Source organism: Sceloporus undulatus, chromosome 1, assembly GCF_019175285.1.
Source record: "Sceloporus undulatus isolate JIND9_A2432 ecotype Alabama chromosome 1, SceUnd_v1.1, whole genome shotgun sequence".
In the NCBI taxonomy this organism is placed as follows: domain Eukaryota; kingdom Metazoa; phylum Chordata; class Lepidosauria; order Squamata; family Phrynosomatidae; genus Sceloporus; species Sceloporus undulatus.
Genome location: NC_056522.1, coordinates 85632865 through 85698909, shown reverse-complemented (window position 1 = coordinate 85698909; position 66045 = coordinate 85632865). Strand labels below are relative to the sequence as shown.

Sequence of the window (66045 nt, the reverse complement as noted above, 5' to 3'; positions counted from 1 at the left end):
TGGAGTTCATCTGGTCCCGGAGACTTAAATTCATTTAGATTAACAAGGTGTTCCTCTACTATCTCTTTACTTATTCTGTGCTGAAATCCCCCTATTTAGGGATTAATCATCCAAGGTGAAGTTTTAAAAATCTAAGAAGTTTGCAACATGAGCTAAAGGACCCTGTACAGGAAAGAAAAAAAGTTGGTCAGACTATATAAAATATGAAGGGATCAAGAATAGCTTTGGAGTGTTGATTAAAATACAGACTATACATGTTCTCCTAATTCATGACAATGAAACTAAATGAAAGACCATTCAACAACAACATAAAGAAGAAGCATGTTCAAATTGCCACTTTTACTTTAAAATATACATAGGCTGCATGTTACTTTCCTGCTAAAAATCATCACTCCATGGCTGTTTAGCTCAGAAACATACAATGGGTTCATTCCAGACTGTGTGCGCCTTCAATTTGTTTCTGACTTATAGTGACCCTAAGCCAAACCTATTATGGGGTTTTCTTGGCAAGAATTATTCAGAGGAAGTTTGCCATTGCCTTCCCCTGAGGCTGAGAGAATGTGATTTTATACTCCCAACAACTTTGTGGCATATATTGAATTTGTTCATTGAGACACAACTTTATTCTGTATATGCACAAGAATCCTCAGCGGAGAAGGTTAATTTTTTTGGGCAACAGCTGCAAGATTCCTCCAGTCCGCATGGCCACTTGCTGGTATGGGCTAATCTGGGAGTTGTACAGTCGGTCCTTCTTATACACGGATTTTTTATACACGGATTTAAGCATACACGGTTTGAAAATGTTCCAAAAAAGTATAAATTTACCTTGATGTTCCATTTTTTATTAGGGACACCATTTTGCTATGCCATTATACTTAATGGGACTTGAGCATACATGGATTTTGTTATACACGGGGGATCTTGGAACCAAACCCCAGCGAATAACAAGGATCCACTGTAGTCTGAAAAAATGACTCTCCCAAGGCTTGCCAATCACAGACCTCCACAGATAAGATGCTTTCTCTGTGTATGAATTTCCTGTACTTTATGGGGATGGAAGATATTTGTGAGGGGTAGAGCATAACCTGCCTATACAGATGAAAATCCAGCAGACTGGAGGCAGCAACACAGTTTGCATTGAAAGGAAGAAGCTAAAGAAATGCAAGCGGTATTTCAAATCTGTTGTCTTGCCTTTTTATCCACCACCAGTGTCCAGGGAGAACCTTTATTTGAATGTGTAGGTGAAAATATAAGTAAACTTAGTCTGGTTTTAATAAATTGAGGTATTGTGGGAATTTTGTGAGACTGAAATACAAAGTAACACAATTGCTTGAGATGAAATAAGCTTTAAGAAGATGGGCAAGCATTTTTGAGGGTTTTTTGCTTTTATGTTTTTGTTTTGCTTTGCTTCATGCTGGCAGCTTAAACATCATATTACCTCAGGGAAAGTAATGTATAAATTATCTTTCCATGGTGTTGGATTTGTTGTGAAAGCAGAGAAACTAGGAAGCACTTAGTGGTGTAGCAAATAGGTTAGCCATTTGGTATGAACATTGGATTAAGGCTGTGGAGACCTAGGTTCAAGGTCCCACTCAGCCATGAAACTCACTGAGGACTTTTTCATATGGAGGAACGCTCACCATCTCAAAGGAAGAAGAAAGTGGGGCCAATGAGAAAATGTACAAAATTACGTAGTAGCTCATCACACGCACAAACAAACACAGCGTCTAGCTGAAAGAGAAAGCAGTGCAAATGCGAATGAAATCATCACATGAGTACATACCCATCGGCTTCTTCATTGTGAATTAGCATGCTTGCATGTGCGCAGGGAGTAGAGGATTGCATCTGGAAGATATTACATTCCAGACCTAAGGACACTCCCCCCCCCAAGTTACAGGCAGACAGAAATAAGGAGGAGGCAGGAGACATGCTCAACCTCCTCTTCTTTACCTCCCTCCCTTTGCTCTTTCCTCAGAAAACAACTGCTTTCCTCTTGGCAGCCAGGGAGTACAGGAAGGAAAATCAGAACAAAAGATCATGAGAATTGTAGTTTGTTTTTAACGGGGGAATTCCAAGACCAAACTAGAGATGCATTTCATACTAACGCAAACCCGAATTGAATGCGAATTCGCAGTGGAAAAGAATTTATAAATTCAATAGTTTTCCAAATGCAGCTATTTCTGGGATGACTCGTGATTGCGTTTGGATTGCCCTTCATTTGCATTTGACATAGTTTGATATTCTCTTGCAAAATTATGTGAAATACCATGGATGACCCCGGATTGATATTCGTTTAACCTTCCAATTTTCCCTATGTAATAAAGTCCTGAGACATCTTGGCCCAGTCACTGTTTCTCAGCCTCACCTATACCACAGCATTATCATAAGCTTAAAATGGGGAAGTGGGATATCCATGGAAGAAAGGCAAGATAGAAATGCAATAAATCAGTACTGACTTAATTCATGTTTGTTAATTGAACAAATACACTCAAATACTGAACTCAATGAGTTCAGTAGTGTTGGTTCTTGCTTTTGTCTTCCCAAACTATGGTCTTGACTCTGCTTTTTCTCAAAGTGCAAAAGGTAACATGATGCTCCTGTTAGATTTCTGACTGAGGAAGAACTGCTTTTTACATGGTGAAAGAGACTGATGTGAAAATGGAGATCAGACCCCCATTAAGTCATGAAACTCACTGGGTAGCCTTGGGCCAATCACTCTTTCAGAATGACTTTACCTTGCAGTGTAGTTGGGAGGACAAAATGGAGAAGTGCAGAATCATCTGGTACACAACCTTGAGCTCAAGGGAAGAAAAAGAAGATATAACAGCAATCAATAAACACTTTCCCCCCCTGATTTTTATCCTTTCCCTAGAAATTTTATTGAATCAATTACGCAGCGAAAATGTGTATTTGGATAAGGTGAAAGAAAAGATCAATTGCAATATTTTGGCTTATGCTGATGACCTAGCGTTAATTGTCGAAAATCCGTTTGAGAACATGGGCAAGATTCTGAATATAGTACAAGAGTTTGGCAAATATGCTGGCTTTAAAATAAACATAGACAAGACTCAGATATTGACTATAAATATGAGCGCAGCAGAAGAAAGATCCTTTCACCAACAATTTAAGTTTTGTATTAGCAAGAAAATACAGTATTTGGGTATAACATTGACAAATAAGAACTTGGAGTTATTTGATAATAATTATAATGTGGCCTGGAAAAAGATTTCTAAAGATTTAATAAGATACTCCAAACTGAATCTGTCATTAATGGGCAGGATAGCGGTGGTTAAGATGAATATTCTGCCCAAATTTATGTTTCTTTTCCAGAACCTACCAATTATTAAGAATGTGAAATCTTTTGATTTATGGGAAAAACAGATTTTTAGGTTTATCTGGAATGATAAAAACCGAGGATAAAAAAGATAATAATGAAAGATTTAAAGGAAAATGGAGGTTTCGGGGTGCTGGATCTAAAACTATACAGTATCATGAAGCCTGTGCCCTAGACTGGATTAAAAATTGGGTTACCTTTGATGATTACGATCTATTAAAGATAGAGGGCCACAATTTAAGGTACGGCTGGCACAGATATATAGGACATGAAAGAAGAATCATACATAAGGAATTTGGAAACCATATTATCAGAAGTGCTTTATATAATATTTGGGGAAAAGTAAAAAAGAAATTCTACAACAAACTGCCAATCTGGGTTTCCCCCCAGGAAGCCTGGGGATTTGGCAGAAATAGAGTTTCAAATGTAATAAAGTATAAAGATTTGATTTCATGGTCTAGTGAAAAACCAAAATTACTGACATTTGAGCAGCTCAGGGAGAATGGCCATGAAATAAGCTGGTTCACATATCTTCAGATTAAACAGAGATTTAAGAAAGATTTACTTGAGTTCGGGATTAGTGAGAAAGAGAATGAATTAGATAACATTTTTTTAAAATCAGAACAGTCTACCATTGCTAAATTCTATAAGATCCTATTAAAAAGAGAAACGGAAACAGAGACAATTAAGGAATCATGTATAAAGTGGGTGCAAAATTTTGGTTATGAAATTAGTTTAGATAAATGGGAAAGGGCATGGGGAAAAGATTTAAAGTTTTCAAATAGCATGGACGTGAAAGAGAACTTTTATAAAATGTTATATTGATGGCATTACTCCTCTAACAGAGTTGCTAGGATGCAAGGGAAGGACATTAGTCATTGTTGGAAATGTCATAGTATTCAAGCTTCGCTGTATCATAATTGGTGGACATGCGCAGCAGCAAAAAAATACTGGAAGATGATTCATGACATAACACAGAGTATTCTACAAATTAAACTACAGTTTAAGCCCGAATGTTTTTTGTTAAACATTATTGAAGATAAGACAGAACGTAAACACTTAAAATTTTTGTTATACGCATACACAGCTGCAAGACTATGTTATGCTAAACTTTGGAAAGATAAGAATACGCCGTCAATGTATGAATGGCTAGAGAAATGGTTAGATATGTCTCTACTTGATAAACTAACCTTACTGAGAAATGATAAATGGTTGGAAGACTGTGAGAAGAATTGGAGAAGATTACATAAATTTGTCAAAGAGATTAATTCTAGAAGTTAAGTTGTATTATATTGTTTGAAGGTAGATTACTACAAAGGGAAACTATGTTTATAGACCAAATTCTCATTGAAATTCAAGTGTGGGTATCAGTTTTCTCTCTTTAGAGGAAAACACAATAGTTAATGTGTTACTTGAGTAAATAAGCTCAATAGTATATCTTACCATGGGAAATATTCTTATAGCAGTGGGGGGGGGGGGGGGGGTAGGAATATGGAACGGGGGGGGGGGGGGGGGGGGAAAAAGGAAAACTTTCTTTGTTGGATTGACATGTTTTAATAGACAAATGATATTGGAAACTGATGTCTTGATGTATTTTTGATCCAATAAAATTATTTTTTAAAAAAACAATAAATACTGGTTAATAACAATAGTTCAATAGATAATAAATACTAGATAATAGATAGTTCAACAAACCGTAATTTGTCATAGATAGAACTATCTTCTCAGTTTTATGGCAGATAAATACCATGAATGGTTGTATACTATGGGCCTATTCACCTCTTTAATATACCATGAACTTTGTACTTTAGCTTCACTGCTTGTTGAATGGCTGTGGTCTTGGTGAGCAGCATGCAAAAATCAGTATAATGGCTAACCAGTATAACTGTGGTCAAATCATCTTCCATTTTGAAATTTTGATAAGCTGAAGGGTTAAAAGGTAAAGGTAAAGGTTTTCTCTCCACATGACTGAATTTTAATTGTTTTTAAATATTTGTTGTAAAGTTTTTAAAGAGCCACTTGTGAGCCACTCTGGGTCCCTTTCTGGGAGAAAAGCGGCATAAAATGATATAAATATACAGTAAATATAAATAATAATATTGAGCACTAGCATTGATTCAGGTTTTGCAATGGCATGGCTATCTCAAGGATAAAATAAACAGACCTAATCTTTGGAATGAATCCAGAAATTGCTGGAGGTTGAAGAGCAAATGATATGTGTGAAAGGTTTCTGGCTGCCAGCAACCAAGGACTGAACATTGACCTTTTAAAAAAAAACCTTACATATTGTTCCACCTCTTTTACATCTATCATTCTCAGTCTCACCCCAAGGATTTTTAAAAAGGAAAGGGTTTGCTTTCCAAGGAAGGTGTCTGGCACATTCTGGAGCTGGAAGCACCATGATTATGGCACTCTCCTCCCTAACCCCAGTCTTTGTGGCAATTATCTGTGTCTTGATTGGAATAATAGTCAAAGGCAACAGGACGAGCAATAAGAAAGAGCCAAGGAAAACAAGCAAGAAGGCAGAGTCTCGCCCATGGGTGGATGATGATTTAAAAGACAACACAGATCTTCACCCTGTAGAAGAAGGTAAGTAAAAAAAGAAGAAGAATGTACAGTATCTGTATGCTGCTGTTCTTCTAGCTTGGGGAAGAGAGGAGACGCATGATCCTTTCAACCAAGTTAGCATGTCATTGATGGCTCCTAAGTGGTTGACATCCATCTCTTGGAAGGAAATGAGTAAGGGTTACTGATGGTAGCCAAGGTCCCATGTCGCTTCAGCATAGCATAAACATCATACAATGCCTATACTGCATACCAACACAGCACAATGTATATGAATCAATTGTTAAAGGCAGGGTTATCAACCCATTTTGAAATTGCAATATACAATGCACACAGGCAATGCATAGAGGCAATGCACACTCATATCTGACTGTGCATACTTTACTGTGCAATGGGTCTGGTTAAATTGTCTGGATTACAACTGTTATGCTGGTTGGGGGATTCTGGGAGTTATAGCAATAGCAAGTACATTTCTATACCGCTTATCAGTGCACTTAAGCACTCCTTAAGCAGTTTACAATGTGTAAGCTAATTGCCCCCAACAATCTGGGTACTCATTTTAGTGACCTTGGAAGGATGCAAGTCTGAGTCAAGCTTGAGACCTTCCGCTGGTATTAAACTGGCAAACTTATGGTTTGTGAGTAAGTGGCTGCAGTACAGTGGTACCTCGGGATACGAAATGCGCGGGTTACGAAATTTTCGGGTTACGAAAAAAATCCATTTAAAAAAACTGTTCCGGCTTACGAATGTTTTTTCGGGTTACGAAAAATTTTTTTGGTGCTTTTCGGCGCTATTTCACACGAAATCGCGGCTTTTCCCCATTAGCGCCTATGGGTTTTCGGCTTACGAAGGCTTTTCGGGTTACGAAAGCGGCGGCGGAACGAATTAATTTCGTAACCCGAGGTACCACTGTACAGGCATTTAACCACTGCGCCACCAGGGCTCCACCAGAGTTGCAGTCCAAACAAGTGACTGAGAAGAGCAAAGTGGCAATGATAACATCTCTATCCATGGCACCTCCTATATGACAGCCTAGTATTTCCAGTTGGTGAAGGATTTGACTGGCAAAAGAAGCCATGGACTACTAAGGGGAATGAAGTGCTGCATACATACACACATACATACAGGAGCCCTGGTGGCGCTGTGGAGGAGCTTTGGTGGCGCAGTGGTTAAATGCCTGTACTGCAGCCACTCACTCACAAAACATAAGGCTGTGAGTTCAATCCCAGCCAAGGGGGCTCAAGCTTGACTCAGGCTTGCACCCTTCTGAGGTCGCTAAAATGAGGACTCAACTTGTTGGGGGGCAATTAGCTTACACATTGTAAACTGCTTAGGGAGTGCTTAAGTGCACTGATAAACGGTATAGAAATGTACTTGCTATTGCTATTGCTACAGTACCACTGTAAACTGGTTGCACTCTTGATATCCCTGATTAATATTGATATCTACCTACTAACATAGATATCTACTGAGAAATAGGTTCCATAGAGTTCAGTGGATAAACAAGTGTAGAACTGCAGCCTAAAACACATTATGTGCTCTGATGAGTGTATTTTAATAGTTTTTTAGTATTGTATTTTCACTGTGGGAATATGTATTTTTAATTGTGCTTTTCATTTTAACATGCTATACCACATCTTGAGCCTTGAGAAGAGGTGGCAAAGGGGGGGAGGGTATTTATTTATTTATTAAAGAGATATTTAGTGGTGTGTAAATGGATCCTCTATCTAGAGCAATATTCTGTGTATGACTAGCTTTAACTGGATTGGGCCTTTTTAAAAATTTTTTTTACAAAAAGGCACCAAATGTTGGTGTCCATGCTTTGAAAAATACCAATAAACCAGTCTAATATATACTATGTCAGATGGAGAGTATGTCAGTTCCATGCCCTATACATGTATGCCATACCAATGGATTCAGATAGATTTTAAACAATAATAACAACTTCTCTTGTCATGTTAAAAAATTTTTTTTAAAAAAATAAGCAAACAGATTTGAAATAAGGGAATGTGGCCAATGCTAAATAAAACTCAGTTTGCAATGACTTATTATAAACAAAGTTGTTGTTTTTCTGTGTCTGCTTTCTTCTTCCAACCCATTTCTCAGTTCATTTATTGAAATAATTCAAATAACAAATATGCTGTTTTAAAGATTTACCCTTAGATTTGAATGGTTTTTAGAAGGAGGATGCTTTATAAGAAGACAAAAAACTATCCCCAGTTATGTGTTCTGTCTACTGAACAGAATAACCTAAGAGATATCTATGGATCTATAGACATTCCTACTTTGCTACCTATCAAGAAAATATTAATTTCTTCTTGTGCTGCACTCAGTTAAAGTCCAGGATCTCTGCCAATCATGCACTTTTAAATCTCTAGGGAAATAAAAATGGCTAAACTAATCCTGCTGTGAGAAAATGTTCTTTTATGCTGGTGACTGCAGTTCTTAGACTAACACAGAATAACACAGAGAAATACCTTCTGTGCAGCAAGTCTGTGCAGCATAAGGTAGATGTATAAAACCAGCTTGCTTAGGACAGGCACAGGTGCTTTTCCTTGCCCATGACAGCTGCCTGTTTGTGGTGGACAGATTGTCCGATTTGATTAGGAGTTAGAATACAACAAAATTCAAAACCTACAAACAGCAATGCTTTTATTAGAACAATGAAAAAGCACAGGAAAAAGATCGTGCAAGCTTTCAAAGCTATACTGGCTTCTTCATCAAGAAAAGATGTTTAAAATTATAGAGGAGTCACAGGCCTACATTTTGTCTCAGATGTTACCTCTGTTGTTAATTAACATTTTTTTGGTGCTATATAGGTAAAACATGACAGTTGTAGTCCAAATGAAAGAGTTTTACATTTGTTGGAGGTAAAACCCGGGAAGAGTTGAGTCCCTTGCCTCCCATTTGTTTCAGAGTCCCCTGTTGTAGATAAATTTGATATCTTCAAATCCAAGAAATCTAAATCTTGATAAATTCCACAGGTTATCTTTCACTTCCTTCTGTAGCTCCCTGTAAGGATTAAGGGCAGCTGCAAGATTTTAGGGGCTATTGGGCAACATGCTCCTTGTTGTTTCTGTTAACTTGGAAAAGGAATAGATGGAACCATGGAAATGGTGTGTCCTTGCTTTTGCTCACCCTGAATGCTTTCTGCCAGGGATGGGCTGCAAAACATGCTGGCCACCTTTCCCCAATTAAAACTCTTGGAGTGGCATTCACCATTAAAGCAAGATGCAACATTTTTCCTTTCTTTTGCATCTCAAAAGATTTTTTATGAAGCCAAAAGTGGACAGCAAGACCTTGGTCTATTCAGTTAGCGCAGTGTTTCTCAAATAGTGGGGCGGGCCCCCCAGGGGGGGCGCGAGGCTCCATAAAGGGGGGCGCGAAGCTCTGTTATGCAGAGGTGTACTTATAACAATTTTATAGACAAATGATACTATTTACAGTCGCGCGGGGGGGCACGAAATGTTTTCTTCTTCCTAGGGGGGGGCATGACAGAAAATAATTGAGAAGCACTGATTAGCGTGACAATGACACATTAATTGATATATTGCCGTTCTTCTCTTTCCTTCCAGTAAATGGCCACCCTTCCTGCTTACTGGGCCTAACCCTGCTAGGACCTCCAAGCTCAGTTCATTTTTTATCCTGTACATACTTCCTCCAAATGAGCTCAAGCTGGCAGATAGGGATCCCCATTTTATCACAACACTCCTAAAGAGAGAAATAGGCAGATCTGGTGACCAGTGGATGAACAAAAAAGTGAATATGAACAGAGATCTCCCTTTTATCAGTTGAGTAGTCCAATCACTATACCACATTGACCTTTTTATATAAGACACCAATCAAATTCTGTGTAAATTTCCATGTGGGACAACGAGGCAATGAAATAAATGGCTTGCATGGAAACATTCCAAGTGAGAGAACTGAATCAAAGCCATACCACCTGGTATACTTACTAACCCCATCAAGTGAGAGAGAGAATCAAATTGCATTGCTGCTCCAGACCAGCATGGCCTTATAGAGTTAAGGCAGAGGAAGAGATATGGCATTTATCTAGGAAATAACGTGCCTCTGACCCAGCTGTCTATTACATTTCAGTTCACTGAACTGCTTGGGTAGATTCACTAGAGTCACTTATAATGGAGTTAGATTGTGGACTGAAAAAAATTAAGGTTGCTATAAAGAAGGTATTGTGTGTGAGGGTTTTTTTTCCGGGAGGGGAGGGGGTCTTTTTTTTTTTTTTGCTTGCAAGAGGTTGTTTTTTTTTTAAAGCACGATCAGCAGATCAATGATTTGCTAAGTGGAAAGTGTGCAGAGCTGTCTTAAATATCACTACTGTAGATCAGTTTTATTTTCCTGTTTCTGACTCACAGGTGTTTCCATCTTATACCAGTATGAAAAAGGTGCTCGTAACACAACACACCCTAAACAGGGCACCATTTAGTTATCAAATGATGGTGATCATTATTTCAATAACATTATACCCTTTAATGTCCAGATTTGGTAGACACAATCCAAATTAATCTTCTGCCAGCTCACGTTTTCATCTGCTTTTACAAAGTTCCAATTTCTCTCTCATACTTTCTCCTTTTGTTCTTGGTTTACTTCAGTTACTGCAAACTAAGTTCAAAGTGCAAAACTAGTTTGTATTTCGTTATCTCAGCAATAGAGTCAGAAGAAATGGGGGTGGAAACCTTGTCCTTCTCAGTAGGATTAAGCAAAAGTAAACTGCTACAGCCTCTTCTAGTCTGTTTATTCTTTCTCACCAGTAATTTCTGCCAGCTTGACCATACTCTGCAGTTGCTTGGTCACAGCTGTTAAGAGTTTTCATCTGTGAAACCTTGGAGGATATGTCACATTAGATTATATCGTTAAAATATGAAAATATTTCTTTATTTTGAAACGTGAGAAACATGGGGTACATTGAATTCTCTGTAAAGCCACAAAGCTAAAACACCTGGGTAAATAATAGCTTGGCCACACTTATTGCAGATGAATACTTTTTTATACTAATTGAAAAAATGAATACTTTAGTCTTTAGCAAGCTGAATTTAAGTAGTGTCTAGATAGACGTTGGTTTTTGCACTTTTCTATCAACTTTTATTGCTACTATTACCATTCCTGATAAGCAAACAAAGCTCTAACATAGGGGCGGTATAGACCGGCACTTTATACCGACCTGTATGCACAGTAAGCAGTAAGGGCTGATCATCTGCACGCTCAAAGCCCTTACTGTGCCACCCGGATGCCATCATGGCATGCATCCATCCACAAGGTGCATGCCATGATGATGCATACCAGGCGCAGCTCCCAAATGGCGCTGTGGAGAAGGGGCATCATGACGCCATGCCACGACACTTATGACCCCCCTTCTGGGATGCAAACAGAAGCCCCCTCTTTTTGCTCCTTCTGAGGCCACGGCATGTGGTTGCTGCTCCATCTGGGACTCAAAGGGGCGGCATTAAGCCACCCATCTGTAGAGGCCTATAGTAAGAGTATTTGTACCATGATAGGAATAGGATGGACTCATTTGAAATGTTCTACTCATACCATGTACTGCTAAAAAGACAAATGAGTGAGTCTTAAAGCAAATCAAGCCCGAACTTTCCCTAGAAGCCTAGACGACTAAACTGAAGCTTTCATACTTTGACTATATCATGAGAAGATTTATTAGATTTTAGATGATTTATTAGAAAAGAAAATAATGCCTGGTAAGATAGAAGGCTGTAGGAAAAGAAGAAGACCACATTACCGGTGGATCAATGCAATCAAAGCAGCCACAGCCCTGAATCTTGGAAGTGTCTTATTTACAGGGTCTCCATAAGTTGAATTTGGCTTGACAGCAGTTAACAACAACATAAAGTGATATTCCATCATCAACATTATAAGTACATAAGGATCTCGTTGCTGGATCAGACCAATGATTCATGTGGCCCAGAATTCTGCTTCTACATAGAAGGCAGACATGATTCTGTCCATTTTGAAGCAGACCCTATATCTTATGCTCTATTCCCACATTATTTGTCCATATAGACCTGAATCCTATACAACAGTGTCCCTGGTCTTGGTGTCCTCTAGTGTGAAGAGAGGTGGTGGTGTGCCTGGCCCTCTCCTTCAGTGCCTCTGCATCATCTTACTCATGAGTATGATGACATGGTGGCAGCAAGGTAGAGGGAGCCTGGCGCTCTCAGTGGCTCTGCATCATCCTACCCATGAGTAGGATGATACTGTGGCAGCGAAGTGGAGGGGGCTGGCCCTCTCTCTCAGTGCCTCCACATTGTCTTATTCATAGTGGTAGTGAGGCATGCAGGAGGAGGCCCAATCTGGTGTCACCCTTCTTCTGAGGTGTCACCCACTTCCCCACCACTTGGGGAAGTGATACCACTAAACCTATAGTTACTCTTGAGTAGACCAGACCCATTGAATCAATTGATTTACCTATGTATTGACTCAATTGATTCAGTGGGTATACTCTAGTTGGGATTAACCAATAGGATTCAGGCCATTGGGGATTATCAGATGGGGGGGCAGGAGTAAAGCCCATCCTTATCCCATTGTGACAGTGATCACAAGAAAGATATTCACTCATGATGCACTGATTCTGTCATAAACCTGTCAGATTCTTCTGTTAATGCAAAATGAAGGGCAAGGATGGGACAACTCCACCTAACTGACAGGACAATGACAGAATTGGCATGACATCATATGAAAAAAGTCTTTTGTGCAACTGCTGTCATTTGCACTTCCTGGATGGGATAATGTCCAGATTAGCATGACATTGTCTGACAGTCCTTCCCACGATTGTGCAGGAAGGACAGGACAAAGGTGTCCCGTCCACCATCTGAATTGTTTGACTCTAGATGTAGTACTCAAGCAAGGAAGCCATGGTTCTGTGTCTCAAATCCTGAGCAGGGCTGTTAAAGATAAGATGACCTGGAGGTGTCTCACTCATAGGGTTGCCATAAGTCATATGGCCTGGCTGCATGATAAAAGAAAGCCAAAATAGAGTGGGAGAGGAGTGGCTTTCTCTGTGCCTCTTTGCATGCTATAGTAGTACTTCTGTTTCCTTCCCGAGGAAGACAGTAATAAAAGCATACCTTTTGTGATATGGATTTCTCCAGTGCCACAAAAGGCACACTTTCCCACCCATCTCCCTCTGGAAAAGAATGGAAGTGGTACAGAGAGATACGGAGAAAGCCAGTACTCTCCCACTCCATTTTGGTTTTCTTTTCTCCTGCAATAAGGCTCAAAAAAGTCAACAACTGTGGTTAACAACAAATCACTTTTTATCCCAGAGTTTAGCCACTAGGCAGCACTTGATTTTGTTGTATGTGTGTGGAGTTAAGAGGGAGGTTTTGCCCTCTCATTTTTTTTACTTAAGAGACACAGTAAAGTTCCCAGCTAGCTAACCTAATCTGCATGTCCTCTGGCTCTAAACCTCTTATGACAGAGGTGTACAGATTCCATATTGGTGTGTGTGTGTGCATTCATTATTATCTTCTACAAGGGAGCAATATAAACATAATTTTACTATTTTGAAAAAAAAAAACGTGGTGATAAACAAGGAGAACTACATATGTAATTGTAGAATTTCATGCATGTCTACTGAGAAGTATATTTCATTGACTAACAGGTAGTTCTGTTAAGGATGGCAGCCTAAACAATTGATTCAACAGGCTTAGATTGGATACTAATGCAATCCTAGCAAATGTACCTGGGACTAAGCACTATTTACTTTAATGAGACTTACATTCAGTTAAACATGCATAAGATTGTGCTGTGGTTTTCAGGTGGACTTTGTTGGAATTTGCAAAAACAAAATATAAAAACATGAGATTTTTTTAAAAATTATATATCAAGTCAGAACGGGAACTATTAAGATTTGACCCTTAGGTTCATTAATGAAAGCTAGCATTTATATTTTGGGATCACATATACCACTTTTTCCCATAATACATTTCAGTTGCTTTTAATTAGCTTATACATTAATAAAGATATCTTCTTAATGGCCTGTTACAGACAGCCAAAATAAAGCTGCTTCGAGTCACAGTGGAGGTATGGTGTTTCAATGATGCATGCGTCCTAAGAGTCCAGAAGCCACACCAAAGCCACGCTCCAATCTTTAGGGCTGGAGCGTGGCTTTGGTGCAATTTCTGGACTCTTAGGACGCATGCATCATTGAAACACCATACCTCCACTGCGATTCGAAGCAGCTTTATTTTGGCTGTCTGTAACAGGTCAATGTTTTACTGGTTTTGCAATGGCACTAAAAAGAATATTAATAATAATTTAATAATTAATAATAATTTGTTTTATTTATATACTGCTATTCCAAAGATCATAGCGGTGAACAGCAAGTAAGCTAATTAGCAAGTAAGCTAATTTGCCCCCAACAGTCTGGGTACTCATTTTAGCGACCTCGGAAGGATGCAAGTCTGAGTCGAGCTTGGGCCCTTTTGCTGGTCTTGAACTCGCAACCTTGTTGACAAAGAGAAAAGCTTTCATTGATTTTATAAGGAGCACAAAGCCAGAATTCTGATTCTCCTAACATTAGAAAATGTAACCCATGACAACATGTATTCCTTTCTCAAACTGGGACTTCAGATAATCATCAAAACCCAAAATTTCTGTAAAATCTCCTGGTACTGCCATACCCATTTTATATTCTCCAGGAAGAACATAACTGCATGTGACCAGAAAGATAGGAGTCCTATGAAAAATAGTGTACTCTCTCCTTAAGCATTAAGTTTAACTTCATCTACGTTCTGCTACCATCATGCTATATTTTATTTATTTATTTTATTTATTTACTGTATTTATACCCTGCTCTTCATCCAGAAAGGCACTCAGAGCAGCTTACAGATAATTAGTTAGATATTTCCCTACCATCAGGCTTACAATCTAAAAAGACATGACACAAAAGGAGAAGGGAATGTCTGTGGGGAAGGGGAATAAATCATCATTTTACTATGCATTGTATTTAATGGGATATGAGCATCCGTGTATTTTGGTATCCAAAAACCAAACCCCAGTAGATGCCAAGGGCCCACTGCATACCAAAGGAACAATAATACCTTTGCACAAGAATACTGTAAATGTCTAATGGAAAGATAATGATGACTTCTTACAGGCAAATTGTGCAAAACATCAGAGCAAGACCTTTGCAGGAATTTTCTTTGTCATTGTGAAATGAATAATTTTGTCAAAATCTAGGAATTGACCTTTTCAATTGGGAAAATTTTGACTGAAATTCTTTATCCCATTATGCTTCAGACACATTTCTCTCTGCCTTTATTTGATCAAGAGGGGGTAAATATGTAACTTCTGTCCCTTCTCAAACAGATGATGGTGATTGGCAAGGATTAGATGACAACATTGCTCACATCCCCTTTTCAACTGAGCGCTACTCTGAAGAGGACATGGTTAAGAGGTCAAACGATTTTTATGAACTTCTCAATAAGAGACGATCTGTCAGGTTTATAAGTGATGAGCCAGTTCCAAGGGAGGTCATAGACAATGTCATTAAAGCAGCAGGTAAAGCTCTGTATCATTGGATTCCTTGTGAATGGCAGAATGTTTGTTTTTCCAGATATTTATTGGCCTTTAGCTCTCAGAATCCCTTGCTACAATGGCCATGATGGCTGGGGCTTCTGGGAACTGAAGTACAAAGCATCAAGGATGTTAAAGGGCCTTTAATTGCCTTAGCCTGGCAGAGGCAATTCCAATAAATCTTCTGTCATCCTACTTTTTCAGTTGTTCCAATTTCTTTCTTCTTCCACTTTCTCCTTTGTCAGCTTATCTCTGTTGGTGAAAACTGTTTGCATTTAATTAGCTCAGCAGGTAGGAAAGGAGAGGGCCAGTTCATGCCCTTCCCTCAGGAAAAGGTAAACTGCTGCAGCCTCTCCTAACATGTGTGTTCTTCCTCATTAATAACTTTTGCAGTCTTGACCACACTCTGATGTGGCCTGGCCACATGTGTCCTTGTTTTCATCTGTGAAATGCTGAAGGACATGGCAAAGGCTGGGAATCACTGGGTTAAATATCTGAGTACCCATTCCAGCATCTTGTTGACTTCAGTTGCAAATGTGTCAACGACCACTAAAGTGATATTATCAAAAAGTATCTACAAGAGGAGTCAGTAATTTTAGTGAAGATGATGACACAATTTCAGCTTCAGTGCTCCTCAAAGAGGCCTCTCTCACCATTCAAGACCAGCCTTCCCAAAACTAGTGAGTCTCTTAGCTGTTTTAGACTAAATCCCCATAATATACAGCAGCATGGTTATGGAGCTTATGGAGAATGTAGTCAAATACATCTGGGAGGCACCAGGCTTGGGAAGACTGTTCTAGAAAACTGCATGTGGGTTCTTACATTAGAGGGATGTGGTGTGTATTACCAAGTTAGTGTTAGAGACTGCAAACTACAAGAACTATAGATCAGAAACTGGGGTAACGCTGAAATAGAAAGCTGCAGCATACTCTCTTTCCATATAGACTGAGGTTTCTCTCATAACTGTGGCAGAACATTGGAAAGGGTTGGAGTACCTCCCAGATGGTTTAAGAAACAGTGTAGTGTGATCCATTTTGGATACATCTGAGACAGAGATTCTTCCATGTTAATAATGGAGCCCTGGTGGCACAGTGGCTAAATGTCAATACTGCAGCCACAAGTTTGTGAGTTCGATCCCAGGTAGGACTCCGAGGTCCACTCAGCCTTCCATCCTTTTGTAGGTTGGTAAAATGAGTTTCCAGCTTGTTGGGAGCAATTGGCTCACACATTGTAAACTGCTTAGGGAGTGCTAGCTCACTGATAAGCAGTATAGAAATGTACTGGCTATTGCTGTTGCTATAACAATGCACATATATTATGCATGCAGATTAAGACATGCAGCTAAAGAAGATGTAATATATGGGTAGCTCCATGGTAGTATACATAATACAAAATAATACCACTACCATATATGAGGTTGTTGATGTGTTGCAAACCTGCTATGTGTCACTATTCAGTGTGGAAGAAACTGTGTTTTTCCTTTGCTCTATGATTCACACAGTAAAAACATTTATGGAGTCTGGAGAAGTAGGTTGAGATCTCATGAGCTGCTAAAGGTCAAAGACCCTTTTCTTTTATCATTTTGCACAGCAGATTTTTTTTATATGAACATTTCTTTTTATTTGATTGAAGGAACCTCTCCCAGTGGAGCGCATACTGAACCTTGGACCTTTGTAGTAGTTCAAGATATAGAAACAAAGCATAAGATCCGGGAGATAATTGAAGAAGAGGAAGAAATAAACTACAAGAAAAGAATGGGAGACAAATGGGTTAATGACTTGAAAAGACTGAGGTACCAATGATGCTGATTTCTCCAGATTGTAATGCTTAAAGGATGGTAATTATTATTTTGTTTGCTGAATTGGTCCAGAATCCAAACCTGCAAGATCTATCTTGAACAGGATAACATAAATATATTACCATCCAATTCACAGTAAATACTTTTATATTCGGTATGTATTCTTTGTTAAATGTTTATCTGCTTGTGGTTTTGTATCTATATTATGTATGGCTAGCATTCTATATTACAGTTAAGGGTTCGTAACCAAGCCACACTGATACATAATCAGTGACATCACATAATCATCATGATTATGGCACTATTGTCATGATTGTATCTGCCCCCCCACCCCGCAAGTCTGACCTTAACAGACACCAGCCGCATTAAGCAAAGGAGTAAAGGAGGAGCAAAGGAAATGATATGTGTTTGTGATATGTTTGTGGGAGAGATCCAGTGTGATGTTTGTACTCCCTCTTTCATGATGATTTGGTCCTGTGCTTAGGGCTTGATGGTTAACCCAACATTGTGAATTGATCTTCTAAAGGCCATTGTACAATGATAACCAATATTCTGCATTGGCAACTTAAGTAACATCTCCTAGGCCAGTGCTTCTCAATTATTTTCTGTCATGCCCCCCCTAGGAAGAAGAAAACATTTCGCGCCCCCCACGCGACTGTAAATAGTATCATGTCCCACTCACAAGCACGCTTAGCATTTGAAACAGAACAGGCAGCCTCTTGTGCCGGCAAACTACATGTCCCACTCACAAGCACGCTTAGCATTTGAAACAGAACAGGCATTCTCCTGGAGGGTTTCCCACAGGGTTGCCATAAGCCAGAAATTCTGACATACTCCAGCTCCCAGAATTCCATAGCCTTGAGACATAGACGAGTCGGGCTTTGAGTTCTGGTCCCCACAACACACTCCAGCTCCCAGAATTCCATAGCCTTGAGTCAGAAAAGATTTAAAGCATTGCCAGCCAAACTGGGTTACTTCTCCAGTGTGGATGCAGCGTGATGGGCTCCCTCCTGGGCTCCCTTTTGCCTCCCCCTCAGCCCCCCCCCCCCATGGCCCCCACAAGTCCTGCCTTCCCTCTTGTTGGGAAATGCAGGCCTGGCCAAGGGGGGAGTTGGGCACACAACAACAACAACAACAACACAGGAGGAGGGGGAGGGGGAGAAAAAAGAAGGGAAAGGAGAAAGAAGAAAGAAGAAGAAAGAAGAAGAATAGGAAAAAAGATACAAAGAAGAGGAGGAGGAACGGGAAGAAAAGGAAGAGGAGGAGGAGGAGGAGGGGAAAGAGGAAGAGAAAGAGGGGAAGAAAAATAGGAGGAAGAGGAGGGGGAAGAGAAAGAGGGGAGGAAAAAGAATAAGAGGAGGAGGAGGGAAAGAGGAAGAGAAACAGGGGGGAAAAGAGGAAGCAGCTTGCCTGCAATTTGCAAACCCCTCTCCAGGCTCCAGCCTTGGGCCCGCGCGAGGCTCGAAAGAGAGGAAGCTCCTCCTCTTCAGGCTGGCTGGCCAATGGGGAAGACTGGAGCTGGGACAGGCTCCTGCAGCAGGAGCAGGCTGTCCAGCCATTGGCCAGGCAGCCTGAACAGCAAGAACCTCGCGTCCCCCCTGGGGGGGCGCGCCCCACTATTTGAGAAACACTGTCCTAGGCCAACTTCCCAAGCCTACTTAACAGCCAGTAATCACATTGGACAAAGGAGGTATGTTTGGTTGCTTTATGTTCACCTTGTGCTGATTGGAGTACAAGCAAGATGGCATTTCCATCCCCTTCCTGATAGTGACTGAAGCTGTGACGAGGAATTGTAAGAAGGATGGGCCAAGAGAGCTTACTTATGTAGCTGTGTTTGTCTTGCAATGGCCTTTGGTAACAAGCTGTAAACTGATACCAATCTGGATCAACACGGGCAAATTATCATGGTAGAGGAAGTACCAACATCACATTGGCTTTTCTCCACAAATATGCGCATTACAATCCTATCCCATCTGTACAACCAAATGAATAAATTAGAATTTGCTTTAATAATGAAATTACACTTCCCACACTTCCAAAATGACACCATTCCTCATAATATTTCCCGCATACCTCAACCTGACCTTTTTAGGTTATTGTTTAACATGGCATTCCTCCAGAAGAAGAATCCTTGGTTGGTTCTAATAAAACAGGGATAGGCAAAGTATACCCCCTTTTCTGAAGCTGAACCAGAAGATCCAAGAGACCCCCTTTAATATAGGGATGAGAAGGATATCTATAGAAATATCTTCAGTCTTGTTCTTACTAGAGGGGAGAGAATCTCACCTTTGTGTCCATTAAAGTCTACTATGTCAGCTAACAATAAAAATGAAGGGCAATGTGGTCTGATCTGAAATTTTGGCCATACACTTAATACATCTGCCTAGAAAGATGGCAGATGGAGCAATCTCACAACTTTTTAAGAACATTTTGATGGAATGATTTGAACCAGTTTCTTTTTTTAAACAAACAGATGTATTGTTGTACATTTTCAGGTGTTTTTTTATAGCCAGTGCAGAGATTTAATGTAACTCTACTGATTGAATAACTTTTTTTTTAATGTTTTCCTAGGACAAACTGGATCAAAGAATATTTGGACACAGCTCCCTACCTGCTCCTTATTTTCAAGCAGGTATATGGAATACTTCCAGATGGAAAAAAAGAAAACTCACTACTACAATGAGATCAGTGTTTCTATTGCTTGTGGCATTCTCCTCGCTGCACTCCAGGTATGCTTGCAATTTGGGTATATGAGCAAGAGTAGACAAGGGTGAAACATAGTAAATGTGCAGCAGTATTCAAAATAGTAATCCCTAGGGAATTAACACAAGTTTCCCCCTTACTGTAAACTGTCTTCTATGAAGAACTGTTCCATAGGCTCAGGAAGGAAAAGAGTAACTCAGTAGTATCATGCTGGCAAGCATTTGTCCAAACACAACCATGATGGCAGAATAATTTGCAGTGGGTAGATTTGCTGAATCTTTGATGGAACATGCAGGCAACCACACTATAGCTTTCAACTGCAGCTCCCATCATCCTCTAAAATTGATGGTACTGGCTAGGACTGATGGAAGTTGTAATCTAACAACAGCTGGATGTATGGAGATGAGATGACAAATTTAGTTTTAACAATCATCATTGGGGACAAAGGCAGGAGGAAGAATGTTGCCTAAAGCCAAGGTGAGTAGCTAACCATATGAATGAGTATTGGAATGTAATGTGATAAACTGACCAAGAGAGCCCTCATGAGGCTGGAGGGTTGGTTAGTGTTATAATGAAGCACACAAAGCCTGCTTATATAGGTCTGTCCCTGGAGTCTCCACCCATGCATCTGAGGAAGCAGACACACATCTACGAAAGCTCATGCTTCTTTCTTTCAGATAGTCTCAAAGGTGCTACAAGATTTCTTTGTAAACTTATTTTCCAGACTAATACATCTGGAAAACATGTCTGGGTTTTCCAGTCTTTGAATTCAGTAAAGCATATGTAAAGCTAGAGGGGCATATATTCCCTAGCTCTGCCTTAGAATTATAGAATCATAGGAGATTATCAGATGGGGAAAAGGACATCCTTGTCCCATCCTTTTCCCACCCTGGTGGCATAGTGGTTAAATGTCTGTACTACAGCCACTCACTCAGAAACCAAGGTTGTGAGTTCAGTACCAGCCAGGGGCTCAGGGTTGACTCAACCTTGCATCCCTGGTAAAATGAGTACCCAGCTGTTTGGGGGCAATTGGCTTACACATTGCAAGCCACATAGGGAGTGCTTAAGTGCACTGAAAAGCAGTATTTGCTATTATGGCGTGATTGCAAAAATATTTTCATATGATGCCACGTTTATCCTGTCATTGAACTACAACTGACCATGATTGCGTGAAAGATTTTCATATGACATTGCACTTATCCTATCATTATCCCATAATTGAAGTGGAATTGTCCTGTCATTTTGTATTAATGGGAGTTTGCATTAATACCCATCTTGTCCCTGTTTGATAATCTCCTTAAGGGCCATCCAGTTCAACCCCCTGCCATGCAAGAACTTTCAATCAACGTACCCCTGACAGATGGCCATCCAACCTCTTCTTAAAGACCTCCAAAGAAGGAGACTCCACCACACTCTGAGGGACATTAAGAGAAAACTATCAAAATGAAAAATATGCAAGAACAGTGTCTTGCACAGGGGTAGGACTCATATGGCTCTTCAGATGTTGCTGGACTGCAGGCCTCAGAAGCCATAGCCACTATTGTCAATGGTGAAGGATTTTGAGAGTCCAGTAATATCTAGAGGATTGCATGATTCCTTACTTGGTCTTGGAGCATCTTAAATACAAAGAGAGTATATTATGGCATGAGTTTTTGCAGACTCCAATCCAGTTCATCAGAAGCTTGTGCCATAATGAATACGTTATGTAAATGATACAAGATTTCTGACATTAATACATGAGCCTCCTGTCTCACTGCAGTTTTGTTGTTTAAGGAAATTGAAACATACTGGTTTCATTATTGCACTTCTCTGAAATAGTGCAGAGGTGCTGCTTTTTTATGATCAATGCTCCCATGTTCTCCCTTCAGCACAATCTTCCTATTCCCACCTATCTGCCCTAAGCTCTATTCAGCATGCCTTTTGGTTTTTTTATTTTTATTTTTAACATAATTGTGAAGTCATGGTGGTGTGGTTTCATTTTCAAAAGAAAAAGAGAAGAGAAGAAATAGAAAATAAAGAATAACAGCCTAATTGGGAATAGCAAAGGGGAGAGGGGAAGAGGAGGAGAAACATACCCAATAACACCATGTCACTGTCCAATTGCAGCAAAAGGGATGTATTTTATCTCAGGACTAATGGTAAAGCAGCAGTATTGGGAGCTTATCAATCATTTTCCCATCCATGAAAAGGGATGCTCTACCAGTGCTTAAAAGACAAAGCAGCAACAAGAGAAAGACAATGTCAAGTATGGCCAAAGATGGTGGTTGGTGGTTTAATTTTGGTTTAAAAGCCTTATGTGATAATATCCTTCCCATTCTATTTGCAAATAGAGCTATTGGAATTATGCATTTTATATTCCAGATCATCATTTTTTACCATTAGCAATTGTATTAACTTCATGAAGATATATTATACAAAAAAGTATTTAAAATAGGCTACTCAGCCATAGAATAGTTAAACAGAAGTGACACCTTAAAATTAATCAGGATCAGTGAAGAACAGGATCAAAAAACACTTGTCACATTTCACATTTTAAGTAAGGTGGGTATAAACCTATTCCATGCTGCAAATTTTCAGCCAAAATAAGTTCAAATATGTAGTTAAAATTTGTGGGTCAAAGCACTCCAGTCCAAAGTAATTAGTGTAATTTAAGAAACCTGTTATTTATGCTGTCTAGCCAGCTATTATGTATTATGTTAATTATATCTGAGACTCAGTATATGGTGTTATTTAAGATTAGGTAAGCATATTTTAATAAGTCTATTTTTATTTTATGATAGCTTTTTAAAGGTATGATGGAAATCTGAACTATCTAGGCACCTAGGAGGTTTATAGAACAGTGGTAAGGATGGCAAAGGATACTATTTGTACAATATTTCCATAGGGTTTCAATATTCCTCTCTCTTTTGTTTTAGAATGTGGGTCTGGTGACAGTCACCTCTACTCCCCTAAACTGTGGTCCCCGCCTCAGAGTTTTGCTTGGACGTCCAGCAAATGAAAAGTTACTTATGCTGCTGCCTGTTGGGTACCCTAGTAAAGATGCCACTGTGCCAGATTTGGCACGGAAGCCATTGGATGACATTATGGTGGTTATATAAACAGGGACCTATTGGGAAGAGACCCTTAAAATGTATTACTCTTAAAAGTGTATTCTCTGAGATGCTCATTTTCTTTGAACATTTTCACAGAACCTATTCAAATGTGCTATAGCTAGACATGCTTTAGCTAGACATCCTTCAGCTCATGCTTATCTATATCAGACAGAGAATTGCATGTGTGCATTGAATGTACCCAGAAACCTAGTTACATGTCACTGGCTCAGTTCCAGACTTGGGAAAGTTATTTTGCTCTTCAGCTCCCAGCAATCCCCATGTAGCATAGCCAATAACCCTGCTATCTGGGAAACTTCTAGCAACTGAAGTCCAAAAAATTAATTTTTTATGTCAAAGTTTAGTCAAGGCTAAAGGCAAACCTTTAGAGGAGGCTTTAGCATCCCTGCATTAGTGCTTGACCTATACACCCTTCAGAAACACTGTTTAGTGTGTATCTCCAGCTGTTTATATTCTGACACCTTCAAAGCACAGATAATGACAACAGGTACATTTGTTAATAACAGTAACCAATCAGAATAAAGTAAACTTGACTGGAGCAGATATTGATTAATAGGATTGCTTATTTCAAGGGCAAGCATGCAGTGACATTTATATGGCTTTCATCACTTTAATTTCCACACTCTCTGATCTGGATAACCCTTTCTTAATATTTTGGTTATTTTGATTTGAATCACATGTATGTGGTAGTACAGTCAGTTTCCTGTTATCCATGGTGCTCTCTCTGAATATAAATATTGTTTTATATTTACTTGGTGAATCACCATCTCAGCCTTAAGTCCTGATTAGGAACAAAATATTTACAGTTTTTAAGCATCACTGTGTGGTTTCATAGGCTGTAAAAATGTAGTAGGGAAATATAGGCCTTTTCCTCTCAAGTGAATAACCATTAGAAAAGCATAATACTTTCCAGCTGTCCTGATTTGCCAGGGACTATCCTGGCACTTTTATCAACTGCTTTTAAAATAGTTCAGTTTCTTTCTCCTCCTCCCATTTTCTCCCTTTCTCCTCAGCCTATTTCATTTGCTGCTGAGTTCAAAGTGTAAAAGTAGTTTGCACCCCAAGACTGCAGGAATAGTATAAGGAAAGCTAAAGCTCAAAATAAGCTGAGACTGGCTAGGCAAGGAAAGAGCATCAAAAAGGGAGTTTTCAGATATATTTGAGGCAAAAGAATGAACAAGGAGACACCGGGGTCACTATTCAACAAGGATGGCAGAATGCTAACAGATCTCATTGAAAAGGCAGAACTATTCAATACCTATTTTGCTTCAACCCCTCCCCCACAAAAGAGAGAGAGAGAGAGAGAGAACGAACTATGTACTGCCATGCAGCAACAGAGACCTTGGCAATTACAAATTAAAACTGATAGGGAGTATGTCAGGAATCACCTAGCTAACATAAATGAGTTCAAATATGCTGGGCCAGATGAACTGCATCTCAAAGTACTGAAGCAACTTGCTGATGTACTCTGATCCGCCTGCCATCATTTCTGAGAAATCTTGGGAAACAGATAAAGTGCCAATAACTGGAGAAAGGAAACCATTGTTTATCTCTTCAAAAAGAGCAGACAAGAAGATCAGGAAACTATAGACCAGTCACCCTAACCTCAGTACCAGGAAAAATATTAGAACAGATTATACAGGTGTCTGTCTGCAATTATCTTGATAACAATACAGTGATTGGGAGAAGCCAGCATGGGTTTGGCTTCCAATTTGGAAAAATGGCCACAGAAGTGACTTACAGGACCTGAATTCAACACTGGACGCAATGGGAAGCCATTTTGAGGGGAAAGTCAGTGTGATAAAATCAGTATAACTTTTGAATTTGGCTCAAGTCGGGTATCAGATGCAGTGCAATAAAGTCCTTAGTCTGCGTTAATGGAATCACATGAGTCTCCAGGTTGAGGAAATAATAGTCTCCCTATATTCAGCATTGGTCAGGCCTCAACTGGAGTACTGTATTTAGTTCTGGGTGCCTCATTTTAAGGATATAGACAAGTTAGAGCAGGTTCAGAAAAGGATAACATGGATTACAAGAATTAAAGCAAAGAAAACAAAGGAGGGAAGGTTGAAGGAGCTGAGCCTGTTCAGACCCTTGCTCTTCCTGGCTTGTTAAACAGGCCTGAGGAGGGCTGGTGGAGTGGGTACGGGAAGTGATTAATGCTTCTTTACAACAAGGCAAGGTCCCAACACACTTAAAGGAGGCTGTGCTAAGACCTCTTTTGAAAAAGCTTTCCCTGGATCCTACTGTACTACAGACAAGTCTCCAACCTTCCATTTCTGGGAAAGGTGCTGGATCGTGTGGTGGCTTCCCAACTCCAGATGTTCCTGGATGGGACAAATTATCTAGTTTCATGTCAGTTTGGTTTTAGGCCTAGTTCTGGGGCAGAAACAGCTTTGGTCACCTTGGTGGATGACCTACACAGAGAAGTGAACAGCGGGAGTGTGTCCCTCTTGGTTTTGCTGGACCTCTCAGTGGCTTTCGATACCATTGACCATGGTATCCTTCTGAGTCACCTCTCTGGGATGGGGCTTGGAGGTACTTTTCTACAGTGGTCCCATTCTTTCTTGGAGGGCTGCTCTCAGAGGGTGGTGCTGGGCGATTCCTGTTCAACTCCTTGGCCATTGGCCTGTGGGGTCCCTCAGGGCTCAGTTCTGTCCCCTATGCTATTTAAAATCTACATGAAACCACTGAGAGAAGTTGTCCAGGGTACTAGAGTAAAGTGTCACCTGTACACTGATGATACCCAGCTCCATCACTCTTTCTACCTAAAGCTGTTCATGTCTGGCTGCTGTAATGGATTGGGTGAGGGCTAATAAATCGAAGCTTAATCAAGACAAGACGGGGTACTCCTGGTCAGTCAAAAGACAGATCTGGGAATAGGGATTCATCCTGTGTTAGATGGGGTTACATTTCCCCTGAAAACTCAGGTTCATAGCTTGGGGGTAGTTCTGGATTCCGTGCTGAGCCTGGAAGTCCAAATATCAGCGGTGGCCAGGAGTGTTTTTGCACAGCTAAAACTTGTGCACCAACAGTACACAAGAGAAGTCAGATCTGGCCATGGTGGTACGTGTCTTGCTTACATCCCATTGGATTACTGCAATGTGCTCTATGTGGGGTTGCCTTTGAAAAGTGCTCAGAAACTTCACCTGCCCCCTAAGAGTTGCAGCCAGGCTGTTAACTGGAGCTAGCTACAGGGAGCATACAATTCCCTTGTTGCGACAGCTCCATTTACTGCCAGTCTGTTTCTGAGCACAATTGAAAGTGCTGGTCTTGACCTATAAAACCCTATACAGCTTGGGTCCAGGTTATTTAAAGGGCCATAGCTCCTGGATGAGCCCACTAGAGTATTGAGATAATTTGTAGAGGACCTTCTCTCTGTCCCACTAGCCTCTCAGGTCCATTTGGCAGGAATAAGGAAGAGGGCCTTCTTGGTGGCTTCTCCCAAGCTCTGGAACTCCCTTCCTACAGAAGCCAGGATGGCTCCATCTTTGTTTTATTTTCGAGAACAGATAAAAACATTTTTATGTTGCCAGGGTTTCACATATTGACCTGGGTGCTGTTTTGTTTTTGTTTTAAACAGTTTTAAATTTTAAATTTCAATAATGTAATGTTAATCATTTGAATTGTTTAATTGTTTTTTAAAACTTTGTATTTTTAATGTTTCATACTGTTTTAACTTAGATTGTTTTAAATTTTGTTAGCCATCTTGAGTCCTTGTACAAGGAGGAAGGTGGGATAATAATAATAATAATAATAATAATAATAATAATAATAATAATACTTTCAGATTATAGATTATATGCCCCAAAAGACCGTGGATGGGATTCAGACTTACAGTGTGTCTGCAAGAAGAACATGCTTTCCTGACAACAAAGCCCTCTTCTGCTAGATAATCTTAAGAGTTATACTGACAGAATGATATGCCAAAATGTTCTGTTTTGCTGACTAAGTTCTGCTGGTAGAAGAGCCCACATTATAGGAGGGATGAGATGGAGAAGGAACTGAGTTGTGTCACATTTAAACCCTTTCCAGCCCAGGGACAGCCAGAATGCCAGCACAAAGTTAGTGCAGAACAAGGGTAGATCTGTGTACTTTCCAGCATCCTTAGGCTCAGAGGAGTTTGGATTCAGGTGTCTTCAGCTGGCCTGGTGGCGAGCTCACTGGTCTTTGGCCTTCTTTGCCACTTAGGATGGTTCTTTATCAATGGGAGTTTAATCAGTGGGTCTTAATAGGTCTGCTCTAAATATAACTGCCTGGATCCCAACCTAACACATACAGTGAAGTAAACACAAATACAATTTATTGACTAAACTATTAAAGCAGTAGAACAGAAGGGCATACAATAACAGAGCTAATTTTAAAATATATTACCACACCATTTTTCAAAACACCTGCCAGTTGCTTTCTCAGGCCTGGATTACAAATGGTTATCTGATCAATTTCTTGTAGGAGAGCAGCTGCTGGGGGCAGGTGCCAAATGGCTGCCCCCAAACACTTCATGAAAGAAACATGTTTTGTTTTTTTTATCAATTATCAAAGCCTGGCATGGTGGCAATGGGCTTACATTAATTAATTTAAATATAGTCCCAATCCCCACCCCCCCAAAAAAAAACCCCCAACACAGCTATTTCTCTTTATAACAGTGTATCTCACAATTCTATTATTCGGGTCATGTAGTTTATTGTTAGTATTCAGAAGAAATGAAGAGTGGCTTGATTTTTTTTTTTAATTTTAATAAAACTTTATTAGTAAACACCAAACAACAAACAATTACATAACATACTCACATGTACAATCGTGCGAACAAACATACAATTTGTAAATTTACAGTATAACAATAACTAAAACAATATGCATATATCTATACATTCCACTACTCCTTTGCATAATTATACCATAATTTCTACGTCCAAGATTGTAGTACAGTACTCACTTTCATCAATCTCTTCATTCTCAATATCTTATCTCTTCAATATCTTTCTATTTATCTCCCTCTCCTCTGCTTTCTAATATCTCTCCTCCACTTCTTCTAATCCTACCTTACCCTACATACCCTAACCCTCTTCACTTACTAACTTCCTTCTTCCTTCCCTATCCTACCTTCCTTAACTCCCTCTACCTCTCCTCTTCCCATCTGGTCCCCACACCTACATCTATACTTTTCTAAAACATCTTCAATCTCAACATATACCCTGCATTCTTTACTTCACTTCTTCAAACACACCTTCATACATTCTGACTTCCTACTTGCCAGTCTTGTATAATCTTGGTTGGATCTGGCTTTCTTACTTAGTATCCTTGTTCGTGGATCCTAACCCTATATCACCTGCTACAAACCCATTACCGCTTCTCTTCCCCAGTTTTTTTCTAAGTAATTTTTAACCTTATACCAATCTTCACTGAACTGGTGCTTGGGCTTATTTCTCAGTGCCTGTGTCAATTTGTCCATCTCCATCCCATCGTATAGCTTTATCAGCCATTCCTCCAGAGTTGGGTTCTCCTCACATTTCCACTGTTGGGCATAACAGATACGAGCCAAAGTTACCATGTAATAGACAATCTTTTCCTCTTCCTTATCTAGCTCATTACCAAAAATTCCTAATAAATAGAATTCTGGTTTAAGTTTTATTTTTTTCCTGAGGATTAATCCTATCTCATCATTTATCATGTTCCAATACCTCTTTGCTTTCTTACAGGTCCACCAACAGTGGTAAAACGTTCCCACTTCTTTTTTACATTTCCAGCATGTGTTTGATCTTAATTTATATATTTTGGCAAGTTTGCTCGGTGTTAAATACCATTGAAAAAACATTTTATAAAAGTTTTCCCGAATACTCTGAGAGGCTGTGAACTTATAGTTGTCCTTCCAAATTTTTTCCCATTGTGATAGTTGAATTTCATGACCAATAGTTCTTGCCCATTTGATCATTTGTTCTTTTACTACTTCATCCTCCATCTCGTACTTCAGCAGAATTTTATATAGTTTCCCGACTATTTTTTTGTTTGTATCTAACAAATTTTTTCCTATCTCAGATGTCCCTTCTTCAATGTCCAATCCTGGTTCCTTATTGTCTATTGTAAATCTTTCCACCATCTGTCTATATGAAAACCAGTTTAAGTTCCAACCTTCTGCCTCTAGATCCTCTTTTGTCCTTAACACTACTTTGCCACGCATTCTTCCCAGAATATCCGAATATTTGTACCATTTTATTTCCCCAATCATTTCTTTTCTATAGAAGGCCTCTTGAGGGGATATCCAACCTGGTATTTTGGGTATTATTCTCCTTCTATATTTGTTCCAAACTCTTAACAAGGCTTTCCTGACACAATGGTTGTTAAAGGCTTTGTTTGTCTTATCTTTTCCATACGCTAAGTACGCGTGCCAGCCAAATCCTAAACCATCTCCTTCTAATTCTAATAGATTTCGGTTCTCTAACAATACCCACTCTTTTATCCACATCAGGCAACACGCCTCGTAATATAATTTTAAACTAGGCAAGCTGATCCCCCCTCTCTCCCGTGCATCCTGGAGAATTTTAAATTTTATTCTCGGCCTTCTGCCTCTCCAAATAAATGAAGAAAGATCTTTATCCCACTCTTTAAAAATCTTATCTGATGTTATGATTGGGATCATCTGAAATAAAAAAAGAATGCGTGGCAGAACGGCCATTTTAATTACTGCAATTCTTCCTGTTAGGGATAGATTTAATCTGTTCCATTTTATTAGATCTTTTTTTATTTTACTCCATAGGTTCTTGTAATTATTTTCAAACAAATCTTTCGGATTTTTAGTAAGTTGTACTCCCAAATACTTAATCTTTTTTCCGATTTTCATGCCTGATATCTTTTCTAATTCTTTCTCCTCTTTTCCCTTGATATTTTTTGTCAATATCATTGATTTGCTTTTGTTGATTTTGCAGCCTGTTACGAGGCCGAATGTTTGCAGTTTTTTTAGAACCTCCTCTAACGCATCTAATGGGTCATCCAAAATAATTGTTGTGTCGTCTGCAAAGGCTCTTATTTTGTATGCCTGTTTTTTTATTAACGTACCTTTTATTTTTGGATCAAATTTGATATCATTAATAAATAGTTCCATAACTAATAGAAATAATAAGGGGGGAGAGGGGGCAACCTTGCCTTGTTCCTCTTTGGACTTTAATAAATTTGGATTTCGCTCTATTAATCCTTATTTGTGCTTTTTGGTTACTATAAATCTTTTTCATCCAACTCAAGAAATTCTCTCCTACTTTGATTCTTTCTAATATTTCTATTAGTGTTGACCAATTAACAGAATCAAATGCCTTTTCTAGATCGAGAAAGCATAAACCCAACTTTTTATCACAATGTTGATCGTAGTATTCCAAAATATCCAGAACAACTCTTGTGTTCTCTCTCAAATAACGATTCGGTAAAAAGCCTCTCTGTTCTTCGCTGATTATATTTACCAAACATTTTTTTCAGCCTACCCGCTAGAATTGTTGTGAAAATTTTGTAATCGGTATTGAGTAGGGAAATTGGGCGATAATTTGAGGGATCCAACATGTCTTTTCCTTCTTTGGGGATTAGGGTAATCTCTGAAGAGTGGCTTGATTTTACAAGTGCTTTGTTAGATTGTTTGTTCTTACAAGGCAGCGCATATTTTTGAAAATGCATAAAATCAAATAAAGTTGTATCATAATAAATTATTATTATTTAATTATTTTTAAATAATAATGTTATTTACTATATAATATTATCTATATTATATTATTTATTATATAAAAACAAAGAACAGCTTTAAAAAAAGATAATCGATACACCAATGGCAGGTAACTGAAGAGCTTGGAAAGCTTAAGTTATTTATGCACCCAAGAGTCCTGAGCCAGGTTGAGGAGTTACCATCCAAAAAGTAATTTTTTCAAGTGCTAGGTAAAAGTCCCCATGTGGTAGAGCCTCAGACAATGTATTTTAGAGATTGGTTGGATTTTTTTGTAGATGATCTCAGCAAGCAATATCTAAGACTCTTAAACCCCAATAATTTTCCTGATTATTTGTTGTTTCTATGTGCCTTCAAGTCAACTCTGACTTCTGGTGACTATCTACCATAGGGTTTTTATGATAAGATTTATTCAGAGAGGATGTTTGCTTTTCTTCTCTGCCTTTCTATGACTGAGGAGGATTTGAACACTTGACCCCTGGAGTCCTAGTGTTTGAGTCAAAGTCCTTTGACAAGTCACTATATCACATTGTCTCTATACCTTAATAATCACAGTAAAATAATTTTATGCAGTACTTTATGAATGTTCATAGTAGTATCTATACATTCTTTCAATAACCCCATAGAAATGGCAAGCAGTAGTAGATATGGCAAATATTAGGGAAAGGTGCTGGGATGAAATATTTGCTTAAAGCCTATATGGAGTTTATCTTTACCATTTGATCCCACCATACTTTCACAGACTTCACTGCAACATACATGATTTTCTTCACCCTCTTTTAATCCCGACTACAACAACCCTGTTCTACAACAATCCTTTGAACTTCATTGTTAATTGGAGATTTGAATCTAGGTCCTCAGTACTCAGTCCATTTTAGTAAAACAATGGTTAAATCAATGGCTTCCTCATGTCTATCTTGCACTCCTAGAGCCTTAACACATGAGAAAAGAAAGTATATATTGAGCCAGAGAATAGCAGCTTTCTCTGTGCCTCAATACATAACATTGCAGCATTTCAGGTCTCTTCCTGTAGGAAATGATTGTAAAAGCAAGTCTTTTGTTTAGCTGAAAAAAAATCTGTTCTACAAAAGACACACTTTCACTACCATCTTCCACGGGAGGAGGACCGAAGCATTAAGATAGCACGTGGTAAGAAACACAGAGAAAGCTTGGCTTTATTTCCACTTTCTTTTCTTGGCTCTTAGGGCCCATCCAGTCCTTAGGACTGGAGTGTGGCTTTGGCGTAGCCTCCGGACTCTTAGGACGCATGCATCATTTAAACAGCACACCTCAAAAGTGACATGAAGCAGCTTTATTTTGGCCTGTCTGTATGGGGCCTTAGTTGCTACACTAATTCACACTAATCTGTTCTTGACTCAGTATTACACTGTAAAACTAGAATGTGGAAATGTTACTTTTTGGGGCCCATAAAACATACCCAGCCCAAATCTACCTCATCATGAATTTGACTTGATGGTGGTGTCTGAGCAACATACAGCCTGGGAATGACTAGCAGAGGTCAGTTTGCATTGAAGGTATTAATAATATCAGTTGAGTGCAGGCAATCCATCACTTTATTCTCCAGTGGCTTCCATGACAAATGAATTCTTTGGATTCTTTGGTTTAACCTTGCTGAAGGTCAGAATGTATTCAAGAAGCAGGTACAACACAGGGACACCATAATTAGAAAGCTAGCCTGGTTCTTCAAAGAGAATTAGGAAGAACATTGAGTTTAAAAATCTAGTCTTTTGTTTAAAAGTTATAATGACATACTCCCCTCCCCCCCACATAATACTGATAATTTGGAAAACCTCTCTGAGCACAACAGGAATCTGTAGAAGGGACTGCTATTCTACACAGAGGCTGCAAGTGAATTATTCAGTCTAGTGGCTTTATGTTTGGCTGTGATCCATCTGAGATTAAGCCCAACATTGACTCTAACAGGAGAAATCCTACAAGAATGTACTTTATCTTCAGTTGAAATCAGTGGAACTGATTTGCTTGTGTTGGACTTGACTTGAGTAAATACTGCATTATTCACTTTCATTTTTACTTCTGCTATTTTACTACACTAGGAAAAATATTAATCAAGTAGAAATATATTTTGCCACTCCTGAAAAATATAGGTAAGGAATCTCCATCATTACAAAGATTTTAGTCAGGATGTAATCCATGGGGTCATGATATAACCAATTGCATTTTTACTTAGAATACAAGCTTTGCTACCTAATTATATTGAGACAACAGTTTCTGAGGGAGATCATATTTGGCAGACTACACTCGAATTGGGATTAGAATTTCTTAAGTATCCTGTTAGTTGAAATAACAATGGTAATCACTCTCTCTCTCTCTTTCATTCTCTCACTCTAATTTAATTTGTATCCAACCTTTCTCTCAGTGAAGGACCTAAGGTTGTTGCTATGTAGCTAAAATCTATCATAACAGTAAAAATTTAAGAATCTTACCAAAAAATAAAATGAAGCAAAATTCAGAACCTAGTGCTAGCCTTATTCAAAGATTCATAAACTGTACCCTTAGAGAGGACATGGGCACGCGTGCCCAACTTGCCTACCCTACCAAGCTGAGCAGGAATGTTGCAAGTGGGATTGTGTAACCATGACTGGCTAAATGTAGTTAAAGTCCTCTCACAAATGCCAAGATGTCAGAACTTGGATTCTGGGGAAGGTAGGAACTAGTGTACACTGAGCCCAATGGGGTTATAGTCTCCTTTCACTGTAGTTATAACCTCCTGCTCACTGGGTAATGTGGTATTTGTTTATTCACCTTATTCTTCAGCCAAAACATCTCCCAGAGATGTGGACTATGTGGGATGATTATGCCATTATCTTACGTTTATGTAAAATCATGGGCTAGGGCTAGATAATCCACTCAGATTGGGTCTGGAAAAATAAGTTCATTTGACCTACATTGGGAAGGAACTACAGGATAAGGAAGTCTGCACCATCTAAGGTTGGTGTGAATCTCAATTCTTACTTCCAAAAATGCTAGACCTATAACACAAAAAGGACCAGGAAGATTATGTGTGGCACAAAAAAACTTTATCCTGGAGCAGAGAACAGCTGGAGAGAACAGCCTGAAAATGAGAAAAAGGAAGAGGCTGTAACCAGCACTGGTTGCCTGAAGCCATCTCCTCAAACTTGCCAATAGTAAAGCCCTGGGGCATCGCTAGGGGTGGTGGTGGTGGTGGTGGATAACACCAGGTAACACCTGAGAGGGGATGAAGGAAGGAAAGGATTTCATGGCCATCACAGCCACCATCACCTTCCTTTCCTGCCTGGCCAGCAGCCCTGCCCAGACTTAGGAGGGGCTGCTGGAGGGCATCAGTATCCCATCCCTACCAGCTGCTGCAGCAGACTGCTTTGCCTACCCATGGCCCACTACCCTGCCCTCTCTGCCCCAGAAGGCAATGCATAGCAGGGCAGTGGGAAGGAAGAGAGATGGTAAGGTGGGCAGCTGTGTGTCAGGCATCTGGGAGATGTGGTTCGGTCACCTGGCAGCCTCTTCCGAGTCCGGTTGGGCTGCTGGCAGGGCAGAAAACAGAGGTAATAGTGGCTGGGTAGTCATAGACTCCTTTCTTTCTGGAGAAGGGGAGGAGTCTGTGGTTACCATTGCTGCTGCTGGAAGCACCAAAATTTCAAAACAGGGCCAACAGCTTTGCCAGATGTGATGGCAGTGGCACCCTGCTCCAACTAGCAGCTGTAGCAGGTGGACAGCAGAGGGAGATCGCAGAGGGAGGCTATTGGGGTGCGTGCCAGGCAACCTGGCCAGAATGGCAAGGGCAGTAAGGCTGCCCGACAGGGGAGAGCAAATGGAGAGAACCCCTCCCTTCTGCTGCCAACTCTCCTACTGCCACTCCCTCCCCTCCCACTCTCAGCTTACCTGGCACTGCCTCTGGGGGAGGGGTTCAGGGCATCAGGTGGTGGCATGCTCCCCCCTCTTCTGCACCCTCCCTCCCCACTTCTGTAGGGCTGAGAGGATCCCTGAGGGTCCCAGTCTTGGCCCCCTCCCACCCGTCTCTTTGCCCCATGGTTGGAGGGAAGCAACCAAGACCGATCCCTCCCTCTGTCAGCAGCTCTCACTCACTGGAGCTGTGGGGTGGTTGTCTGGGAGCGACAACATGAGTTACCACACTGGGGTGACACCAACCATAGTGATGCCACTAGTAGAGCCAGCTCTTGCAGGCCAAAAGACTGAATTAAAGCCACAACATACAGAAGGAAAATACAAAACAAACTGTTTGCTTTAACTATTTCAATACAGAGGATGCCACATTAAGAGACATAAATGACCTTTGGCACAAGAATCTTCTTTTGTCACCATTAATAATATATTTTGCTTTTCTTCTTTTCTCATCTGGGGCTTAGCAAGAGGGAAGGAGACTCCGATGCTTTTGTCCAGGTTCATCTTTAGGCTCTGTTGTCATGAATACCCCTGCTGTGATGGATGAAGGGGAGCAGCCAACTTCTCAATGCACTAAATATGTTGGGTTGTTGGGGAGGGGAGGGATATGGAACTGCTCTGCATGTATTTTTTTCTTATCCTATAAGAAAAAACTCCACATAATCTTTGGACAAAAGACAACCATTTTGGAAGGATTTCTGTAAGCAGACATGAAAAGAAAAGCTCACCGGGTGCCACATTTTTCTGTACTGGTAATCCTTTCTTGTAATAGGCTTGCTGAACAGGAGAGACTGGACAAATGTTGTTCTAAGGAAACTTGGATTTAAGAAAAATATCTTCAGCTAAAATAACAAACACAACTTGGGCCTGTTACAGACAGCCAAAATAAAGCTGCTTCGAGTCACAGTAGAGGTATGGTGTTTCAATGATGCATGTGTCCTAAGAGTCCAGAAGTCGCACCAAAGCCATGCTCCAGCCCTAAGGACTGGAACGTGGCTTTGGTGTGGCTTTTGGACTCTTAGGACGCGTGCATCATTGAAACACCATACCTCTACTGTGACTCTAAGCAGCTTTATTTTGGCTGTCTGTAAAAGGCCATGGTTTCATAAGAAGCCTATGTACAAGAACCAAGATGTAGATGCCATATTCTGTGGAAGCCATAGTGATAAATGGCTCACTTTCCATACGATTAATCATGGTGAAGTATAAAAAAAAGAAAGCTGTGAGTCCAATATTGCTCTTGTTCAATTGCTCATATTGAACAGCCCCACTCTGACACCATTAGGAACACTACACACCATTTCAGAGAAGATGTCTCCATGTGATCTGGAATGGGGATAGCCCCATCTTAGTGACGGATGTCCAAACATTATAGTATGTGTTCTTGCTATATGTACATTCATTCAGATGGTTGTGAGAATCTTTTGACGTGCTCATCTCTGATTTGTTCTAGTATAACAGGTTCCACAGTTGTTCTTAATCCAGGACACACATCCTAGATACAGGAGCCCTGGTGGTGCAGTGGTTAAATGCCTGTACTGCAGCCACTCACTCATAAACCACAAGGTTGTGAGTTCAATACCAGCCAGGGGCTCTGGATTGACTCAACCTGGCATCCTTCCATAGGTCGCTTGTTGGGGGCAATTAATTTACACTTTGTAAACCACTTAGTAAATTGGTAAGCGGTATAGAAATTTATTGCTGTTGCTATAGCTGTACCTGGATTGAATGAATTTCCATACAGTTGGTGAAATGGTGGACAAATGTTCACTTTAAGTAGTCATGGAAATGTTCACACATGCTGAATGTAAACCCATTAACATGGTTATAAGAATCTTTCTAAACAAGGGGGTGGGAATCAAACAACCCTCCAGCTGTTGTTGGACTGCAACTTCCCCAGCATTCCTCAGCATTGATTATGTTGAGTAGTAATACCTAGTAATATCTGAGGGGTTGTATGATTCCCATTCTCGGTCTAAATATTCATGGAGAAATACTCTCAACGCTGAAATAAGGAACAGAGTGGGGCATTTCACACCTTTTCATCTGTCATATACTAGTTGGAGAATAGGGGATTCCATAAGAATTCTGGATTCACATGTCAAAACAGAGCATTCACTGAAGGCCTAGTGGCTGACATGGAAATTTATCTGCTGGAGGAAGAGGACAGTGAAGAAAGCAGATAGAAAATCAAGTAATTTGAGATCTTGTGCTGGAAAACAGTGCTGAGGATACTCTGGATGACCAAAAAAAACAAATTTTAGGGCCCTAGAACAAATCAAGCCTGAACTCTCCCTGGAATGGAAGATGGGCTAAATTGAGGAGATCACACTTCAGCCACATCATGAGAAGCCACAACTCATTAGAAAAGACAACAATGCTAGGAAATGTAGACGGCAATACAAAGAGAGGAACGCTGCACACCAGACAGATGGACTCAATCAGGGAGGTCATGGGCCTGAATCTGCAGGATCAAAGCAGAGCAGAAAGAGATAGGGGGTCTTGGAGATTTCTCATCAACAAGGTTGCCATGAGTCCCAGTCAACTCAAAGGTAGCTCACAACAATTTAAGAATGTTTATTATGCCTTTGAAAGATAATTTTCAAAAATGTTATTTTAAAAGATTTTGAAACCTTTCCTGAAAACTAAAGAACTATTTTAATTATCAGCAATGAAACCATACTTTGTATGAAGTGCCAAAAATGTAACTATGACATAATTGTTAGACCACTAGGTGGCATAATTTCTCTGTTTGAGATTCATATACTCCTAGATCAGTGATTCCCAACCTTTCTAATGCCGCAACCCTTTAAAACAGTTCCTCATGTTGTGGTGACCCCCAACCATACAATTGTTTTCATTGCTATGTATAAATATGTGTTTTCCGATGGTCTTAGGCGACCCCTGTGAAAGGGTAGTTCGGCCCCCAAAGGGGTCCAGACCCACAGGATACCTGCAAAAAGTATTTGCAGAACCTAGATTAAGCCTGCAAATAAAGACAACTGATCACCAAGGAAACTGGGGCAGGCTGTTTTTTTTTAAAAAAATTACACCAATTTATTATTTATTTTGTTTACAGCAATACCAACACAGTTAGCAGAAATAGTTTTATTGGGATACTGGCAGGGGACCATCAGCAGGTAGTTGATTATATTAAACCTGGTAAACTATAGGACATGCTGATTCATTTTTTAAAAATGTACTGTCAAATTGATCCTATGAATGAGAGACTTCCCAGAGATTCAGTCATCAACAGCTCAGGTCTTGCAAACTCAAGCTTGTGGCTTTCTTGATTGAATCAGTCCATTAGTAATATAGCTCCCCTCCTGTTGTCTTCCACTTTACCAAGCATTATTGTCATTTCAGTAAGTCATATTGTCTCACGATGTGCTCAAAGTATGAGAGCCTCAGTTTAGTCTTTTTGGCTTCCAATTACAATTCAAACTTGATTTGCTTTCAAACTCATTTATTCAGACTATGCAGGACTGCCCTAGAATATTTTGGGTATTGTTTTACTGTAACCGTTTCTTGCACTTTCTTTGTTGTTTTATTTGTCTGGCAACAAACTGCATGAAATTCCAGTAAATCATTCTTAATACTTCGAAGCAAACAACAGAGAATTATTTATACAAGCATCATTTCCTTCTACTCCATTGTCTCAAAGATGGATTAACTATCCCTTTGTATGAGTCCCTTTAACACATGACTGTGTCTTGTATTCCATTTGCTTATATTTTCTTAGTTATGAACTCTTGTCTTATGCCAGTGATTTTGAGGTTTTTTAAAAAAAAAGGAAACTAGGGCCCCATTCCCACTGGGCAAATAAAGCACCTTATATTGGCGCAATTCTGGTTCGGATTTTATTTCTGGGGCTATTCAAATCTGTTCTTCGTTTCCATTATGAAACGGTGCAAATTGACTCGATTTATTTTGACCCCTGTTTTCGTTCCCATTGGATTTCCTCCACTGTATTTTAAAGCGGAGTAATTTGCTCCTTGTTCCCATTACCCTTCCGGAACCTCTTTTTTTAAAAAAAAACAGCTGTCAATCAAGTGCTTAGGCGATTAGACGTCATAGTGACGTCAGTTGCTTGGATGCATTTTGGCGTGGGCTATTTTTTTCCCCCGTTCCCATTTGCATCTTTCAAACCCGTTTTTCTGTTTTGTTTTTAAGCAGTCAATCAATTGCTTAGGTGCTTTTCCCCTCTGGGGAAAGGAGAAGCAGCCTCTATGCCCCCATATCCCTTTCCCTCCCAGGATGTCTTATGTCTTCCCAAAACCCCTCTGGGGAAGGGAGAAAGAGCATCCATCCCCCCAAATCCCTTTCCCTCCCAGGCTGTCCTATGTCTTCCCAAAACCCCTCTGGGGACAGGAGAAGGAGCATCCATCCCCCAAATCCCTTTGCCTACCTCATTACTCCTTGGGCTGTCTGGGGGGCGATCAAGCAGGCATGTAATGCAAAGCCGATCTGCTGTTCAGGCGCTCAGACACTCAGGTACTCAAGCAGAGGGGAAAAAAGAAAAAAGAATAGTTAAAAATGGTGTTCAATGGGTCTCCTCACACGTCGGTCTATGTGGAGTAGGGGGGAGCTTGCAGGGGGGCATAATGTGTTTACTGTGTTTGGAGGTCAATGTAGCAATTTGTTATGTTTGGACACACAACAGAGCACCTAAGCGATCGAAAGCTTAATTTTAAAAAATTGTCTACACATGCAATCGCCTTACCCTGCTTTCCACTCCACCGGGGGAAAGGCTATGCGAACGGGGGGAAATAGCACCGGTAATGCAGGAAAGAAAACAAACGGGTGACACCCTCAGGCCAGCCCCTTGAGCACTGCTCCTTCCATCCCCAAGTTCCCAAATTAGACACCCTTGTCGTTCCCATTCATTTGACCTGAATCGGACTCAGGAGGTGCAAGAAAAACCTCTAAAAATGTACACCCTTTTTAAACTGGTTTATCCACCACTGATTTGGGTTTTCCAAGGGCATCAGATCTGAATTCCAATGGGAACGATATCGGCGCAATGAGGATCAAAAGCGCGCTCAAATGGGAATGATGCACCCATAATTCGATTCTTGATTTGCCCCTAGAATATGTATTCACTTAAACCTTGGAGAACTGATGAGCTCAGATGAATTCTTGGAAATTAATCTTTAACCAATTAATTCATTAATAATTAATTCTTAAAATTAAAATGAAAGTAATAATAATAATAATAATAATAATAATAATAATAATAATAATAATATTTATTCATCTTACAATTAAAATAACACAATCCCATAACCCCATGTCCCACCTCCCCTAAAAGTAGTACTGTTGCTCCCATACCCAGTGGCATTTATCAAATGGGGTTTTTCCAGCTCAGATCCAGGGTGACTGCGAATCGAGCGATGCGAATTCACGTTATAACATTAATGTATTTTCACACCTGGTTCCTTTCAATCGGAGCTTCTCCTATGGCGCTTCCGGACTGAATCCTTACTGGCTCCTCATTTTGGAGCGTTCGCTAAATAAGTGAATTAACAGGATTTGCATTCAAGCTTGCTTCGAACTCACTGCGAATTGGTCTGGTGTGGAATGATACTTTGCTTGTGCTCTGGTACACCACCGCAAAACCCCCGGGTTGCAAATTTCCCATGATGCCGTGCTACAATTTTGCCCCATTGGCTTCCGTTGCTCCTCCCTGAGTGAATGCATTCATGTTTTAACGTGGACAGGAGACATGCTGGCGAGGAGGGGGGAGAGAAATGGAAAAGAGGGGGGCAAAGAGAGAAAGTGGGGTTAGTAAAGTTTCTAAAGGACTCTTTGGGGGTGGGGGGCAGGACGTCCTCCAAAGTGGGGCCAAGGTGGAGGCAGGATTTACTTCCAAGGAGAACTGCAGTTTCTACACTGATTATTTTGCAGTCAAAGACATATAATAATAATAATAATAATAATAATAATAATAATAATATTGCCGGTAGGTGATACATTCGGATAAAGCAGAGGGCATTTAGAGATAGATGACATTCCCTATCATTCACATGAGGCTAGGGATGGAGGGTACATCCAGATGACAGATGTGAAGGGAAAGAAACAGGAGGCTGGAGGGAGAGATGGAACTCCCAGAATTCCATAGCCTCAAGCCAAGGACCCCACAACAAACTCCAACTCCCATAATAATAATAATAATAATAGTAATTTATTTGTAACATAATATTATTAATTTATTGTTTTAAAATAATGATGATGATGATGATGATGATGATGATGATGATGATGATGATGATGATGATGAAAGTTATTGGTTTGCTGAGGCACCAGAGCTCTCTGGCAGAGAAGACTCAATGTCTCAGGACACTACAGTTCCCAGAATTCCATAGCACTGACCCAGGACAGTTAAAGTGAAGTCAAACCAGATTATTTCCCCAGTGCAGATACAGAGGCTAGCATTCACATGAAAATAGAAAGGGATGGAGGGTAGATTTCAATCCAGATGACAGATGTAAAGGGAAAGAAACAGAAGGCTGGAGGGAGAGATGGAACTCCCAGAATTCCATAGCCTCAAGCCAAGGACCCCACAACAAACTCCAACTCCAATAATAATAATAATAATGATAATAATAAAATAATTTAATAATAATAATAATAATAATAATAATAATAATAATAATAATAATAATAATAATGTTATTAGTTTGCTGAGGCACCAAAGCTCTCTGGCAGAGAAGGCTCAATGTCTCAGGACACTACAGTTCCCAGAATTCCATAGTACTGAGCCAGGACAGTTAAAGTTGACATAAACCGGATTATCTCCGGTGGATGCAACCTAAGAGAAGGCAACTGTTAAAAAGGGAAGGAGAGATGTAGATGAAATAGATGAGGAGAATGACAGGAGGATAGATGTAGATGTGGCTGAAATGGATAGGGGCTCTGACACGGAGGACTCCTTTGAATTTGGCTGCCAGGGATGGGAAAACAGAAGGGAGAAAGGTGAAGCTGTCATTCACGTGAAAGTGGAACCAGGCTCCCTTCTTAACCCCGGAAGTGCAAAGGGTCAGGATGCCTTCAGGGCCCCACTGAGCATGCGCAAGGGTCCCAATTAGAATCAAGTTGAATCCACATGGTATGCACCGGTGTGGTAATACAATTTGCACTCACTCCGCTTTGCCTGAATCCACATCACGTGACTTGCCTTGGACGCCGCCACGCCCACGCCCCCCCCCATGGCACCGGGGAGGCGGCCGAAGGACTTGCCCCAAAGCCGCTCTGGCGGCGCACCTGCGGAGGGAGGAGGCCGGTGAGAGCAGCCTACTTAAGCCGGCTCGCCGGCACCCGAAGGAGGACGCCGCCACGCCCCCCCCCATGCCACCGGGGAGGCGGCCGGAGGACTTGCCCCAAAGCCGCTGCTGTAAGCGCGGCTGAAAGAACTGTGGTTTGTGCCCTGATACCATCTGGGCAGTTTTTTGGGGTTTTTTGTATTTGTGGTAACTCTGGGGGTTGGAGGGTTAATGTTGTGTGGATATCGCTATTGTTGATATGTAATATTGGCTGTTTTGTGATATGCATTGATATTATACTGATAACTGTATTGTTGCCTTTGTATTGAGATGTATTGCTATTGATATTATGATGTATTTGAATATGTAGTGTTATGTTATTGTTATGCAAATTGTTGTAAACCGCCTTGATTACTTTGTTTTAGAAGGGCGGTATACAAATAAACCTTATTATTATTATTATTATTATTTGATTCCCCCTCGATTCGGAAGGGCAATGGAAGGGCAACCAGGTGTGATAAAACACTCACCTTATAACGTCAATTCGCATCGTTCGACCCGCAGTCACCCCGATCTTAGCTCCAATAACCTGCATGTGATAAATGCCAGTGTCAGCTACAATGCTGGGATGAAACAGAACACATGTACCAGCTGTAAAACTTTGAGAGGAATTTTAACATTAGAAAGATTAATCTAACTCAATCTAATTTTGGATATTAACTTTCTTCTCACATGATATTTCTCTCCTGAGTATTTCTATATAATTTTGAGGTTTTTTTTTTTTAAAAAAAGGAAACTAGAATATGTTGGGAGATGTATGGCCCTCCAGATCTAGTTAGACTCCAAGTCCCATCAGCCTTAGCCAACATAACCACTTGTGAGAGATGGTAGGAGCTGTAGTTAAACAGCATGTGGAAAAATCACACGTTCCTCATTCCTGCTTTAGAATACACAAGATAATATGCAGGGGTAGCTCTGTTGGCCATTTAACAAATTCAAACAAAAATTCACCAAACAGTGGCCCGTTCCAGACAGGCATAAAGTACGTCCCCAGGACATACTAGGGTTAGGAAAGGGCGTGCTTTACACATGCCCCTAACACTAGTACGTACTGGGTACGTACAAAATGGCTGCGCCTGTTACACATGGGCGCCAGCATTTTGACGTAGTGGACGCATAGCGTCCACACGTCATGCAGAGGAAGTGACGCCGTGAGTGCGTCATTGGGCACTTGCAGCACCACTTCCGGAGCGCAGAAAGAAGCGCCATTTTCGGGCTTCTTTTTGCTCTGCAAGGGAGCCGCGCGGTACGGAAGCTGCAGCTCCCTCGCGGAGCAACCGGCAGCGCCGGCAGACTGCCGCTTTCAGGTGGTCTGTAATGCACCAGTGATACCTTTATTGGCTAACCAAGATATACAATATACTTGTTGCAAGCTTTCAAAGTTCCACTGGCTTCTTCATCAGGCAAGATGTTCCAAACCAAACAGGATTAAAATTAGAGATATGAGTTAGATGCCTGCATTCTGTTGTTTCTGTCCTTGGTTAAGATGGTATGGGGAGGGCATCTTTTACAGGCAGGCTCCTCTTCCTCCTGGCCATGTGGGAGATTTTCAGAGTCCAGGAAATTTACAGTCCGTTTACATCTCAAAATGGACTCCTCTCTTGCAATCCAATCTGGCTCCATTCCTGTGAGGCCACATGCCTCTTCGTAGGCAGAGGACAATGGATTTATAAAGAAGCCTCTATGTTTTTTGCATCCGGAATAATTTGATAGGTATAGAGGTAAACCATGTCAATCCAGTCCAAATTTAAGAAGAAGAAAAATTGTTTTACCTTGGTTGAAGGTCCCAGTCCACTGGCTCTCTTCAGGATTCCCTCGTTGCGGCTACAATGTGGTATCTAACAATCCAGAAAACATGCAGAGGTAGCTTTGTTGGCCATTTAGCAAATTCAAACAAAAATCCACTGAACAATGAAAACCCAACTGGGAGGAGGAGAGTGAAACTGGGACATTTTAAATACAGTTGACAAAGTGGGATGACAAAGGATTAGATGGGACTGTCCTTGCCAAATTGGTACAGTTGGAGAATATGTACCTGCCCCAAACTAAATCAGCCCTTGAACTGAAAAGGGTTCCCCAGTCCAGTTCTAAATGTAATCTTAGAGGCAGCCTTCAGCCACCCCTTCTTGAGCTGAATCAGGGCCATGGCACCCTCACACCATGGCCCAATCCAGCCTTCTGAGGGTTCATAAACTGCAGTGGTGCAGCTATATGGTGCCCCTTCGGCGCTGCATCATTTGGATGCAGCGCCGGAGGCGCACCATGATGCCCCACATCGTCTGGAGAGATGTGTGGTGTCAGGGTGTCCGGGGGGGGGGGGGGGAGTCGGGCATACGCCAGGACACTACGCCCTGACTCTGCCCCCAGGCTGGCCTTTTAGGCTGGTCTGTACAGGGCCTTAGTGTTATCTGGGAGGGAGGCTCTTCTCCTGTCCTCCCACCCTTAAATTAAGACATTAAGCTTTTAATATCAGAAAAACAAACACAAAACAATATAGTGTCTTTTCAAGCACAATTTATCACAGAGTGTCAACTGTATATGATATTGGTGAAATGAGCAACACAGGATGTAGCCATCAATCCAGGGTGGCTCCCAAATAAATGTCAAATTCCTGGCCATGTTGTTACCAACACCCAGCAGGAAGGAAGTGCTTTTCAGAAATCTGGTCTAATATTCAGTGCCAGCTGCAAGAGAAACAAATAAATGTAGGATAGCAGTTGAAAAGAAAGACTCAGGTAACCAACACATTTCTAAAATTATTTGTATAAAGCCATATACTAATCAACATGTACTTCTGCCAACAAAACAAATTGCAACAGGTAAGAATGATATAAAGGAGCTGACATGGTGTAGTGGTTTGAGTGTTGGACTACGACTCTGCAGATGAGGGTTAGATTCCCAGCTTGGCCATGAAACTCACTGGGTGACCTTGGACAAGTCACATGCTTTCAGCCTCAAGGGAAGGCAATGGCAAACATCTTCTGAACAAATCTTGCCAAGAAAACCCCATGATAGGCCTGCCTTAGGGTTGCCATAAGTTTAAAATGACTTGAAGGCACACAACAACAACAACAACAGGAATGATATAAGATATATTTTCATCTACTTTGGATCATGTACACACATCCAGTGTTAGCTTAATGTATTCATTATGTTACTGGATACTGATTCTCTTGTATAAAATACAGATGCATAATCTAATTTATGGATGAAATGAACAGCTGAAGCCAAAGGGTGCTCAATAATGGCTCTTTTTCATCCTGGAGAGAAGTGACCAGTGGGGTCCCACAGGGTTCTGTCCTAGGCCCAGTGCTGTTCAACATCTTTAACAATGACTTGGATGACAGAATTGGGGGTATACTTAACAAATTTGCACATGACACCAAATTAGGAGTAGCTAATACTCCTGAGGACAGGATCAAACTTCAGAATGACAATAGATTAGAAAGCTGGGCCAAAGCTAACAAAATGAATTTCTACATAGAGAAATGTAAGGTACTGCACATAGGTTGGAAAAATGAAATGAACAGATATAGGATAGGTGACACCTGGCTGAATGAAACTACGTGTGGAAGGGATTTGGGAGTCCAAGTAGACCACAAATTGAACATGAGTCAACAGTGTGATGCAGCAGCAAACAAGGCCAATGTGATTTTAGGCTGCATCAATAGAAGTATAGTGTCTAGATCAAGGGAAGTAATAGTGCCACTGTATTCAGCTTTGGTCAGGCCCCACCTGGAATATTGTGTGCAATTCTGGGCATCACAATTTAAAAAGGACATTGAGAAACTGGAGCGTGTCCAAAGGAGGGTGACCAAAATGGTGAAGGGTCTGGAAACCATGTACTATGAGGAACGACTTAGGGAGCTGGGGATGTTTAGCCTGGAGAAGAGAAGGTTAAGAGGTGATATGATAGCCCTGTTTAAATATATGAAGGGATGTTATATTGAGGAGGGAGCTAGCTTGTTTTCTGCTGCTCTAGAGACTAGGACCTGGAACAGTGGATGCAAGCTCCAGGAAAAGAGATTCCAGCTCAACATTAGGAGGAACCTCCTGACAGTAAGGGCTGTTCCACAGTGGAACAAACTCCCTCGGAGAGTAGTGGAATTTCCTTCCTTGGAGGTCTTTAATCAGAGGCTGGATGGCCATCTGTCAGGGATGCTTTGATTTAGATTTCCTGCATGGCAGGGGGTTGGAATGGATGGCTCTTGTGGTCTCTTCCAACTCTATGATTCTATGATTCTATGAACATAGAGGTTGAAGCTGTTTTTTATCAGCAGCAACATACAGAACCAAACATCTATTTGGGCATAATTTGCAGCATGGCTGTGTACTGAGCTCAGAGGTGAATGAACTGCAGCAATGGCCTTCTTCAACACTTTCTAGAAACCGCTTGGGTTTGTAAATTTACTATTTACATATAATTTTCCCAGTATGTTTTAGGCCTCCCAAATCTATTAGAATTTCTATAAACTAATCTTTTTTTTACTTAACACATATTTAGGTGATTGCATTTAAAAGGCAAGCTGTGTCTTCCTGAGACTTCTGGGAATGCAATTTACCATTTAGGTAGTATTGGAATGGGAGAAGATGTTGGGACATGAGAGGAATATGTGGCCTATGAAGGTCCAAGGGGACAAAAGTGGATTCTAGACGTTTAGGAGCTGCCCTCTCTGGTTTAGCTTTATTTGCACGATTCAGAAATGAAAATATATACACACACTTCTTCACACTGGGCTATCTGTGAGTACAAAATCTACCATATAAAAGTGGGTCTGAGAAATTCTGCATAAAGTGATGCAGATTCATTACTACTGAAGGAATGGATGCCTCAAAGAAAGAGCTTCATGACAAAATTGGTTGCCAATCTCTGAAAAGAGATGGGTGCATAAGTGCCCAGTGCTTGAAATATCAATGTATACGGAGTTTATCACATGAGAGGAATTTCTCTTAATTTCAAATGAAAAGAAAGTGGGGCCAGAATGCATTCACATGAATTTGCTAGTTCAGCGAATTTACATGAATTCGAATTGCGTTCGATCTGACTTCCCATTGCCTGAAATTGCATGTGGTAGTCTATTACACAATAACGTTAAACCCCATGATTGTGTTTGGATTGCCATTGGATTATACTTCCAAGGATTATACTTCCAATTTCCCTTGTCTGATAAACTCTTACGTCTTAGAGACAATGCACTAACGCAGCCACGAGCAGAGAAAAATTACCTTGGAACTGATACATGCATGTTTTCTCCAGTGCATGACATTTCCTGTCAGAACATGAAGACCATCTGACAAGGATTTTGTGGTGGTGAAAGAGAAGTGAATTTTACATCTTAAGAGTTCTGAATATTTGCTAAGAAAAAAGAAGAAATGCTAAATTATTATGCGACATAATTTAACCTCAGTCATAGTTCATCCGCAAAAAGGAAGCACAGGCATGATGTAGAGAAGTAATGAGAAGTAGAGGGGAAGGTATGTCCTTTTTCCTTCTTGGGACAGCAGGGGATGTCAAGAATTGCACAGCAAAGGATGCAGTGTAATTGTATGTATGCCCAGATGAACAGATGCATCATTTTATTCTAACTCTAGGCTTTTTTTTCTTTTTCTTTTTTGCTCATGTGTAAAAACATCAAGAGTTGGCTTAAAGTAGGCAAAGGACAAAGCTCTGGCTGAGATTCCCACAGGCATCACTATGGCTTTGTACTCATAGAAGTTTTGTCCCTGATATGGTCACTACTGGGAACAGTGGGCAGCCATAAGATCAGTGAAAAGCAACACACAGCCTGTTTTCTTTTTCAGCCACCTGAGCCATTCCCCAAACCAAGCTGCCACAATTCACTGGCAAAGCCTACTTTAGCATGCTTTTTTGTTTTGTTTACTTTAAATGGTGTTATTCCAGTTGCAACCAAAATTTGGCAGAGTGATGTGCCAACATATTGCAGCAACAGGATAGGTGTGTGGCCATTTTTTAAAAAAATATTTTATTAAGAGATTATACAAAAAACAGAACAATAAAGGATGGCTAAAACCCTACAAAATTTTACAATTATAAAATAAACTTTCAAAAGTTTTAAAAGCATCACATATATATAGTCCTATACAGTTTAAGTTGTTTGAAATAGATTGGACCATAGTGACCGCTGGCAAGTTGGAGGGTGGGCGATTATAAAATTTGTATTAACAAAATCAATAAAAGGAAGCCATTTTTCATAGAAGGGTTCTTGGTTTGGTTGTTTTAAATTACATTTCCTTTTATCTAATAGCTTCTCCTTTAGCCATTGGTCCCAGACTCTTTTTCACCAGTTATCTAGGGACACAAGTCCTGTCTTCCAAGATTTGGCCACTTCAAGTCGAGCTGCTGTCAAAAGAAAAATAATCAGTGTTCTGTGTTTTAAAAATGTATTGCCCTTGGTGTAAATTGAAAGTAACAAAAGAGCTGGGCAGAAGTTGATTTTTTGTTTTGTTATTAAAGCAATCTGATTGAGCACTTCATGCTAAAAGAAATTAATTTTGGGGCAGTCAATCCACATATGGTTATATTTCGCTGGAACTGGACATCCTTTCCAACATAAAGGGGAATTGGACTTTATCATCCGTGATAGTCTGATAGGAGTCATGTACCATTTGTGGACCAGCTTAAAAAAATTCTCTCTGGTCAGGGCTGATCTTGATTTCAACAAAGGAGATGGCCAGATAGCAGCCCATTCAGATTCAGATATTAATATGTTCAGTTCACTCTCCCAGCTTATTTTGGTACTACTAGTGCCTTGATATGTGTCAATCAAGATATATTGGTATATACAAGAAACTGAACCCTTAGCATTTCCAGAAGGATCACTACATAGCATTTTGAAGGGGGTCAAAGTTCTCAACATTTCCCGAACATGGTGTGTGGCCATTTAAACTATCCATAGATTTAAATGAAAAGATGTCATAAATTTAGACTACAGTGCGCCTGTGTCATAAGCGGGTGTGCTTTACACGGCTTTCAGCATACAGCACTCAGGGAGGAAAGGGTGGCACATCCCATTGGGGGTAATGGGGCATGCACGCATGGTGTGTGTATGCCGCCGTGCCACCGCATGCACGTGCCCCATTCATTTAAATGGGGCTTGAGCATGTGCGGACTTTGCTTTATGCGGGGGAGTCAGGAACGGATCCCCCACATAAAGCAAGGGCACACTGTAACAACATTGCAGGTGGGTTTCTCTTGTGATGTTTCGGTAATGTCCAAGAAATGTTTGTTCAGCTTAGCCTTTTTGATAGCCACTTCTCGGTGCTTTGGCTTCACTTGCTTATAATGCAATCCTTCAACTCAGAGCTGAAAACTCACAGATAGATCACAGTCTCCTACAAAACACTGGAACAGCTTAATGGAGCTGGCAGACTGTGCTGTATTAGGCATGGAGCCTGTCTCCAGTCTCACTGGGGCATTTTTGCACCCAGAGAATACAACATTTTTTCCAGATGTACAAGGCAGTGGATCTCTCTGGACAAATGCAGAAATAAAGCCAGAAATTTCCACTTGCTTAGAAGGCAAAAGGCATGGGAAATATATAATGTGCTCCAGAGAATTCTGCTATGAAAATTCTGCTATGCTAAACATGTAGACTGATTGGTAAAAACCAATCAGTCTCAGAACTGAAACACAGATGCTCATGTGAAAAAGAAAGAACATTGATTATTCAAACTCTAACTCTGCTATAGAGTTCAAAACAAAGAGAACAAAGAACATGACTGCTCAGAGACTGGAGCCAGGATAGATCAGCACAAAGGCGGGTTACAGACGGGCAGGGGAGGACGTCTTGGAGGTGTATTTAGCTGAATGCGGAGCCTCCAGACGGCCCGCCCCGGGGGCGTGCTTCAGGTGTTTGAGCTTCCACACGGGGGGCAATGAAGACGCCTCACCTGGGTCCGTTTTGGACCCGGAGCTTCCATACCGCCGCCTCGGAGGACGCTGCAAAAAGAGAAGCAGCTTCCGCACGGGTGGCCCAAACCGCGGCTTTTTTTTTCTTTTGCCGGCTACTGGATGCGCAGCTGCGCAGCTACAGCGCTAAGCAGCGGCAGAAAGCCTGTCTGCGCATTTAAAGCGCCCAAGCCCCTTTAAACTTTCTCTCCTCTACGAGGCCATGGAGGCTGGCATCTCTGTGCCAGGGAACCCCAGCATCAACATCACAGGCCAGCAGATCGGGCCCCTGATACTGGCTGACTGTGCCTACCCCATTTGGAAGTGGCTCATGACCCCCTTGAAGAGAAAGAGAAGGAAGGCAGCAGGGGAGGATGTGAGGGATGTCCTGGCAGATTTTTTTCTGAAAAGGAGAATCTGAAGGATGGCTCCTGTGCCATCATCTGTGATGTCAGAGTGCATTGTACTGTAATAGCATAAGCACATGAATAAATGTATCCCATTATCCACAGTTTGAGTCTGCCTATCATTCCTGATCTGTGCTGTGCGCATGTTTTGCCACGTGCCTGAGGGGGACACACACAAACACACACACACAAAAGGTCTCCTGGCACCTGTTTTCCTGGGGCAAAAAGATACATCAGCTCCAACTGCCAATTGCCCCTTTGACAATGTATCAATCCCCCTCAAATTCAAGCTTTCCTAATGGCCCATTTGAATGTATCAATGGGGCACCCAGAGGACATCTATTGGGGGAAAGATTCAAACTGCTCCTCTGAAAACTTTCATTGGCCTAGGACCACCTTGGCCTAACGGCCCAGAGCCGCAGGTGCCCATATATACCGGTGCGCAACTGTGCAAGACCCCAGGACGGCGATCGACATGGCAGAGCCACGCAGGAGGGTCCCGGTCCGAATCGCCTACTGGACAGACGAAGAGGTCGGGATCCTCCTGGACTCCCTGATGCCACAGGCAGCTGCGAGAAGGGTGATGGCTAGCACCAACAAGCCCAACCGGGGGCATTTTCTCGAGGCATCTCGTGCCCTCCGAAACCAAGGGTTTCAAAGAACGCTGCACCAATGTAGAGTTAAATTTAAAACTCTGAAGGCAGCGTTCTTTGAAACCCTGGAGGATTTCGGAGAGGCGCCCCCGGTTGACAGGCAGCCACCATTCTTCTCGCGGCTGAAGGACCTGTGGATCAGGGGAGATCGGCCCAGACCTGAAGATCGCCGTCCTCCAGGTAAGTCAGAGCTCTTGCCATGCCCTGTCCTCCCCTCCTTGACCCTTCCCTTGCCCTCCTCTCCTTCCTGCATGGTGCCAATACCATCCCTCCTCTTCCCTTCTGCAGGTGTGCGGCCGAGGCGGAGGCGGAGGGAGGGAGGGCACCCTGCCAGGTCGCCCTCTCCACCATCCTCGGGGGACGAGATGTCCCCGAGGGTGGGCCACAGCCAGGACCAGCTGCTGTGGCCCCTCCGCAGCCAGAGCAGGCTCCTCTGGCGGCAGGTAGGTCCCCAGGGTGAGGGGTGGGGGTTGCCTGACTGCAGCCCCCACGACACTTGTGCCCTCGTCTGCCATGCCAGCATGGTAACTTGGGCCTTTCCTTCCTCTTTTGCAGGGCTTGAAGTCCTCGCTGCTGTTGCTGCCGCCGAGGAAGAGGAGCCTGGGCCGAGCCGCCGCCTGCCAGGACAGCCAGGGCACTTGGCTCTCGATGCCAGTGCCCTGGATCGTGTCCTCCAAGCCCGGCAGCAAGGTAAGTGTGGAGGTGAACCCAGGGAAGGGAGTGGGGGCACCCAGAAACCCTGCCTGTGGGAGTGGGTGATGGTCTGCACAGGCTGATCCTAACCATCCTCTTTCTTTTCTCCCCCCAGAGAACCGGACGGAGAGGAGGTTCGCTGCGCTGGAGGAGAAGGTGGACAAGCTGGCGGAGAGAGTCTCCTCCATGGAGGAGACTCTGCAAGAGATCCTCCGCCGGCTTCCCGCCCCAGCGCCTCCTCCCCCTCCCTGAAGCAGCTTCCCTCCCCTACCCCCTCTGCCATCCCCCTTGTAAATATTGTAAATATGTATATAGAAATCGTTTTGTTATTGTTAATAAAAAAGTTTATTTTTTTAAAAAAATTGTGTGGTTAATTATGCGCAACTGCGGCGGTGTGGCTGTGAGTGTGAATGAGGCGCAACTGTGCCGTCTAAAGCTAGGCAGGAGTGGTGTGAGGTAGCAATCTCCAAACTCTGTCCTTCCAGGCATTTGGACTTCATGTCCCAGAATCCCAGACCACAGGGCAAGGTGGCTGGGGATTCTGGGAGATGAAGTCCAAACGCCTGGGAGGACAGAGTTTGGAGATTGCTGGTTTGGGGACCAGTGAGCCAGGCATGGTGGGAGGAGAGAACAGGAAGGGTAGAATAGAGTAGATAGGGCTGGGAGGGAAGACATGCCCTGGGAGGCGAAATGATGTCTTTATGGGACATCATGGGACCTAGTGCCTTGTCAGTGCTCCCTGCCCCTTGATCCCAGGCCCAGGCCCCCTCTAGTTGCCCTTTGCCTTTGGGGGCAAGTTTAGAGGGCATCAAAAGGTCTTGGGCACATTCAAGCTCCGGGGTCTCTCTTTTTTTTTCCTTTGCCGGCTGGCGAATGCTCATCTGCGCAGGGCTAAGCAGCGGCGGCAGAAAGCCTATGGGCACATTTAAAGTGCCCAAGCCCCTTTAAAACAATGGTGGTCTCCTGCCAGCTGGTGATCAGCTGGTGTTGGCATCCTTGTCCGTTTGCACTTTGCCAGTGTCACCAGCATCATGGATGCCTCCTCTCCTTTGGTCCCCGCGCTCCTGCTGAATCTGCAATGCGCAGCCACAGCTGTCTCCGCTGCCACCGCTGTCCCCCTGCCATCTCCCCTCACCTCCTTTGTACATATGTCAATATTTACAGTTTTAGCGTTTTTTATTGTTAGGTGAAAATGGCACAGGAATGTGTGTAGGGGTGCACTTTAAAGTCCAAACTTTCCAAGTAGCGCATGCATACATCTTGCTCTAGGGTTAGGGTTAGGGTTAGGGTTAGGGTTACGAGACTTAAAATGCGCCGCAGCTGTGCCTCAGCTTCCACAGCTGCATGGCAGCGGACGTTGCAATTAAAGCCTGACTGCAAACTGCGCATGTTCCAAGACCCCAACTCACTATGCGACGGAGCTTTTAAATGGGCAACTTAAAGTAGCGGCGTAGCAATTCTGGTGTACCGGTGCAGCAGCTCTCATGGCTTCTTCCACTTCTCGATATGTGTCAGCATTCAGGTAGGACTGCTCCAGTTTCTGCAGTTACTCCAGTTTCTGGGACCATGCCTTTTTTCGGGGTGCTGGTGGATGGCTGAGCCATCCTGCCTGGTGGCAAAGGGGAGCCGCCACACAGCTGTGCCAGGAGCAGCCGAACTGTGCCCGTTCCCAGGTGAGAATGGCGCAGGAATGTGTGTAGGGGGTCACTTTAAATTCCAAACTTTCCCTTATCACTTTCTACAACCAAAACATCCGCCGGCAAAAGTTACAACTTCCCGCGGTTCTAGCAACGCATGCGCACAAGTGGCTCTAGGGTTAGGGTTACGAGGCTTAAAATGCACCGCAGCTGTGCCTCAGCTTCCACAGCTCCATGGCAGCGGACGTTGCAATTTAAGCTTGACTGCAAACCACGCATGTCCCGGGACCCCGACCCATTATGCGACGCAGCTGACACAGAGCTTTTAAACCGGCAACTTATATTTGCGGCGTAGCAATTCTGACGTATCGGTGCAGGGGCTTACAGACGGAGCTGCGCAGGTACGCCGCAAATCAAAAAGAAGCGGAAAAAAGCAGCACCTTTTTAAAGCCGCTTCTTCCCGCTTGAGGCGTGCAGGGGGCGTGTTCATGACGGCATTCAGGGAAAGCCCGTCTGAAGGCTCTACCTTCATGACGTCATGAGTACATCCCTTTTTGCCCGTCTGTAACCCGCCAATGGGAACAAATGTTTGGTTTGGGTAGCTGAATAGAAAATTCAGAGAGGTTTCCTTTATATAAAAGTGTTGTGCACTATTATGTAAAACTATTACAGTGGTACCTCGGGATACGAAATACCCAGGTTACGAATTTTTCGGGATACGAAAAAATCCCATAGGGAATTATTGTTTTGGGTTACGAAAGTTTTTTCGGGTTACGAAAAAACTCCGGTGCTATTTTAAATGGAGCCGCGGCAGAGCCGCGGCTTTTTCCCCATTAGCGCCTATGGCATTTCGGCTTACGAAGGCTTTTCGGGTTACGAAAGCGGCCGCGGAACGAATTATTTTCGTAACCCGAGGCACCACTGTACGTGAACTATGTAAAACAGGAGGTGTCATCAAATGTACTTAATAATAATAATAATAATAATAATAATAATAATAATAATAATTATTTATATTTCCCACGTCTCCCTACGGATCGAGGTGGCATTACAACACAAAATAAAAATACATAATACTAATAATAACAACATAATACTGTCTCCTTACATCTACTTGCATTGCATAATAATAACACTCAATTACAATAAATAGTTAAATCATTAAAACAATTATACAAAAGCACAGCAAAATTAATAAAATACAAAATGTATTTTATATACCGATGTTATGAAGGCAAGTAGGAAGGAGGTCCAAGCCTCCGTCCAGCACTGCACTGTTTTAACAGTGCATGTTATTCCTGGGCAGGTGGGGGGAGATACCAAAGTCTTGTCTAATGTGCAGCCTCTGCCTCCCCAGCTGTTCCTTGGGAGGGCATTACGTATGGTAATGACTGACCTGGTTGTCCTGGCTGAGAGCTGGGAATGCTTTAGGATTAGCCCTTTTTCTACTCATGACTTTTGAATGGCCGATTCAAAGGAACCTGTAAGGTTTAAGTCACTGCGTGCTGACATGGCAAGCTGTTAGAATCCTGGTGGTATCTATCAGATATGTTTTATGTGTGGGGGGATGATGGGGGTTGGGATGCTTTTGCTATGGCTAGTATAGATGTAGTTATGTAGGAGCTGAGTGGTACCAGGTGGCTATTATCTAGTGTCCTTGAAGGCCTCTTTCAGAGGCTTGGTATGCAAGCTTAGAGCAGAGAGGGATAGAAGCTGTGGGGGGATGAGTGTTGGTGAGAAAAAGGTGGGGATTTTGCTGCGCAGGCTTTTGGTTGGGGGTGGAGTACACAAACCTGGGTTTTTATGTATTGCTTTTGCTGGGAGGGGTTAGTCTCAGCTTAAACGCTGAATGGAGTTGAATTGCTGATCTTGGAGCTATCAATAAAGTCCTGTTTTTTCTTCATGAAACTGACTGGTTGATTGTCCTGGATACTGGTTCCACATTCTGACACAAGCAGATGAGCATTTACATGTTTCGCTGGGCACAAAAAACAATGCTTTTAAATCTAATCAAGATATCCAATGAGCTTCTGGATCTCTGCAGAATTCCACATCCAACCCCCCTTTTGTTTGCATAGGGTTTCAGGCTGTGGCTTCCATAAGAAGACCGTTTCAGATTAAGACAGGTCTTGGAAACCAGGATGTCTTAAACTCCTTTGAAACTGCGGACAATTTCCATGTTTGCAACATCTTATTTTCCCCTTTTTACTGAACATCAGTAAGTCTCTTTCATACTACCCAACTACAGCACTATAATTCCATTTCAAAGGCAATGGTTTCATACTATTGGATCCTGTGGTTTGCAGTTTAGGGAGAGCATTCTCAGCCAGAGAGCTCCAGTGCCTTGCCAAACTACAAATCCTAGAATTCCATAAAATGGAACCATAATTGTTAAAGTGGCACCATGGTGATATAATTGTGTGTTATGAATGAACCCTCGATGTAGCAGAAGCAGGCACAAAATGGTGACTGAGGAGGTGGAGAAAATTATCTACTTCACACTTTAAACCATATAGTAGTATAATCTCCATAAAGAAATACAGGCGGCCCTCTGCATTCATAGGGGTTAGGGGAACAAGACCCCTGCAAATGTGAAAAAAAAACCCTGTGAATAAGCCCTTCACGCAGAAGCCAGTTAAAGGGGTGGGTGTTCAATTGGTTCTCTGCACCTTCCCCGGTGGGATTGGTGTCTTCTCTGGGCAGCTATCCCACTGGGAAAGGCATGTGGGGTGATCAATCTTCCTCCCCTTTTCCTGTTGGGATAGCTGCTTTGGGAAGGCAGCTATCCCACCATGAAAGACGTGGGAATGGTGCATGCACACTTCCTGGATGCTCCCTCCCTTCAAGGCTTTTTTTTCCTCCCAAGAAGAAAATCTTGGGCGGGAGGAGGAGGAGTGTGTGTGCACACTGCCTTGACCTCGCAAGTAATCAAAATCGTGAGTGTCAAAGCCGTGAATGTGGAGGGCCAACTGTATAGAACTACATCTGTGTTAACTACAGATGGCAGATTCTTTCAAAGAACTCTTACATCCACCCACCCTGCCCAGCATTCTCTCTCTCTCTCATATATATATATATATATATATATATATATATATATATATATATATGCGCTATAATTAAATGGCAGAAACCTGCCACAGATCTACTGCAAGTCACCTAGAGATCAATCCACAGATGCTTACTTTCTGTTTAAAAGGCATGGGCTGTTTGTAACTTTCCTGCCTCCCAAAATTTTACCCTTGCATATCAGCTGCACATAAAGTCACGCCAATTTGGCTGCAACAGGATGAGACTTTGATGAGGATGCTGTTTGTAGCAGTTCACGTCCATGAGGTTAAAAAATAATAATAAAGGGCAGACAGATTCAAGTACTCTTGAGGAGAGGCTCCACTTCAAATAAATGAGGCCTACAACACAGCTATTATCAGCTACTATATCAACAACTCTCCTTAAACCACCAATATGCTTAGGTTACTTGGGAACTCAAGGGCTAATTCAGTGTTTTTACATTTCTTCGGGTTGATGGATTTTATATTATTTGGCACCAGGGAGAGACTGGCAAGGGAAGGTTTTGTGAGATGCAGACTGTTTGGCTTGGGATGAAACAGTGCACAAAATGTTTAATTACTCCACAGATCCCCAGAGACTGAATGTTCTTGGAAGATTTTTAATTCAAAAAGGGGGGGGGAGGAAGAGTGGAGACCAAGGGGGTGAGCGCACTGTCAGATAAGAAAGCAGTGTTTGTTTGTTTTTTGAGTTCTTAGCTTTCAGAGGAACTGCTTTAATAAACTCCCCAGCCTTCTCTACGAGTTAATACTAGACCTTCCTTGTATTTTCTAACATTTTCCCCCAAGTGACTGTGGTGTATGAATAAGGACTATGTCTCCATTTTCCCTGATTGGCTGGAAACATGTCCTTTGGGGAAAAGAGGATGCAAAATAGAACAAAGAACAGGTTTGTCTTGTTAGCACAGAGTACCTCCTGCATATGTATCATGTGTGCATGGTTTCCCCCTCTTAAACTTTGCTCTACAATTTTTAAAGCTTGTAAAGTTTACTATTATTATTATCATCATCATGGGTTCATCATAGTGCAATTACTGTCTTCTCTGTGTATCGTTCTTATGCTGAATAATACAATCACAAGTTAGAGTTTATGAAAATGATGCATCATGAAATACAGATATCAGAGACAACACTATTATTAAAGGTGACATCTAGCATTACTTGCAAAGAGAATCTCTTCTATTCCTTCTTACTCATGCCATTTATCTTAATATCCTCCAAAATTTCCGAGGCAAAAACTATGATACTTGTGGCCAAGCAATATAAAAGAATGGTCAAAATGGTAAATTATTTTAATGAGTAAGAATACACAAGGTAGGAGAGACTGCAGCAGTTTGCTTTTGCCTGAGCCTACTGGGAAAGGCAAGAAGATTCTGTCTCTCTTTCCTGCTGAGTGCTAAATTGAGTTTGCACTTTGAACTCAGTTTGCACCAACTGAAATAAGCTGGGGATGAAGGGAGAAAGTGGATGGAGGAGAGAGAAACTGGTACATTTTGAAAGCAGCTGAAAAAGAGGGAGGACAGAGGATTAATTTAGATTGGCTCTATGAAATTGGGACTCCTCTCTAGCAGGTTTTAGTAATACAAGGGGAGCTATGACAGAGAAGCAAGAATGATGTATATCAACAGTTTCAATCCCTTCATTAGACAAAAACCGTTGGATTTCACACCAGAATTCTAGATTGCTAAACAATATAGGAGAACCACATTAAAATTATCAGCCATAGATAAAGCAATTGTTGAAATGCAAAATCATAACATTATGCAAATGTAGATTTGGACAAGAATGTTTTCCAGGCTCTCCTAAAGAAGAGAAAAAAAGTGCAATATATAATTTTCCTGCAGATATTTGACTTGGTGGTTAATAGGAGCTATTAGTATAAAGGAAAGGATATCAAATATATTTAAATTTTAAAAAACTAAGGGGCCATTCAGACTACCTTTTACCCCAGATCAGAACCTGGATTAACCAGGGGAAGTTCATATTTGCCCCGAATCTCCCACAAGTGAACCCAAGGCTTGCACACCCATTGAGGGGCAAATGCCCCTTAGCGTGGGTCTTTTGAAAGCGGCGTAAAAACTGTATCTTTTGGGGGGGGGGGGAAATGGGTCCAGCCAATATGAACTTGGCCCTGATCCTGATCAGGGCCAGTTCAGGGGAGAGATTTATGTTAGAGGGAGGTCCGAGGGTGGAACTGGAGAAAGGATACCATGCCAAGAGAATCGGGGTGACGGAGGAGGAGAAGGAAAGAGCCTTGGAGAAAGGGTACCAAGAGAAGGAGAAGGAGGAGGATGAAGGAGCCGGGGAAAAGAAGGGGGCCATGAAGGGCAATCAGGGTAACAGAGCAGGAGGAGGAGAAAGAAGGAGTGGGACAAAGGGTCAAATTCAGGGGTGGGAATTAGGTCAGAGGGAGGGCATAGAACGGAACAAGCTTCCCTCTCACACCAGGCAGCTTTCTCTCTCTCTTTTTATATTTTATTTTTGACAGACTATGTGCATGTTTTTTGCTACAGGTAGGTAGCTCATTTCCTTGCTCCCAGCACGGCACTTTGCAATAGGCTTTTTTTCTAAATTATTTTTTATATGCAAATGCTACAATGAGAATGTTATAAATGTTTCTCTTTCAATTTGGCAAATTGATACAGAATGCTTTTGCTACTGTATGTGTCTGTAAGGAATTCTAGGGTGGCTGAGGGAAAGCAAAGGATGCAGAGATGCCATTTGGGGTGAGGAAATTATTATTATTATTATTATTATTATTATTGTATGTGTATGAGGCATTATTATTATTATTAACCTTTATTTATGAAGCGCTGTAAATTTACACAGCGCCGTACATACAATCTTTTTAATTAGACGGTTCCCTGCATTCTGGGGTCGCAAGGAGGGAGGATGCAGAGATTGCATTAGATTGCATTTTGGGGTTGAAAACGGAGGCAGGGGAAGATCCATAATATGTAGTGACCCAAATACACACAACACACACACACACCCCTGAAATTTTTTAAATTTGACAAAATATGTGCATACTGCCACCTGCTTTTATTTTTTTAAAAAAAAAAAAGGAGGGGGGGAGCACACTTCCGATTGCCCAATGGCTGTAGGAAACATCACCTTGACGAAAGCGGAACTGAATTTGTTTGACAGCAAAGGCGCCTTCATTTTAAACCGGTTCTGCAAATGTGAGCTCTCCGCAAGAGCTGCAATGGCATTCAGGGTTAAATTACCCTGATTGAGGTAAATTATTAGTGGGCACTTGCTTCCAGAAGGATTCGGGAGGAGGGAGGAACCAAACCTGCCCAGTTCCGTCCAGCGCAAATAGGTGAGTTGGAATAGGGCCTAAGCTGGTCATTTCTTTGCTAACTTCTGCCAGTGTGATTCTAGAAACTTAAAAATTATTAGGGCCATTTAAAAACTATCAGCTGATTTGTATAAAACAATGGCTTAATACAAGTGTCTTAGTGTTGTATCTACAATCAGTAAAGATTATAACATTTTTAAAAATAGATTTAAAACTATGATGTAAGTGACTTCCATTTTTATTCCCAAAGTTTATGATATCACAAAGTGTGGATGGTTTTCAGGAGTTGAAACTTTAAAAGGAGAACCCTAAAAGAAAATAGTGAAGTCATTTGTTTATACTGACCACTCACACTTCCACCAATACAATTAGTCACATGAAGAAATCTTACACGGTCGGTCAGTCTATGTGACTGACAGCATGTTTTAGTGGGCAATGGGAAGGAAGCTGGTCATTTTGGTTCCTCTCAGCTGAGCTATGACTCATGTGGAAGTGAGTGACACCATTTTATATATATGTCTACCACAGTCATTGCTAATAGAAATGCTCTAGGACAGGAAAAACACACAAATCCAGGTGCATTATTATCTATGTCTATTCAAAAGAAGCAACACTACATTCTATCATATCTGCATTTACACTTTGAAATCAGTGGCACTTACTTTTGAAATAACATGCATATGCTTATTAGTTTAGGTGTCAGTTGCTTATAAATTCAGTTTTTATGAGTGAAAAAGTGAGCTGTTAAAGCCCAACCAAGTCAAAATGTCTATAATATCCTGGGAATGGCCGTCTTCAATTTTCTCATCATCTTGTCTGAGTAGTTTGTATTGTTCCAGTGGAAGAAGCTTAGGAGGCCATGGATGCAAAACTGTCACATGCTTGACCAAAAATAATCACAAAAATAAATTAAAAGGTTTTTTTGGGGGGGGGATCTGAGGTTTTAAGGGTCAGGGGTCACACAGTGTGGCCCTCCGGGTCACACTTTAAAGAATGTATAGCTGTTGTATAACTATATGTTATACAACTCACTGGGAATTGTGACTAATCATGCATAGGATCCTTGGAGCTGTAGTCTAAAGGAGTGACTTATCTAAGATCTGTCCATTAATCTGCAATATATCTGAGGGTTGCTGCTTTTTCTAAGGTTGTTGGAAAGAAAGCATCCTGGGCCACACTGAGGGAGCAGGAAGCCTAACATAAACCCAGATATGAATGCTCAGCTGCTTTCTGGTATTAAGGAAAGGCCCAAGGATGCTGGCATTGGCTACTGCCACACCACATTGTTCTTTTGAATGAAAGACCTTGTGGCTCCTTCTGCTTCTTACAACAGTGGGAGGTTCAGAGGTGCTCTTAGTTGAAAACAGCTGCTTAGGCCAATTTCACACTAAATCACTCTCTATACAAGCATGGTTGAGCTTGCAGAGGGAATGGAAAGCTTAAGCAGACAGGGCCCCCCAAAGTAACAGTAATATAATTTCCAAAACTCATTGTCCCCTGGATTTCATGAGTGCAAGAAAAGCTGAGAGGCTCACTGATGCACAAAAGTAGGTCCCAAAGCAGCTATCTAGACAAGAAACAACAGACGTATTCAGGGAAATTTTGTGTTGTCTGAAAGTAGACCCCTTTTGATTGGAACAAGACAGATGCTTGAGGAACTCTGGCCAGCTGACTTGGGAATCAAGAAACAATTCCCCAAAGCAGATGGAACAGCTGCTCCGTGCATTTATCAAGAGACACCCAATTAAACATTTTCAGGCTGCTTAACTGGCATTTTTATGATCAATGAAAATGTTTTTCTATATTGTAAACTGAAGGTGCAGTTCAGAAGATCCTGAAGAAAAAGGGTCAGCTGGCTAATAATATACTTCACTCAACAAAAAATCAGTAGCCACACAGCGAAAACAGACTGACAATAAACACACACACATACAGGAAAATAAAAGGAAAAAACAAACAAATTAAAACTAGTATTGAAAATCTGCAAGGAAGTTTTGCAGAGTTCTGCTTTGTGTATACTGCTGGAAAAATGCTGCAGGGTAATTGATGATGATGCTAACTTACTTACACAAACAAACAAAAACAAACAAATAAAATGTTTCTTTTTTCCCTTAAGTCAGGATAGGGAGATTAACCAGCATTAATAAAATAAGACATACAGTACATTCTAGAAAAGCAAAGAGCAGCAAGGATCATGGCAGAAGGCATTTTTTTAAAAAAAAAATTGGAATGTGAGTAAAGGATGAAGGTGAAGGAACAATATGTGAAATAGAAAACAATTTAGAAAAAAGAAGCTACCCAAAAACAAAGAAAAATATTTACCTCTGATACAATCAACATACTGCTCTTCTAGATGCTCAAACCAGCTAAATAAAAAAGAGAATAATTGTATGAAACTCACAATCCCTCCACTGTCAGTCACTAATCATTTCTCCCTTCGCCATCTTGATCGTTTTCAGAGATCAGACTTGTTCTTCCTCACAACAAATGGTATGTGTTTCCAAAGCCTATATTAATAATGAGGTGTTATGCAGACCTTGCTTCAGTTGCACTTTTGGAAAGTACCAGAACAAGTCTGAAGCAGCCCAGTTTAGGCTTCAGCTGAATGGGTGAGGCATATTAGAATTAGGTGCCTATGAATTCAGTTAACAGATACTATAGGACTAGCCTGAGTACTTTATGGCGGGAAGCTACAGGAATAATTGGTTGCTGTCTGGTTAATATTCAAGAAAGCCAAGCAAGAATTTAAGACAGAGCAGTCCAAGCAGTAAATATTAGGTCTCATACAGGAAGGAAACAAATTTACAGATCATTGTGTGCCAGTGGGTGGAGATCATTTAAGACTGACTGATTTCCAGAAGAATAATCTGGAAGGTATTATGAAGTAACATTCCTCCTACATATGCGGGGTCAGAAGAGAAATCACTGTGAGATCAGCCAAAATGTTTTTGAAGGGAAAAAGAAAGGAATTGGTTCTATTTTATTTTGGTATTTTTGCATGCTGTTGAAGAAGGAAAATGCTTCCCATACAAAATTTACTTCCAGTCTTCTCCAACATTACTGAAACCACAATAATGACAGTGTTGAAAAAGCAAGTGTACTTCATGTGAACGAAGGGGTGAACTCAGTGAAATCAGGCTTTTAATGGGGGAACAGTTTATTCTTTACTTTTACACACATTACTCAAACCTCCACAGCTGAATTTCCATCTTAAACTGAAAAAGTTTGTACGAGTTTTAAGCTTAGCCAGAAGTTTGGATAATAATGGGGAGGGGGGAAAATTCAATCTCCCATGCAGGATATTCATTTCATGTGGACATTATGATAAAGCACAGTTCATAAGTAAATCATTTTACAGTAGTACAGATGCACCTGTTGCACCTGTTATGAGTACTGTAATGCTATACATATGGCCTTGGGCAAGCACATGCTCTCAGCCTCAGGGGAAGGCAATGGCAAACCTCCTCTAAACATATCTTGCAAACAAACAAACAAACACCTTAGGGGCAGAAATGACTTGAAGGCACATAACAACGATATATGCTAATAGATGCTACAAGAAGTTTATAAAGGTAAAAGATCAGGGAGAAGGAATGATTTGCAAATCAGAAAATGATCCAGAAAAAAAGAAGTCACTAGAAAAATGCTTGCGTCTAATACAGTCAGCATACTGCTCTTCTAGATGCTTGAGTCAACTATGAAAAAACTCATAATCCCTCCACTAGAGTGTAGGGTGGCTTTGGCAGGCATATTTATAGGGTGAAACATATGCTGGGGCAGGTTTTGGGACATGAAAGGATTTCCAGGAGGGAAGAATGAGAAAGAAAATTGAGAATGGCTAGACAATCAATGTTTTCTGTTCATGTGTAAGCACCAGGTTTATTGCCCACCATCACTGCTATCAGTGTAGGGATTATGCAGATTAAGATGTCACTCGGTCTATCTTGTCTATGTGCTCTGGAGCCCCCCCCCCCATGCTGTATTTACCAGAATTCCTTATAGGGCAAGGCAATTTCCCACACTGGGGCCAGGGACGTAGCCAGGATTTTAGGAAGGGGGGGGGGGGTTCCAGACTAAGTGCCACCATTATATTGGGGCTTGGATGTGGCGGCGCAGCAGAATGCACCATTCATTTTTCTAACGGAAGGGGGGGTCCGGACCCCAAGAACCCCCCCCCCCTTGGCTACGTCCCTGCTGGGGCACCCTTGTGGCTACATTTTAAACATCCCATTGATGTCAATTTGACATGGAGGAAGGGTGCAGAGGGCTAAACATAGAGGTAACACTGTAGAAACAAGTTGGATTTATGTTATAAAAATGTCTACTATTTGGTCTTCCCAAAGTCATCCTCTCCCTGAAGGACTTTGTTTTAAATGTAAGAGCTTGAAAATGATAGAACTGAATGGAAAGTTTCAGTTAGCCCTATGATGTTCCATAAAGATCACACTTCTTGATACAGTCACTAGGAACAAAAATTAATACTCCCTTAATACTCCCAGCATGCAGGGTCTCCACAAGAAAATATCCTAGAATAAACATGGTTGTTGATTCTTGTCTTAGAGCACACAAATTACACTGTACTTGTCATTTCATTTCACTTAAGTGAAATGTTGAAAGGCAATTCAGTTAACATCTTCAGAAGATGACACTACAAAAGCAGCCATAATAACACTTAATTACAATAATTGCTAGCTATTAGCAATTGCACGAGTTCTGTTTTTCATCTTTCATGAGCGTTCAATAGAACTTCCATAACAAATTATTTGTACCAAATAAAGTATATAAAACAGTATATAACAGTTTATAAACAGTATATAAAATATATATCTGATGGCATCTGAGACCATTATTAACCATTGGCTGTGCATACTTTACACTTAATCAGCTTTTTGCAAAAGTAGACCAAAACAGATGATTGGGCTGTTACTAAAAAAATGTTTTAGGAATGGGACACTTTTTTTTTGTATAAGGTCTCTCACTTGCCACAAATGTATTGACCCTAAAAGCCTACACTTTTCACACTCCATGCTTTGGGATTATTATTTGCTGATCTGATGGATTTTGGGAAAAGGGGAAAGGATTTAACTTTTGTAAACACCCCCCCCCCCCCTCCTTCTCTCTCTCTCTCTCTCTCTCTATATATATATATATATATATATATATATGCATTTTTTCCTGATGTGAGGTGACTCTTTGCTTGAGAGACAATATTAGATAATTATATGTACGTTATGTTTTCAAATAGATGCTTTAGTGGTGAAGCACTTGTTAGATCAATTGCTTTGAGCATAGGAAGGCTAGTCATGTATCACCATAAAGAGAAGAAAGAACAGCTGAGCTCAGTGTCTGCTCAGTCAGCTGCTCAGTTGCTGTTGATAGGCACTTTCAACAATGTTCTTATATTGTGACGGGGTTGAAAGCCAGCTTTTCAAATTAAGGACATCTTCACATAGAGGACTATCCTCTGAGAGTCCTTCAAGTAGAGGACTGCCATTTATACATTGGGCCACCCCATGTGGGCACTTAGGAGGAACTGTTGTATCCTTTTACTTGCTCATTGTATAATTCCCCAAGAGAGGTTTATGTCTTATCATTTGATAAGATATTTGATAAGATACTTAACATAACTTTATGTATACTTAGCTAAGTAGCAGAGGCATTAAGAAATCCTGTTAGTGAATTGTGAAAATGCATACTGGGATACTGACAAGAGTGCCTGAAGGACCAATGAGCATTGGTGTGCAATGTGCATTATTTTGTGATACACATCAGTGTGTGATACACATTAGGCACTTTGCCAGCTCTGCTACTTAAGAAAGTAACAGTAGACCTCTAATGGATATGGATGTTACAAAACTGCCCATTTCTAATTCCTACATATATGAGATGCAACTCTGATACAGGATTCTGGCTGGTATTTTTACTGAGGAACACTAACAATAGGGTCTCTTATAATGTAGCCTGCTTTGCCCTTGCAACAAGGAGGATTTGAGACAACTTTGTGGAATCTACCAACTGAATTGTATATTCTAAACTATTTTATCTCACGGTAGTGGTGGTGGTTGTGGTGTCCTTCAGGTTGTTTCTGAATTATGGCAACCCTAAGGTGACCCCATCATGGGGTTTTCTTGGCAAGATTTGTTCAGAGGAGGTTTGCCCTTGCCTTCTTCTGAGCTTGAGAGAGTGTGATTTGCCCAAGGTCACCCAGTGGATTTCCATGGCTGAGCAGGGATTCGAACCCTGGTTTCCAGAGTTGTTGTCCAACACTCAAACCATAATACTATGCTGGCTGTACTTTGTGGGTTTGTTCTAAAGTACCCTGAATGGCTGATGTTTTTAGAGCTGTGGAAGTCAAAATTTGTAAACAATTTTATAT

At 41.2% G+C, this 66045-nt stretch overlaps 1 protein-coding gene across 1 annotated transcript; it reads left to right on the top strand.

Annotated features, from left to right (window-relative positions):
* The first annotated feature begins 5615 nt into the window (after positions 1-5615).
* IYD (iodotyrosine deiodinase) lies at positions 5616-27661 on the top strand. Its single transcript, XM_042476574.1, is given in 6 exon segments — positions 5616-5923; positions 15242-15433; positions 17081-17240; positions 19818-19902; positions 19904-19975; positions 22865-27661. Coding segments are annotated over 6 exon segments (882 nt in total). The 5' UTR covers positions 5616-5733; the 3' UTR covers positions 23048-27661.
* The last annotated feature ends 38384 nt before the right edge of the window (positions 27662-66045 follow it).